Raw genomic sequence first — 67,254 nt, forward strand, 5'->3', positions numbered from 1 at the left:
GGGAAGGAGACTTGCCCCATGTATGAAGTGCTGGGGAGATAAGAACAGAGACATTCTCAGTGGTTTCTGAGTGGTGGGAGCTGATGCCAGAAAACTGCTGTGACTCACAAGACTTCACCCAGATTAAGCAGCGTCTACTCAAGAGGACAAAGGCAACTGGTCCCACCAGTCCCCAGGAGACTTGGGGCAGCCACGGGTCTGCCCTTCATCTTCCCCACCCTCCTAGCCAAGGGGTGTTTCACAATTTCCCAGATCCCAGGGTTACCAGGGCAGGAAAAACACCTCCGAGTCGCACGTGATGGGGCGACCACGCACCTCTGTTCCCTCGCTAGCCAGGCGGGTGGTGCCGGACCAGCAGTGAAACGCCAGCGTGCTGGCAGCCCAGAAGCCACGGGCTGCTTGGATTTCTCCCAGGGGATATTTGGAAAATGTCAGAATAGAAACTTGTTGACAAAAACTGGCAGTGTTTCCATACAGGCACAGCCTCGTGACCAGGTTGAAACTCTCCTATTTCAGCAGCACTGGGTGGCAAGGTTTTATTTTCAGGTCAGAATGTATGCTCTTCTAGGAATGTTTATTATTTAACAGTATTTTTAAAAAAAATCATCAGACCCAAAACATTTGGAGGAACCTGCCTTCCCTTAATTTTTAGGCAGGCCACTTTCAAATCCCTGTGTTTCCCTTCCTATTCAGGCGTCACTTCCAAAGTGCAGGATTTCTCCTGGAAAAGGTCACCCTGGTCCAGTATTCGGGGTGTTTGGGATGCTCAAGAGGGGAGTTGCCAGGACGCAGTCCCTCAGGCTGTATGGACCACACCGAAAACCCTTTCCAGCCAGCACAGCTACCCCTGGAGCAGAGCTGCTGCCAGAAGAACACATCCCACAGGAGAAAACATTCCTACTTCTACACAACTACTGCAAAACGAGCTTAAACTTCACGGGGTGAAGGTAAAAGGCAGGATGGATCCTGCCTTTGCTCCTCACATCCCTTGTTTCAGGGGACTGGGGTGGATTCCCCAGTGGAAGCCCCCTGAGGCAACCCTGCTCCAGACATAGTGCAGGGGTCCTGCTTCCCTTTTCCCCCATCCAGGGTGGAGCATCCTCAGTGCAGGGGACCCCGGGGACAGAACATTCCCGGGGCGGGGGTGTCCCACTGCTTGAGATGAAGCACCCCGGTACAGAGGACCCAGGGCGGGGACACTCCAGGGTGGAGCAGCCCCGGGGCCGGAGCAGCCCCGCCGGGCGCCCAGGGCCAGCCCCGGGGGCGGGCAGGCTGCGGCCGGGGGCCCTGCCCGCGGCTCGGGGGTGCAGAGCACCCTCTCCCGGCGCTGCCTGCGAGCAGCTGCGCGGACTTTTTTGAATTTTTCTCTTTTTTTTTTTTTCCTGCCTGCTGGCCCCCGCTGGGGCAGCTCGTCCCGTCCCATCCCGTCCCGTCCCGTCCCGTCCCTGCCGGTCCCCCCGGGGGATGCAGCGCCCCGCGCCCCGCGGCTGAGCGGGCTCCAGGCCGGGGCTCCATGGGCTGCACCGGCAGCTCCCTGCGCTGCTGCCCCGCCGGCGGCAAGGTACCGGCTTTGCTGGGCTGGGCTTGGGCTGGGCTCGGGCTGGGCTTTGCTTGGGGTCGGGGCTGGCGTGGGGTCGCGGCTTGCATGGATTTGGGGTTCGCATGGGGCTGGGGTTTGCGTGGGCCCCTGCTTGGACTGCTGGGGAGGTGTGGACCCCTGCCCGTGTGAACGAAGTGGCTGGGCTGGGCAGTGTGGCTGCCCCCAGCTGCCCGTGACCCCACCAGTGCTGTGGCAGGGAAGCTGGCACCAGGCACAGTGGGTATTAGCAGCCACCTGCCCTGCTGCACCCTCCGCCACCCCTCTGGGCACTGGGGAAGAGCGCCTATGTTATAGTTGAATTCTCGTTTGCTAACACCTACATCATGGGGATGTCCATACTAAGGGGGGGTGCAGCACCTGGGGTGACAATTCCTGTTGGAAATGCTGGTTCCATATAGGGCAAGGATGGGTTGCCCCAGCTAGATCTCTGCCATACTCCCACAGCATCCCCCCCTTGTCCGAAAAGATGCGTCCCCCCTTGTGCTGAAGGTAAAGCTTTTGCTGGGGAATGCTCTGAGTCCCCAGCAGATCTCAGTGCATTGCTCTATACTCAAAGTACTCTTTTGCAAGTTAAGGTCTAGAAAATATCTGCTGCTAATTATTATTATGTTTTGGCATGCTCATGCTGCCTTAGTGCCCCGCCATCAGCCGCGGAGTTCTTTGTGAACACAGATGTGCCGTTTGTACTGCTGTCAGTGGGCTGTGGTTGTTGGAGGGTGGCAGGGGCAGACGGAAAGTCGGAAAGGCCCTGGGGTGCCCGCATGTCCCCCTGCACGGGTGGCCCTTTGCAGAAGCAGCTGGGAGAGCTCGGCTGCCTGGGACCATGTGGCCAAAGCACAACCCGCTGCTGGGATGTGTGGGGGGAGCAGGCGTGGAGCTTGCACGGCCCTGGAGCCAGCAAGTGCCTTTATTTACAGCACTTGCAGGCTTGGCTGCTTCTCTGTATCATGGAAAAAATCCCACTCTTCTCCATGTCATAAGATCAGACACTTCTGGGCGGGTTTGTGACTCTTAAGAGCTCGCAAGAAGGGGCATGGGACAGGAAGAAACAGCAGCCCTGAGGTCCCAGGTGTTGAGAGCAGCACATTTACTGAAATGCGGAAATTTAAGTCAGAGTCATTTGCCCACAGACGCCTCCCTTCCTGCACTTACCCACTCTTGAGCTCCTTCGCTCAGCCTCACGACACAGCTCACCGTGGTTTGTGCCCTGTTGAACAGCCCTGCTGCTGTGACTAAGTTGTGAGTTAAACCCAAAAGCAGCACCAAAAATCCCCTTTATGGCAAAAAGAAGTAAGGGCAGGCATTGACCCACTTTCTGCCCACCTTCTCGTGTCCAGAGTATGAAGAGGCAGGGTGGGAGACCTTCACCCTCCTGCTGCTGATGGGTGGATTTGCAGAGCTGGTCCCTTGGGGTTGCTTGGGGATGGAGGAGCCCTCAAACCCCAGGGGGGAGCCTGGAAACACCTGTGATGCACATCACGGGGCTGGGGGCTGTCATAGGGGCTTGGAGCTATGGTGGCTTTTGGGGCCAGTCTAAGGCTGGAGGTGACCTTGGGGAGCCCGTGCTGGGCTGTGTCTGGTGGGTGGATGGCATACCAGGCACTGCTGCATGCCCCGAGGGAGGCGGCTTGGCAGCCTCCTCCTTCCCGTCTCCAGTCCGTGGGCAGTGGGGCAATAAGGATGCAAGGGTGCAAGTGCCACAGACAGAGCCCAGTCCTGAGCTGCAGGCACCATCTCCAGGTGCCACTTCACCTCCCGGCTCCATCCACCTGTGCTCGGCTGCTTCACATCACCGCTTGCTCTTCAGCCATACTCCTGGCGTGAGAGAGGCCAAGACGCCTTCCCAAAAGATCAGGGCTGAGGCTTGGCTGTCTTCCAGGGCTGGGGTGAATTTATTTTGGAGATATAGGAACTATATGTAGCAGCAGGAGCCAGGGAAAAGTCAGGATGAAAAAGTCGGGGCTGTCAATGACACGAAGGGTTTGCACACGGTCTGCGGTACAGATTTGACTGTACGAGAGGTGATAGTCATCTCGTAACACAACCATCGCCGGAGGAAAAACAGCAGCAGAGTTGAAGACAGGTCTCACGGACCTGTTCCAGCATTGCTCTGGCAGCACTGAGCGTCTGCTGCAGGTCCCGGAGAGGTTTTAGGGTCATGGGCCAAAGCCTGTCCCCGCTTCTCCACAGCCACAAAGCAAAGCCTCACCCCCAGAAGCAGTGTCGGGATTTAAATGCTTGTTTCCTGCCTCTTTGTGATTTTGTTCCCTGACAGTAACGTTACATGATTTAATTGCTTAACATGCTTGTAAAACAGGAAAAGAGGAAGCAAAATACAGTACAAACCCCCACCTCAGGCTAAAAGCTGACGCAGAGGCTGCAGCCAACCCAGCTGCCTGCACTGTGCTGGCTGCCTGTGCGGGGCTCCCCTCCACTGGCACCTTTCGAGGTGCCGCAGGTTCTGCTGGAAATCCTGATTAATCCATCCAGACCATGAGAAATATTCAGTTCTAAGAACATGGATACTTTTTTTTTAAGCATCCTCACATATTAAGCCAGAGGTTTCTGTGCTGAGACATTACAGGACCAGCAGTGCTGCTGATGGCCAGCACCTGTGGGACATTTCAGGCTGCTTCTTCCCCAGGCTAAAGCCATTCCAGCTGGAGCAACTCCCAGCCTGCTCCTTTTGCATGTAGCGGGTACCAGAAGCATCTTCCACCTCTCCAAATTGCTCTGGGTGATACCCAGGATGCAGGTGCCACATGCTGCTCTGGAAGTGGCAGCAGAAGGTGCCTCTGATCAAGTTTTTAGCCACTCTTCCTTTTCACTCTGTTTTTGGAAGTGGACCTCTCATCCCAAAGGGCAATTGAGTGATCAGGTGTAAAATTAGCTCCAGACACTATTTTAATTGCTCCTAGAGGTAGGAAGGGTGCCTCACTCATAGCCTCAGGGCAGGTATTTAGATTTGTCTGCTGATGCTGGTACACCTCTTGCTCCCTTTTGCCACTTCTGAGTTCAATGCAGTTGTCTCAAATCATTCTGCTTGAGCAGCTGAGGGTCTCTGAGGCCCCATCCCACTGGGTTTGGGACATGGAGGAGAGGTGAAAGTGCCCTGGATCTGTGCTGGGGACATTGCCTATGCTATGGGGGTAGCCAAGGGTGACCAGCCCTGGCTCTGTCCTTGGGCATCACCTTCACCAGCGAGCAGGACACATGCAGCAGAGGTGGTTTGGTTTGGGAAGGTGAGGTTTAGGGGTCGCTCCTGGAGGAGGTACCAGCATCTTGCTCTCGGTAAAGCTCAGATCATCCAAAGACCCTGGGGGCTGTTTGACCCTGCCGTGCCAGGACAGTCCCCCTGCACAGCCTTTGCTTTGTCACAGTAAAACCTGTGGGGGGGAATTTTGAGGTTCTCTTGGTGTCCCCAGGCTTGCAGAGCCCTGACTGTCTCATCCCACCAGATCCCAAAATCCAGCACAGGACATGGGGTATATTAAATAGTAGGTGGATGCACGTCAGCATGAGATGGGTGCTGGGGACCTGCGGGACCTTTTGCAGATAGGGCTGCTGGGTGGGCTTGGCGGCATCACAGGGCACCCCACATTTGCAGAACAAGTTGTATCAGCAAGAAGAACAAAACCTGTGAATCCCAATCGCCTGGTGCCTCCTCACCCTGCTGCCTGGGCCACATTCAACGCCTGGGCCGCATTCAATGCCGCAGCCGCTCACGCCATAGAAGGGAAGATAAAGCTGGGGCTTCCCAGACACTCAGAGTTTTCCTGCTCTCTCTGGTAACTGCGCTTCCCTCCAGCTTCGGGAGGGGGGCTGCTGGGGATGCGGAGGGAGGGACGCTTGTTTGCTTTGCCTCCCTTTTTTCCCAAGCCAGGCTCCCTAATCTGGTCTGTATTTGGCTGCGCCGCTGTGACAACAGAGCCAAGCCGAGGTGCAGCCGGCACAGCGGGGTCCCCACACCCCCCAGGGCTGCAGGGCTGGTTTTGTGAGGGACTGCTGTTTTTAGGAGAGGCTTTGCCAAGGGCTGGAGTGTGGCAACATGTTGGCAGGTGGATTCCCTCACCCACAAACACTCATACCCTGCTCAGAAGCACAACCTGGCGATGAGCATTGGGGGCAAGGTTTGCCCCGCACCGGGAAGGCGGGGCTGTGCGAGCAGACGAGCTTTGCTTCTATCTTTCAGCAACAAATAAAAATATATCTCTTTTTTTTTCTCTCCTCCTCAAGTGACTATATTAAGCCCTCACAGGGCTGGAGAGCGTCCCGTGGAGCTGTGCTGCTGAAGGCAGCTCCCAGCTCTGGGTTGTATCAGCCCCGCGGCAGCTGCGGGAGCGCACGGCCGAGCAGCACATTCCTGCGCTCCTGAGCTCATTGCTTGTGCCGCCGCCAGCCCTCGCCTGCTGCCAGCCCTGCGCAGGGTTAGGATCACCTCTCATTTATAGTTATTTTTCATTTCTCGCTCCTGCTCCAGCATGGGCCGTGTCAAAGCCCAGCTGCGTAAAGCACCGGCAGAGGGGTGTGTTTGTGGAGCTGCAAGGTGCCAGGGACAGAAGGAGGGTGTCACGGACACGCCAAGTGCTGCCTGCTCTCCCCTACCACGAGTTTTGCTGCCAGAGGCTATTTTGCCTGGCAATGCCATGTGGCAAAGTGGCCAGGACACAGGGAAATGGCACAAGCTCAGGGCTGCCTGCCAGGCAGCACGTGCGCACCCATGGGTGCTTGGGGGTGGCAGAGGGTCAGGGAGGCATCACTGCTGCTCGAGCACCCGTGTTTTAGCAGGGCTGAAGGGTGCTCAGTGCAGGGTGCCTGGCTGTGAGGTGTCCTCTGCCTGCAGCCATCTGCCCCCTTTGTTCTCCCCCCTGCTCCAGCCCCCTCTCTCTCTGCCAGAGACAGCTAAAAGCCCAGCAGCAGAGGGGACCAGCTTCCCAGGAGCTCGCGGACTTGAAGACAGAGAATGGTGAGAAGAAAGTGTGTTTTCCCCTGCTGTGCTTTCTCAGTGTGATATTAAAAAGGCAGTAGGAGAGACCACAGGGCAGCCAGCGTGCGCCAGGGATGGGGAGGATGGGGATAATGGCTGCATCCTCCACATGGCACTGGTGCAGGTGGGCAGACATGGTGGCATCCCAGAGATTATAGCATTCCTTCCTCCCAGGCAGAGAGATTGTCCCCAGGGCAGGAAGTCTAACAAGTCCTCTCTGAGCCTGTCATCACCAACCCGATCAGTGAGATGCAGGGGAGGGATTTGTTCAGTGGGAAGAGGACAGGGCCTGAACCCAGGACAAGGTCCTGGCAGGTCAGCTGCCCAGGACACCCAAGCAGCCCAGTCAGCAGAATGTGGCCGGTGCCGTTTCAGCCGTGTTTGCGTTGCAGCTGATGCCGCCCCATTGCCTGAGGATGGGAAGGAGAAGGCAGCACTGCAGGAGAAGCGGACAGAGAGCAGGAGACTCCTCCAAGACCAGAAGGAGGAGGAGGAACAGCTGCGGGATGCCAGCCAGGCAAGGTCCACAAGAGTTGCCCAGGACATTCACATTCAGGTCAGTTGAAAAGGCAGGTGCTGGTGGGGCTGTGGCTGGACAGGGAGGTGTGGCAAGCCAGGACATCCCAGGCAGTGATCACAAACCTGGCACACGCTGGGCTGGGCTCTCCTGTTTTTAGGAGAAGAAAAGTGTTAGAAATGGGTTAGGAAGCCGGGAGCGGTGCAGGTCTGGCAGTGAGTCACGGGTGGGTGGGGAGAGCCAGAGCATCCCTTATGTGGGTCACACGGGTAGGGTTTATCATCTCCCTGCTTCCCAGGTGGAAAAGGGAAAAGACCTGGAGCTAGAGGAGCAGTTCAATGCCTTGAGGAGGGAGCACACAGAGACTCTGCGAGGTGCGTGCTAGGACAGCAGGGCCCCCTGCAGTCCCCCTGCCCCCCACTGCTGGTGCCCCTCCAGCTTCATGCAGGGTTACGGGGACGCTGCCCCCCTGCTCCATGGCACTGTGGGGCTCAGGTGGGGCTCGCTGCCCTGGTGTTCCTGCACTGGTGATGCTCAATTCATGTGCCCCTTGCAGAGCTCCAGAGAGTACATGAGCAGGAGAAGCTGCTGCTGACAGAGTCCCACCACAGGTCCCAAGCGGCCTTACAGGTACCCATGGAAAAACTCCTGGGGAGGGGGTGCTCCTGAAGGGCTTGAGGACCATCTGCTGGCTCTGCCACGGTCCCCTGAGCTGCTCAGTGGCCACCTTGGTCCTTTGTGTGCCCAGGGACCATGCAGGCTCCTCCAGCCCTGGGGTTACCAGGGTGCCATAGCCCAGCAGTGCCCCTATTTGGGAAGAAATCCTGGACACCTCCCACCCTCCTTCTTCCCTGGCTGCCCTAGGAGACGATCCAGGAGCTGAATTCCCAGCTGAAGTCCTTCCAGGAGAGGATGAAACGGGTGGAGGAGTCACTCTTGAGGACAGACTACAAGAAGCACATCCAGGTACAGGGAGATGTGGGACCAGTGGCCTCTGCAGAGGAGTGTCAGGGAGGGGACCTGCTCCAGGGTGCTGGCCCAAAGCCAGGGGTGCCTCTCTGATGGATCCTGAGAGCACGTGGAGGGGCTCTGGCCAGGGGGTACAAATCCATCCTGGGCCATGCAGAACTCCACCTGGCCCGCTGGGGTCATGTATGAACCATGTCAGACAGCCCGAGTGCCCACCCTGCTGCAGCTGCCCCATCCCTGTGCCCCGCAGGAGCACGGCAGCCCCAGCCCCTTCTGGGAGCAGGAGCTGGAGAGCCTGCACTTCGTCATCGAGATGAAGAATGAGCACATCCATGGCCTGGACAAGAAGCTGCTGAACCTGGAGAACGTGGTGGGTTCAAGGAGGGTGTTACCGGTGGGCTTCCTTATTTCCATCTCTTCTTCCCACCTGAATCGCATCCAGAAATTGCAGCTGAAACAGAACTGGATAGAGCCTGGTTCTTCCCTCAAGTGGGGAGGGGATGTGGGTGCAATGCCACCATGCTCCTACCCAGCCAGTTTTCCCCCAAGATGCCTGAGTGGGGAGGTCAGAGGCACTTTCCGACTCCCCCCTCACCCTCTTGTCCCCCTTCCAGGTGGAGAGGAACCTGCTGCTGGAAGAGAAGGTGAAGATCCTCCAGCAGGAGAACGAGGACCTGCAAGTTCGCACCCAGAACCACTTAGTCATGGCTAGGTAAGCACTGGTCCCACGCATCCACTGGTACACGGTGGCAGGGTGACAGCAGTCACAGGTGGCATCGCCAATGTAGGAAGTGGTGACAGCACTGGAGCCCTCAGCACAGGGCAAACATGGACCTGTCAGAGAGGGGCCAGAGGAAGGTTGGAACAGCTCTGGGAGGATGGGCTGATAGAGCTGAGGGTGTTCAGCCTGGAGAACAGAAGGTTTTGGGGAAGACCTTATTGCAGCCTTTCCATACTTAAAATGGGCCAATAAGGAAGATGGGGACAGACTTTAGCAATAGGACAAGGGCTGATAGTTTTAAACTGAAAGAGGGGAGATTCAGGCCAGACATGGGGAAGAAACTTTTTACACAGAGGGTGGTGAGAGCCTGGCCCAGGTTGCCCAGAGAGGTGGTAGATGCCCCATCCCTGGAGACATCCCAGGCCAGGCTGGACAAGGCCCTGAGCAACCTGACCTGGGTAAAGATGTCCCTGCTCATGGCATTGGGGTGGCACTGGATGAGCTTTGAAGGTCCCTTCCAACCCAACCCATTCTAAGATGCTATGACAGCAGGGTTTGGGGAATACATCACAGTCCATGGTGCCCCCGAGTGCTCTGCAGGGAGCAGAGAGGGCTAACACGCCATTTACCCACAGGCAGCTGTCAGAGGAGCTGCTGGCCGCCCGCGGGGCGCTGGAGAAGGAGACCCAGCTGCGGGAGCAGGCTCGCCGCGAGAAGGAGGAACTGCTGTATCGTGTGCTCAACGGGGGAGACGGCTCCCCCTTCCCCACGGCTGCCGGCGAGGTGCCCCTCATGGCCACGTAGCACACCTCCAACTAGCACCATGCACTGCCGGGGGGGCTGTCAGGGCTCTCCTCCGGGCGCAGGAGCCCGGGGCTGCTCTCACAAGTGCCCCTGCTGCTGGGGCAGGCCCTGTCTGACCAGGGCGATGGAGCATTTCACAGGACACTCGCACCTGCCTTTCTCCAGCCCATGCAGGGCTGCAGGGGGTCCCCGGCCACCCCTCCACCCCTTCCTCTTGTGGGAAGCTGTGGTGAGCATTCTTGGGGTAAAAGGGGTGAGCCAGGACACATGTGCATTGGGCTGGATGCCACCCAGCACTTGGCTCTAAGCATAACCAGCATCAGTGCTGCTAGGGGGCATGGAGGTAAGAAAAGGTCATCACTGGGATAAGAAAGGGACAAGCACGGGAGGATGAGCAGGGCGCTGGGGACATGGTGCTGTTAAGGTACCTGACTTTCTGTGGAGTATCCCTGGGAAGCACATGGTTGAGCCCAGGGCTGGGACATGGAGGCTTTCATGGGGTAGCAGCAAAGGGCAAGAGGGTACCTCTGCCACCTCCAGCACCGCCCTTGCCACCGACTATGTCAGCCTGTCCTATTTTGGGGCTTGGCCTCCTGCTCAGGCTGCTCTGAGCAGATACCACCCATTCCACCGTTCCCAGTGAAAACAGGGCTGCCCCTGCCTGGGGAGGGGGTCGGGCAGGGATCCCACTCACACCCTCCTCCACCCCAGGGGTTGCCCAAGCAGGCTCCCACTGACTGCCACACAGACACCAAAGCCTCTTTGCCCCTGCTGCCCATCAGCAGCAACACCAGCCCCATCTTCTTCCCCAAAGCTGGGCAGATGCCGCACACCTGGAGGTGCACATTTGGGGAGCAGAGCATCCTCCAAAGGGGAGCAGGTTTCAGCAGTGGCCACCAGCAGATCACATCCCCATCGGGGAAGATGCTGCCAGCACAGTTGCAGGTTGGGGCTGGATGCACACAAGCACTTTTCACTGGGCTCACAAGTGTGGTGGGACAGTCACTGCTCCAGGGGTTGTCACTGGCCTGTCCCCTCCCCTGTTTAGCCAGGGGTTGTGTGTATGTGTGTGCACCAGGCCAGTGTGCTACTGGCTGTAACAATTACAAGTCTGTAAGAAGCAGCAGCCTCAAGATTCCCTTATCAATGGTTTTGGGGACCAGCGTGGGAGCATCTCATGGAGGGGCATGTGCTCTTCACCCAGGGCAGTGGGAGGATGGGGAGGGGTTGGAGGAGGCCCCACAAAGCCACTGCAAGGAAAACCTGGAAGAGGTGCACACTGCTGGTCCCCCTTTTCCTGCTCCTTCCCTTGCTTCATTCATTTCAATGTGCTCCCAGCAGAAGGCAGATCCCAACCCTCCCAGCACCTCTGTGTTACCCCACAGCCAAGCAAAGTCCATTCTGCACACTTCAAATCCCATGATCTGCTACTTACAGGGCCAGGAACCTGGCTGGAAACCCTGCTTACCAATACATCCCAGCAGCACTAAGGACCACAGGGCTGTGCGGTCCTTGCTGCAGTGGGGAGCCTGGTGGGACAGCAGTGCCCAGCACCCCACAGGATGGGGCACTGTGAGTCCTCATAACACTTGGACCCCCAGTCTCTGGGGACAACTGTTGTGTCTCCTGGAGGCTGTAGAGCTGCTGCCCATGGTCAGGCCAGCTGGGGCTGCTTTCCCCCCCCAGCAGCACCCACCCTCTGCACAACACCAGTCCCACCCAGAACACCTCACCCTCATAATTTTTCCATCTTGCGCAAAATACTTACTCTGGCCATCCTTTGGGCAAACTGCTCCAGCTGCAAGCTGATGGGGAGGGGGAGCACTGGGCAGCCCCAGTTACACTCCCCTTAAATTCCTTTTGGGAGCACCCTGGTCCTTCTCGCATTGACCACCACTCTGGGCTGCACAATGGGAAATCTATGCAGAAATATTTTTCCTGTAATGCCTTCCAGATCATATACATGAGCCTGCAATGCTAATAGGCTCAGGGGCATCTGTAATGTAGCTTAACATTTCAGAGTTGCCTGTACAAGTAGCAGGGGGAACTCCTTCCCCCATCCCTATTACCTCACACCTGGAGGTGCTCCCAATTTGTGGAGCAGGTTTTAGAGGAAAACCAGACAGAAAAAGCAAAAAATACAGCCAGGTTAGGATACAGGGCTGCATGCACTTACAGATGTGGATGTACCCAAACTGATCTGTCCCTAGTGAATATAGAGAGGGGTGAGCAGGTCCACAAACTGACTGCAGCAGCAAGGCAGAGGAGCATAGCCCCAGCTCCCAGCAGCAGAGCACTGAGACTGCCTGCAGCTCCCCAGTGTTTGGGCACTAGGACCCCAGTTGTTGCCTAAACCTTGTCACAACCCCATTGCATAGAGAGAACATCCTTAGAGAAAGGAAAAGAGAAATACCTAACTAGCCTAAGTACAGCTGATAGCAGAGCAGGCAGCAGCACCCTCCACCACTGACCCATCCAGCCTTACCTCAGGGTGGGTGCAAAGGTGCAATAAGACCTGGGTACACCCTAACAGAAAATTAAATAAATACCATGAATAACCCCCATGCAGTACCTCCCTCATAAGCAGCAGAGTGGAGGTAAGGGCTCAAGTGGGTCCAAGGCTGGGCTTAAATGGGGTCCAGGGCTGTGTGGGTGTGAGTCCCAGCTGAGGCTGCTTAGGGCCAGTAAGGGATATAAGTGCCCTCAGGCTCCAGCACAGCTGTTTTGTAGGGCTGCTCCTAGGAGGGAGAGGATATGGGGAAAGCTATGGTGTGACCCTGAGAGAGAGAATCAAGTCTGGGCTTTGAGAAGGATCTGACAGATTGTGTTTAGCAGTGAGGTGCTAACTTTGATGTTATTTTAAAGAGGATGCAGATTGAGTCTGCTTACAATATTTCAGGTTAAAAGCCATTTATGTTTGTGTATAGGCTATGGTGTAGTTTGGTATACTTGCCAGCCTTCTGGTGCTGTGAAAGCTTGTAAGGAGTAGTGGAAGAAAACATAAGCAATGCAGGAACAAAGGAAGGATCCAGAGCACCTGAAGTGTGTGTCTGTGCTCTAACCACAGGCTACTTTGCTTTGGCTATGCAGGGCAGCCCTGTGTCCATGGTGCCTCCTGTGAGCCGCTGGGCTGGTGCCTCTGTGGCGGGGGCTCAGCACACCCTGGTGTAGCCAGGAGCCCCTGGAGGACAGCAGGGCTGTTGTCTTGCATTGCAGTGTAGGGTGAACAAAGCCACACTTGTCACCCACACTGTCTCACATGAGTGAGGCATCCAGACGCCAACGCCAGCCTGAGGGAACATTGGCCCAAGGGAACAACAGGGCAGGAAGGAGAAGCACTGAGGGTCATCTTCTCCCAAGGTGCCTCCTCTCTTGGAGCAGGGGATATACTGCCAGCCATCAGGTGTGTCACAGCCAGCCTGGGGTCCCGGCTGCCCAGGACCTCTGTCTCTCAGGCTAGGCAGGGCTGAGCAGCTCAGCCACCTTGTAGCCCCAGAGATATGCTCCAGCCGGTAGGTACCACCAAGGCTTGGATGCCTGAAGGGTTATGTGCCAGCAGCCTTCAACATCTTGGTGGGGCCCTTGGTTTTGTTTCTGATATCAGCCAGACAGCAGACATTGCTATCTATAGCCCCTGGGAGCCCCAACAGCTCCTCCAGCCCTTCTGTGCTGGCTGGGGCACAGGATGGTGGCAAAGAGGGAATGTCGCTGGCCTGGGCAAGGCAGGGAAGGGAATGGCCTCAGGATGCTGCAGCAGCAGTGCAGCTTGCCAGGAGCATCTCAGCCTGCATCTCCACCCACCGCTGTGCTGCAAGGTCTTCTCAGCACTGTGTCTGCATTGGGATGGAAGGTTTTGGGGAACAGCGAGCTGCTTCTTCCCCAGCTCAGCCTCTGCCCCATGGATACTCCTTGCAGAGCCCCAGACACGTCCTGTAGGGTGCCAGCCCTGCCCCTTGGCTTTTGCAGAAAGTCAAGGATGGACGTTTCCCAGGGAAGGGGGTGATTTGGTGTGGGTGGAAATGACCAGCAGCAGGACAAGCATGGGAGGCAACGGGGTACCCTGTAACTGAGCATTCAGCAGGAAACTGGGGCGGGGGGGACGGAAGGGGGTGAAATTTCCGCAGTTAAGTGCAAGCGCTTTTGTCGCCTTGCACTGTGCACGTCACCGTCGCTGGCACGCAGCCCCTGCGCACACTGGTGAGGCTTTTCTGCCAACAGACCCCCTTCCCCACACCCCGGCAGGGTCAGGGTGCTTCTGTGGGCAGTATCGGGTCCCCCTGCACCGTGAGCACCCAAAACCAAGGGGCTGAGCTCCAGCATGGCGGCGAGGGTGGGAGCACAGCCCTGACCCCGGTGCCATGGCAGGCGGGGACTGGAGGGCCGGCAAGCGGTGACGTCTCACCGGGAGGAAACAGCTGCAAGCCAAGGACGAGCGCACGGCCACAAGTACGCACCGAGCGCGCCGGCGGCCGCTGTTGTGCCAGCACACCCGGACAGGCCTCGGCGCTGCTCGTAAGTGTGCGGGGGGACCGTGCTGGCAGGCGAGGGGACAGTGCTGGTGTGCAAAGCCACCGCGGTGGCGTGCAAGGGGAGGTGAGCCGTGCAAGGGGAGGTGAGCCGTGCGAGCGGAGGCTCCCTCCAAGGGGTGGCTGCAGGGGGGGTCCTTGTTCTCTTTTTCTTTTTATGAAAAATTCTTCCTTTTTAACAAAAGCCGGGGGGAGTGCTGCCAGCAGGGCTTTTTGGGTGGGCGCTGGCATTGCTGTGGGGCCCATGGGCGTGTCCCGGCCAGGATGCGCCTTTGTGCCCCAGCGCTGCAGTGGCCGTGGACACTCCCACCCCTCCATGCAGGGGTCCCAGCTGGGCTCAGCAGGGAGGATCCCCCTGATTCAGTACCCTCCAAGTTTTCCACCAGCAATTGCACCATGCTGAACCCCAGAGGCACAGAGCTCTAGAAGGGCATGGGAACTTTTTGGCTCTGGGGTGGGGCAGGGCACTTTGGGGACCTCCCTTGCTTTTTTATAACCCAGCAAATCTCCCTTTCTACCCTGCGGGCAGGATGATGGGTGGCGGGGTGCTGGGTGTGGCATCGCCTTCACCGCGTATGGCTGTGCTGAGAGAGCCCTGCTAGGTAGCAGGCTGCAAAAATAGCCGCTGGGCTCCTGGGAGGCCGGTGGGGTTGATGCTGCTGGGGGGACAGAGGCTTTTTGGCAAGGGTGGGTCATTCTGCAAAGGGGACAGGCTGTGCATGTCGTTTAGTGTTTCTCATAGCACTTTCTGCCCAGGCACCCCCACAACCCAAATCTCCCAATCGTCTGGGCAGGGGTGCGGGTACATCCCACTGTCTGAGCTCTGCAGCCTCCAGGATTCATCACGTGGATGCGGTGTGTTGGTCTGGGCATCCTCCCCGGGTCACCTGCTGGCAGGGCAAGAGCTGGGGCTGCTCCTCCAGCCTCTGCAGAGGTGCCAGCAGCGGTGGGGACAGGGATGAGGCGCTGCAGGGACAGCCTGGGGACTGGGTGTGGCTGGGGATTCTCTGCCACTGCTGAGATGAGTTGGGTGGTCTCTGCCCGGCTGCTGCACGCACGGAGTGAGGCAGGAGGGCTGTGCCACACAGGGCTTTTCTCCGTTCCCTGGAGAGTGTGCAGCTTCACTTAGGGGCTCCTGAGTGGCATTAAAAGGCTGCATGGGGCTGGGATCCCCTGGCACACACGCAGCACCCAGCCGCAGTGCAGCCCCACCACGCACGGGGCAGGCGGGGGGCTCCCCCAGCCAGGAGCCGCAGGGAAGGGCAGCCGAGGCTTGCAGCGTCCGCAGCTGAAAAGGGAAGGGAGGTGAGGGCAGCTCTGGTTTTCTGCAAAACTTCCTCTCCTTGGCAAAGACGCCTGTGGGTGCCGCGCAGTTTCCTGCGTGTGAGTGGGGTGACGCAGCCATACAAGGGGCGGTGAGGCTGGGTGTCCCCTGGCGTGGGTGCTCTCACAGGGATGCAGGGCCAAGCTGAGAAAGTTCATGTGATTTCTCCTATTCACTCCATGGCATGAAATAGAGTTCAGGTGGTGGCAGAAATCCCCCCAGGGTGGCCCCGCTGCACCCTGAGCTTTCCTGCAACGTGTCTGGGAGGGAGGAGGGAGCTGTGCCTCATGGCTGGAGCTCAGCTGACGCTCAGCGGTTCATTCATGGCCGTGCTCCATTTTCCAGATGTTTCTCTCCCTCCGTTGGTTTTCTCGGGGCAAATGGTGCTTTCTGGGGACTTTCTCTTGGGGGGTGGGGAGAGCCCACACCGCAGCGGGTTGCAGCTATAAATGGTGTGAGTGTTAGAAAACAATCTGCAAGTTACCCTGGAAACCCGTCTGTGTTTCCTGGGCTCTGCTGCGTGCGTGGGACTGATAGCGGCCTAGATTTGCTGTAGGGAAACTCAGATAAAAGCTGGTGATATCTTGTGGGGGCTGCCCAGCCCCAGCACCATGTGGCAACATGGTGTCCCCAGCAGCTGCTGAAGCTGGGATGGCCCCAGGGCTTGGGGGGCTGCAGCGGGAGCATTGCAGGGTCAGAGAGGAGGATCAGCCCTGCAGAGGATGCTCAGCTCATTTCCACGTATTCAGCACTTTCTTCCCCTCCCGGTTTCTCTCGTGCTGGTAGGAAGCTGCGTGGGTGCCTGTCTCCGCTGCCCCCAGCCTGCAGGGTCCCCAACACCAAAGGACCTCTGCTGCAGTGACCACAGGGTGGCTGGTGAAGCAGCACCCAGCCATCCATCACCCTCCCCAGGGGTACCGCACCCACGGCGATGGCCAGCATCAGCACTTGAGGCAGGGAGGGAGCAAAGCCTCCCTTAGTGAACCCAACCTGCAGAGAAGGGGCACTTTGCTCACATCGGCTTTTCTGTTCCCTCCTGCAGCTCCTCCTTGCCCTCCCTCTGGTGATTTCCAGCTTGGGAAGCCATGGCACCCAAAGGAAAGGTAAGGGTGACCCACACACGATGGGGATGTGTACTGAGGGTGCCACAGGGCAGACCCCAGAGCTGGGGCAGCATCTCCATCATGCAGCAAGGATGGTGTTGACGTGCAGAGTGCGATGCTGTCTGGAGCCTGTTTACATTCCTGCCAGCGCTGTCTGGATGTGATGCAGATGGGGGAAGTGCTGGAGCACGGAGCTGGGAAAACAGGGATAGGGAGGAGCAACAATCCTTTTGGGACCCCAGTGGGGATAGGGTAGAGAAGTGGGGCTGTGGGAAGGGGAGGTGAAGAGTTGGGGGATTTTAGCTTTCGCTGGAGAGAATTCCTGCCTGACTCTGCTGCAAGGCGTGCAGCCCCACTTTGGCCTCTCCCCCAGCCTGGATTTCTCCCTGCTCCGAGCTGGGGCCGGTGCAATGTGGCAGCTGGGTGAGCAGGTGCTGCCTGCAGCCAGGAAAACATCTCGGCGTGGGTGGAAAACCCTGGCAGGGTGGCAGCTGTGGCTGGCGGGGTGCAGCCTGCCCGCCGGGTGCCAGGCGGGGGAGGACTCCAAGCCCAGAGCCTCCCTTCTCCACTGCTCAGGGCCAGGCTCTGCTTTCCGTTCCCTGGAGAACACAAGCAGTTGTTGCCTCAGGCCCAATTATCCACAGCTTCCCACCTGGCTGAGGGGGTGATTGCCTCTGGGTGGGGAAACTGAGGCACAGCATGGGTGAGCATCACCCCTGCAGTGGTCCAGGACCCCGAGCAGCCGTGTGGTGGGAGAGAGCGAAGCCACGCTGGGAATTTTGCTTCCACCCTCCCGGCCCCAGCCTGGCTTATTTTTAGCTGGGAGGTCCCGGGCAGGCCGGGATGACTCAGAGGCTGGAGGAGGGGAGGCGGGGGGGCCGGCAGCTGAAGTGGGGATGGAGAGGGGGATGGGGGTGTGGGGAGGGAGCAGTGGGCAGGATGCTGTTTCCCTCTACTAGTGATGTTTCTGCACCTCCCTGGGGCTTGTTCCCACAAAGATGCAGGGAGCACGGCATGATGCACAGTGCTGAGTTCCTGCCTCAGTTTCCCTTACCCCTGTTGTGGCAGGCAGCTTGTGTGTCAATGGCTCAGCAGGCAGGAACACAGCACTGCTCCTCCTTTCCATTTAACCAGGGCCAACATCTTGTCTCTCCATCACCACTCATGTGACCCCAGCACCTCCAGCCACCCTCAACCCCTACTCCTTCCTCCGGGCACCTCCTTTGCCCTGCAGCTCCTTATTCACATCACTGCAAGGCATGTGTGTGGGCAGGAGCTTGCACCAAGCCAGGAGGGTCTGTGAGCTGCCGGGAAGCAGGGCTAAATCCAGCTCTTCTGATGAATCACCTGCAATACGATCTGTCCCTGTGCCTGCCCAGCTCCCTCGAAGGGCAGCGTCTCCTCTTGACCGACCTGGTCCCCACCACATGGGACACCAGTGCCAGCAGCTCCTCCAGAGAGATCCCGTGGGATGTGCGCAGCCTGGACTGGTTTCTCTCTGGAAAATGAGGGTACAGAGGCTGGTTGTGTGAGATGCACAGTGAAACTGTTGTGCTGCAGCATTAGGATGGGGCTCGGGGCAGTGACAGGTGTGGGGCTGCCCTGTGTCCATCACCTCAGGCTCATCCTCAAGGCACTTGTTGGGCCAGGGGTGCTGGTGCTGCCTGCCTGATGCCCACCTTCTCTGGGGACATGTTGGCTTTATATGCCCACACTGGCAACAGCCCTGGCCATTCATACAGTTCTTGGAGATTTTAAATAAGCCCTGCAGCAGATCCTGAGCAAGCGAGCCTTGGGAGGTGTATGCACCTGGTTGGCACTTATAGAAGCAGAGCTAAGGGAGGATGCTCAGAGTTTCCCAGGGTACGGACACAGCTGAGAGCCCCAGCTTAGTCTGACTCCCAGCTGTCCCACTTCCCAGTGAGACCGCTAAGGAAACGCTGCTGTTCAGCTCTTCCTGCTCTCTGCCCCGCGTGGGAACATATCCTAGTTCCTTATGTGGTGCTGGGCTGGTTTCACATCTGCTTCCACCCAGGGTTTGTGCTGATCCACTTAGAGTCCAGCTCAAGGCTCCCCCGGGGTGAATTCCTCCAGGCGAAGGTGATTTAGGGAGGGGAAACCCAGTCCCTGCTTCTTCCTGTTGTCTCTGCTTGGGGCTGTTGCTCCTGGGTGCCCCATTGTGCGGAGCAGCAGATAGAAGTGGATCATGCCAACCCCCAGGATTTCTCAGGCCCCCAGGAAAGCCTTTCTGTGTATCCAGGATCTCTGCTCCAACCCCTCAGACCAGCCTGGGCCCTGCGGGAGCACATGCTGGGGCAGAACAAGCTGTTGGCAGCTTTAGCACTTCTCGGTGCTTTCCGCTTAGTAGCCCATTATGATTTTGTCCTGTACTTACGTCTCCTTGCTTGGAGGCCATGCAGACCCTGGGCAACCTCACCATCCAGAGGGTTTCCCTGCTCGCAACAGGCTGTAGGAAATTACTGGGGTCTGCCCTTTTTCTGCTGGTGCTCCCAGATGGAGCTGAGAACCCAAAAGTGCTCAAGAAACCCCCATCAAACCACCAGCTCTTGCTGGTACAGTGGAGAGGGTTGTACCCAGCTTAAACATGAGGCACAAACAGCAAGATATGAGAGGGAAAGCTGTTTACTCCAGTAACCTGGCACACAAACTATTTGCATAGTGGGGAGAGCAAACAGGCAAGAAAACAGCTGAGGAGAAGAACAAGTGTTACGTTTGAGGCTGAGCTTTGCCTTCAGGCAGCCCTGAGTGGGAGCAGACTTTGCTCCAGTCCTGCTCAGCTTCAACTTCTACCTCCCCATATCCCACCAGGGGCTGCTCCTTCTCACCTTCTTGCCTCCTCTCCTCTAGGTCTACAGGGGGTCGGTGAAGGACTACCAAGGCTTTGATGCCAGCCAGGATGCAGAGGCCTTATACAATGCCATGAAGGGGTTTGGTATGGACACTCCTCTGGACTGTCACCCTGATGTCCCCTTGGTTGACCCTTGCATGGCTGGGCATCCTGCATTGCCTCCCATCTCAGCTGCTTTAGCAGCGTGTCAGGACCTCTCCTGGCTCTGCTTTCCTCCCCGGAGCTGGCTCAGCTCTACTTCTGCTCCCAGCCCCAAGCAGTTTTGGGTACAGGACGGTGGCTGTGATGAGCCACAGCCATGGGGGTGAGACCTAGCTGTGGGGCTAAATGTGACTCCCATCTCTCCCTGCAGGCAGTGACAAGGAGGCCATCCTCGACCTCATCACATCCAGAAGCAACAAGCAGCGAGTGGAAATCTGCCAAGCCTACAAGTCCCAATACGGGAAGGTAACAGCAGAAATGCTCCCTGGTCCATGTCCCTGCTGCCCACGCAGGGACCCACTGCTCCCTGGACCCACTGAGAGACGCTGTGGAGCAAAGGGTCCCCCAGCCCCTTTCTCCTCCTCCACCAGGACCTCATTGCAGACCTCAAGTACGAACTGACGGGCAAGTTTGAGCGGCTGATCGTGAGCCTGATGCGGCCCCCAGCTTACAGCGACGCCAAGGAGATCAAAGATGCCATTGCGGTAAGGGGTAGGCAGTCCCCTCGGGGCCTCTCTGAGGACACCCCAGCTGGCCCTGCTATTCACGGGGCTGCGTCTCTGCCCGCAGGGCATTGGCACGGATGAGAAGTGCCTCATCGAGATCCTTGCCTCCCGCACCAACCAGGAGATCCACGACCTGGTGGCTGCCTACAAAGATGGTGAGGGCTGGGGGAGGGCGGGGGCTGCCCGGTGTCTCCTTGGGCCAGGAAAACGGGCAGAGTTAAGGGGATCCAGGTCTCCAGGACTTGACCTCTCTCTCTTCCACCAGCCTACGAGAGAGACCTGGAGGCTGATATTGTTGGAGACACATCTGGCCACTTCAAGAAGATGCTCGTCGTTCTGCTGCAGGTATCTCTGTCTGTCAGGTGTCTGCAGGCAGCTGGTGCCTGAGCCTGGCAGTGCTGAGCCTGTCTCTGTCCTGCAGGGCAGCAGGGAGGAGGACGATGTGGTGAGCGAGGACCTGGTGGAGCAGGATGCCAGGGTGAGGCTTGGTTGGTCACTGAGATGGGTGCCATCTGGGCAGAGATGTGGCTGGTGGCACTGGCACCACACAGACCTAGTGCTGCAAAGGGTGCGTGGGTGCTGATGATGCCCATGCTTGGGCAGAGCCTCATGTGAGCAGCACCCTGACTGGTCTCTGCCACCTTCCCCATCCCACAAGGACCTGCTGGAAGCTGGTGAGCAGAAATGGGGCACGGACGAGGCCCAGTTCATCTACATCCTTGGCCGGCGAAGCAAGCAGCACCTCCGCCTGGGTGAGCATCTCCTGCAAGCTTGGAGCTGGGCTTGAATGTATCTTGGCAGCCTCTCCAGGCATCATCTCACTCTCGTTCCACAGTCTTTGATGAGTATCTGAAGATTTCTGGGAAGCCAATCGAGAGGAGCATCCGAGGAGAGCTCTCTGGGGACTTTGAGAAGCTGATGCTGGCTGTGGGTAAGTCAGTCCCTGCGTGGGGTGTGCTGCAAAAGCACACCACTGGCCTTGCTGGGATGGAAGGGTGCAAGAGCCAGCAGTTTGGGATTGTGGCTGTCCCCAGTTTCAGGGAGCTCAGGGAGGCTCCTTCAGGACGGGTGGGGATGCTGACTGTGGGGGGCTGGAGGCACGGGGAAAGCCGTGTGCTGGCTCCCCTCACCCTGTCCCTGTTTCCCCACAGTGAAGTGTGTCCGAAGCACAGCAGAGTATTTTGCAGAAAGGCTCTACAAGGCCATGAAGGTGAGTGGATCACCCATTCCCTGGTGGGTGCCCCGCAGTGCTGTGGGCAGCTGGCCAAAGAGGGGTCCCCTTGCCACGGGTGCTGCTGGAGGGCGGGCTGACACAGGTTCATGAAGACAGGACCTATATGACCTAGGGTCTTTGCTCTTCCCTCCAAAGGAGTTATTCCTTCAAACCCGCGGCTGGGTAGAAATCTGATAGAGGGTCCCCCAAATGCGATGGGCTGAACAGGGTTGCTTGGCTATCCCAGGCGTGACGCGGGGGCTCCTCTGTTGCAGGGGCTGGGCACGAGGGACAACACGCTGATCCGCATCATGGTGTCCCGCAGCGAGATCGATATGCTGGACATCCGTGAGGTGTTCAGGACCAAATATGAGAAGTCTCTCTACAACATGATAAAGGTAAGTGCTGAGGTGCCTGGTCACCCTCTGAGCTGCTGCCAGTGCTGCTCCCTCCCGATGCTCATTGTGGGGCTGAGCCCCCTCCCCAGCCACCCTGTGCCAGGTGTCCACCTCCGAGAACAAGGCTCAGGGAATTCCCTCTCCAGGTGCCCATCCCATGGCACTACATGAACCTCCCTGCCGCATGGTTCTCCACCTCTGTCTGTCTTTCCAGGAGGACACCTCTGGGGAGTACAAGAAGGCCCTGCTGAAGTTGTGCGGAGGGGACGATGAGTAAGATTGCCTGTCACCCTGTCTGTCCCTCTTCATCCCCTTGGTGCTGGGTAGAAACCTCTAGATCCGCACTGGCAGCCGGATGGGACCGGCAGTATCTGCAGTGCCTTTGGGCAGGGAGAGCCATGGAGCACACGGCTGCTCCACTGTTCCCAGAGGAGAGAGGGTCTGTGGGGGCTCCTGGACAAGAAGCCCAGGGGCAAACACTTGGAGGGAGGATGATCTGATGGGGGCGGTTGGGATTTACCGCCCGTTTCCCCCCATTCCCACCCAGCCCCACAGCAGCACACAGGACCTGCCCCCATGCCCAGCACCTGGTGGGCACAAAACACCCCTCATGGAGGGGCAGGACAGGGCGGGGGGCAGCTGCTGGTGGGGCACAGGGTCCCCAGGGCTCACTGTCCCCTGTCCTTGCCCTCCCCTTGCAGTGCCGCAGGTGAGTTCTTCCCCGAGGCGGCGCAGGTGGCGTATCGGATGTGGGAGCTTAGCGCGGTGGCCAAAGTAGAGGTCAGCACCCCCCAGCCCCCGTACCCCCTCTGCTCCCCACCAGCTTGGGATCTGTGGCTGCTCCTCTCTGCTGTGGGACACAGCCAACCCCGCGTCTCTGCTCTTCCTGCTCTGTGGCTTCTCTCAACACTTTTCTCTGGTTTTGGGGCAGGAGGTTGGTGGGACGTAACCCCAGCAGAGCTGACTGCCCCCCATGAGCTCCACTAATCTTTCCTCTCTCCAAGACCACCCTCCCTCAGGGTGACAGCCCCTGCATGTCTGTGCAATGCATCACTTGCAGCCCTGGCTCTGGTGCCTCCGCCGGAGACCTCCTGTACCCCAGGGCACCCCACCCCGACCCAGGGCACAGCTGTGCCATGGGGAGCCAGCACCCTGCATGCAGCTGGAGGCACCCATGAAAAGGTGCATAGAGACATGCAGAAAAAGCACCCTCAGCCCTATGTGCACAGGGAGAACAGAGATGTGCTGGGAGCTGTAAGGATGCAGCAGGGTAGAATTCCGGGGCAGGAGCAGGCAGCCTTTCAGCAACTCCGCTTCTGGCTATCAGCTGATGTGGCCGGCCCCAGTTGAGGTGTGTCAGTGCTAGGGGAGGCGGGTATGACACTGAGCAGGACAGTGAGACTCCAGGGACTGCCTGTTACCATCTTCTCCCTGCTCTCTGCTAGCCTGGCTTTGGTTTGCCCCTCAATGGAAGGGGTGACAATGGCAGGGATATCCTCACTGAGCACCAGGTGCTTGCACTAACACACGACCTGCTTTGGCCTTGGCTTGCCAGGTGGCACTCTCCGTCCCTCTCTCCCTCTCTCCGTCCCTCCCTCTCCCCCTCCATCCCACTCTCCTCAGGGATGACCCCAAACTTCTCTGTGTACCCACAGCTGCGAGGAACAGTGCATCCTGCAGGAAGCTTCAATGATGATGGGGATGCACAGGTGCTGAGGAAGGCAATGAAGGGCTTGGGTAAGTGGGGACCATGTACCCAGTGCCCCCCTTCCTGCTGCTCCTCACCAACTCCTGGGGCAGAAAACCCACCCTGGCCCACGCAGAGGTGTGTGAAAGCCCCAGGGGGAATGAAGAGATGGTTTTGGAGCTGTGGGAGCTCTCCATTCCCCACCTCCCCGGTCTGCAGGAGGGGGGGTGACATGGTGTGGCTCTGTTGGCCCCCCAGGGCTCTCCCCAGCATCTCTGCTGGCATTGCAGGCACGGACGAAGGGGCCATCATCGACGTGTTGACACAGAGAAGCAACACCCAGAGGCAGCAGATCCTGAAGGCTTACAAGGCTCACTATGGCCGGGTACTGCTGCTGACCCCCCTGCCGCCCTGCTCCTGCCTCCTGCCCCTCCCATGCTGAGATTGCCCCTTGCTGGATGAAATCGTGCCCAGGGAGGGGTGGGCAGCCAGGGCACCCCTATTTGCCTTGGCATGACTCCCCTGAGGAAGACCAAGTGGTCAATCAGCCTCCAGCTCTGGGTGCATCCCCAGCTTGAGGGGAGGGTGTCCCTGTTTATTTGCCCCATCCTCAGCCCCATACAAACTCCAGAGCCAGGATCTCACCAGAGCCACCCCTTAAAACATGACCTTGAACTATCCCAAGGGTCTTCCCAGATGTCTCCCACCTCCACACTCTCTTCCCTTGTTTTCTTCCCGGTGTTGCCTTGGCGGGTCTGTCCCTGTGGCAGGAGCCTGAACCCTCAAATGCTTTTGCAGGATCTGATGGCAGACCTGAAATCTGAGCTGTCGGGCAGCCTGGCCAAGCTGATCCTCGGGCTCATGCTGACACCGGCACAGTACGATGCCAAGCAGCTGAGGAAGGCTGTGGAGGTAACTGCTGCACTGGTGGTACCGGCCCTGGCACACAAGAACAAAGTGTTTTTTGCTGTGGTTGTACTCATGTTGTTGGTGGCCTGGGGCTGTGAGCACACCCTGGCTTCACAAGCCCCCAGGCTCTTGTCTCCTCTACGGAAGGAAAGCAGAGCAGAAAGCACCAGGACAAAGACCTGGTTTGCACTCAAGACCTGCTGGGAGCCCAGTTTGGCCTCTTTTCAGCCCAGCATGCTCTAGCCAGCACAAAGCTGCTCAGGGAGGCATCCCATTGCTTTGCAGAGCATTGCCAGTTTGCAGCAGGAGCAGTGCCCTGCCAGGCACAGGCAGCCACAGGAGAGCCAGGGTAGGGGCAAACCAGTGGCGTGCACCACAGCCCACCAGTCACACCAGTCGAGACCCCACTGGCAGCACACTTGGACACGTCTGTGCTTGTTCCTACCAGCCTGTTGGGCCATTTGCTGGACTTTGACTTCTGGCACACAGTAGCCCTGGGGTTTGAGCAGCCCCTTCTTGCCTGGCACTGGTGGGGCGATGCCACAGTGTCCCCATCCAGTGCTGGCACCCACAGCACCCCCCCACCACCACACCGGTCTCTTCCAGGGAGCTGGCACAGATGAGAGTGTCCTCATTGAAATCATGGCCACGCGGAACAACCAGGAGATTGCAGCTATCAACGAGGCATATCAGGAAGGTACGGCACAGCGGGGGACACAGGGAATGCCTGGGTGCTGGGCACAGACTGTGTTTAACATTGTACAAGGTCTTCTTCAGAGCCCAGGGTACAACTGTTATCCCTGGGCTGGGTCCATGGCTTGGTGCTGTGAATGTCTATTAGTCCTTCCAGGCAAGAGCAGATCTTTTCCAGGTCCAAGACGTTATTAAATAGCAGTGGAAACACGGGATGAGGCTGGCAGGAGCCCTCAAATCCGTACTGTGATTTCTCACACCTCCAGACCATACACTTCTCTTTCCCTTCCATCCGTGTGCCCTTCTCCCTAGGGAACAAGAGCTGCAAGCTCCAGGTTAAATCCCCAGCCTCTTCTCTACCAGCAAGCCAATAGTTTTAACCAGACACTCACACCCAGCAGAGCACTGCTCTTGGCCCCTCTCCATGTCATGGTGACATGCCCCAGCTCCACCACCAATATCTCCTCCCCTGAAAGCTCTTTTGCGATGACCCTTTCTCTCAGGAGCACCTGGAGCAAGAGCCTGTGCTAATTTCCAGGGCATTAGAGCTGCTGAGCCTCAAAACAAGAGGTGGGAGCATCTGCTTCAGCCATGCTAAGGCTGGAAGATGAGCCTCCCCACCATCCACGGGCCCCACAGGGATCACAGGCACGACAGACACTGGCGGGTGGGAAGTGGAGCGGCAGGTGGGGTGCAGGGCTCAGCCGTTCCCCTTCTCCACAGCCTACCACAAGCGCCTGGAAGATGACCTGAGCTCTGACACATCGGGGCATTTCAAGAGGATTCTTGTCTCCCTGGCTCTGGTAAGGGCGGCTCTCTCACTGGGGATGGTCCCCTCCCTACTACAGGCAGTGGTGTGTGGTCTGCAAGGATGTGATGATGGAGAAGACATCACCCAGCTGGGCAGTGCTGCTGGACCTTGCCTGCCATCCCCTCATTTGGGGCTCTCCTGGGAGATGTCCTCTCTCCAGCTCCATAAGTTTTTTATTGAACCACAGGGCAACCGTGACGAGGGACCAGAGAACCTCACCCAAGCGCATGAAGATGCCAAGGTAAGAACCATCCTGGCAGTGCTGTTACAGGTTGTGTGTCACAAAAATGAGGATGTTGCATCCCCTGGCCTGGAAATGGCATCCTCAGGGAAGCAAATGATGCTGGGGTGTGGTCTCAAGCTGCAGGTTGAGATGCCAGGTGAAAGGATGCCCTTGGAGGTCAAGCTCCCACACCCAATTTCTGACGCCCTGGGCTCTACTGCTCTATACACATGGAAGCTGCAAACCAGGAGAGCAGCCCCAGGAGCTCCCAGCCCCAGGGGCTGCAGCGTTTTTTCTGCAGAGCTGCTGATTTGGGGTCCAGCAACCCACAGCAATGTTGAAATTTGGCACTTAAGCTTCAAAGGCAGCTTTGGGCTGGTCTGCCGGAGCCACCCACCTTTTGTGTTGTGCAAGGGGCAGCCCTGAAGCCTAAGCTGCTTTTCACACAGCCAGCTCTAACACATACATCTCTAACCCATACTGCCAGCTCTAACACATACATCTCTAACCCATACTGCCAGCTCTAACACACGCCGGCAGCAGCAGATGTGCAGCTCTCCTGGCGGGGCTGCTGCCGGCAGAGGGAGCAGGTGCTGCGCTGCCTGCGCCCCATCGCACGCGCTGCCTGCGCCCCACCATATGCGCTGCCGCTTGCCTCGACCTGCTGCGGACAAAGAGAGAGCCAGGCATGACAAACACAGGGACGAGCCAGCCGAGAGGCAGCTGGCCTGACACTGCGCTGTATTTTGCCAGCAAAGTTGCTCTCATCCTCTTCTTGCTGCCTGTGCCTGGCAGAGGCGGGCAGGGTGGTGGAGCCAGCCTGGGGCCAGGCAAGGATGCTCCCCAAGGAGCAGCGGGCTGGTACCCACAGGTGAGGAGCACACTTTGCTTGGCCAAAGACCACCACCTACCTTATCCCAAACTGCAGGAGGACACAGGTCCTAAAATCAGGCCCACTCCCAGGGAAGCAGGGGAGCTGGTGACAGGTCATTTAAGGGGATTTTGCTAGACTTCCCTCACTTTGTCAGGAAAGGATAAAGGTTGAGCAGCATCTTCTGACCCTGTTGTCTTCCTGTCTCTCTCTTTCTCTCCACCAGGTTGTTGCTGAGACCCTGGTGAGTGCCTGCCCTTTCACTTCTCAGCCTTCTGCATATTTGAGGGGATGCTGGGGTCCCGAGGCTGGGAGGAGCAACCCCATGTGCCAGGACTCCTTTGGCTGTGCAGGCTCAGCTTGCTCGGGGCTTTAGGGTCCTTGCATGAGGACGGGGTGGCAAGGGGGACAGATGGGACCTGCATGAGGACATTTCCCTGCAAAGCTGGGCAGGGAGAGGGAAAGTCACCTTCTTGCCCTTGGGAGGGCTGGGGATCAATCCTGCCTGCATGCAGGACTCTTGTTCCTGGCAGCTTGGGACTCAGAACTGGCTTTCTTGGCTCACCGAAAGTGGGAATTGGGGAAGGGGTGACTCTCTCCAGCAATAACTTAATAAGGGCAATGTGTACAGACTCCCCACTGAGCCCCACAGCAGTGGGGCAACCATTTCACACACAGGCAGTGCTGCTACAGCCCAGGGGGAAGGGTGGCTCCTGTGTCTGGCAGCTCTGAATTTTCTGTTCAGTACTGGTCATCCCAAAAACATCCTCCCCAAAGGACAAAAAAAGTCTTAACCATGAGCATTGCAAAGCTTTTTTTCATAAAAACTGGAAAATGTCTTTTCTCAGAGGAAATATCCTATGTGAGTGTGCAGCTGTGCACCTTCACATCCATGCAGAGAAAATGCCTTTTTTTGCCAAAAAAAACTGAAAACCAATCTATTTTCCTGCTCATAAGAGGCTGCCCTCTTTGCAAGAGGGTTTTCAGGACTAGCTGTCCCAGGAAGAATTGTTTGACATCTTTGCCCCTCTCTGCTATGCCTGTCCCCCTGCCTCCCTCTTCACTCTCCATTGCTCTCCCAGAAACTTGCTGACGTCTCCAGCAACGACTCCAGCGACTCCCTGGAGACCCGCTTCCTCAGCATCCTCTGCACCCGCAGCTACCCCCACCTCCGCAGAGGTAGGACCACATTTCTCCATCACTGCTGGACCCTCAGCTGTGACACAAGTGTTTTGATTTGGGCTGGATGGAGACTCCTGGGCAGCAGGAGGTTGGGGTGGCCCTGTCTCCCCAGTGGTGGGAGGAGATGGCATTTGGGGTGGCTGGTTGAGGTCAGCAAAGCCTGCTCTGGTCCCATCTGATCCAGAAGCCTCCATGGGTGAGGCTCAGTTCTCCTGGGGCTGGGATGGAGCAGCTCCACGGTGACCCTTTCCTCTCCCCCCAACCCCAGTGTTTCAGGAGTTCATCAAAATGACCAACCACGACGTGGAGCATGCCATCAGGAAGCGGATGTCGGGAGATGTGCGGGATGCCTTCCTGGCCATCGGTCAGTGCCCGGCGGGTGCTCCCTCGGGGCAGGGCTGCCCCGTGGGCAGGCAGCCCCTTTGCCTGCCCCTGTCAAGGCAACATGAGGGCAGATTCCAGCTGCTTTTGGGCCACGGAAACCCTCAGCGTGGTGTGGGGTTGGGGCATTTTTAGGGCATCCTACAGAGCCAAGCCTATACCCCTGTACCAACGAGGGTTTGCAGCTGACCCAATGGGTGGCACAGCTCCTTGCTGCGATGTGTACCCTGGGTGCTGCCAGCCAGGAGCCCACTTTCTCTCCCCTTTGTGTGTTGCAGTCCGGAGCGTGAAGAACAAGCCAGCCTTCTTCGCTGACAAGCTCTACAAGTCCATGAAGGTGCAGACGGGCTCTCTGGGGGCTGGGCTGGGCACACAGATGCCCTTTGGGATTCTTTGATTTAACTCCATGGCAGTGATGCGGTTTGGCTCCCAGCCATCCCCAACAGAGCACCGCAGGGCTGAGCTCAAATACTGCATCAACTTTTTGGGCTAGCAGGGGACACTGCAGACTTGTGTCTTGCTGGCAGCAAGCCCAGCATGTTTCCAAGCAGAGATCCCCAGTTTGGACTGTGTTGCGGGGGGATCCCTGAGCCCCAGTCCCTCCGGGCTTATTTGCTCAAGCTTCCCTTTGCAGGGTGCCGGCACGGATGAGAGGACCCTTACTCGGATCATGATTTCCCGGAGCGAGATCGACCTGTTGAACATCCGGAGCGAGTTCATAGACCTGTTTGACAAATCACTGCACCACATGATCGAGGTGAGGGGACACAGGCATTCCCTCCTTGGCTTGTCACCTTGTCTGGCTGAGCCCTGCAGGCACCTGAGCCATGAGCAGTCCATGCATAGGGCTGAGCATCGCCTGGGGAGGGGGAACCTGCCCCAACCAGCCCCCGTGTTGGCAGGTCTAGCTGTAGAGGGGACATGCCAACATTTTCCACTGCTGTGAAGATGCCTGTGGGGTGGCCAGGGCATGGAGTGATGCCTTCCCCATGCCCAGCACAGGACTGGGTGTCCCTGGGGCAGGCAGGTCTCTGACATGGGTCTCCCTCTTGCAGAAGGACACCTCCGGCGACTACCGCAAGGCTCTGCTGGCCCTGTGCGGTGGGGAGGACTAGGTGGCCCCAGGAGCCCCTTCTTCTTGTCTGAGCCAGCACACGCACAACCACCGCTTTGATGTCACTGCAGCTTTGGGGGACACTCAGGTCCCTGCAGAGGACAACTCACTTTGCGCTGGAAAGCAGCACCATGTTGCAAATGGGGGAGTCTCGGGGAAGGGAGCAGAGGGGTCTGGGTTAGGGGGGTTATTGTCTGTCTCAGTACAAAACAATTCATACCCAAACACGCCACTAACCCAGGAATCTACCCAGATGGAAAAGACAATTTTAAATCTCATAAATAAAACCTTACTGTTGCTGACCCTGGGGCAAGAGCAGTCAATTTATTGAGCCAGGTTTGGGTGGGACTGGCCTGTGCTGAGAAGTGTCAGGGTCCCTTGGTCCTGCAGGCAGGATCCCAGCCCTGGAGACCCCAAAGCCCACTTGAGCAGCACCGCAGAGTCCCCCGCTACTGAGAAAGCAGCTAGAAATGTATCTGGAGCTGGCAGCAGCAAGGGATTTCACTGAGAGCTTCACTTCACGCCTCTGAAAACCCCCGGCAGGGTTCATGCCATTGTGTGGATGGTGCTTTTATAAAACAGATACAAATCGGACTCGATGGCATCCGCCCATCCTTGCACATGGTTTCCTGTGTTTTCAAGCTGCTGAAGAAGCAGTTGAAAGGCACATGCCATAGAAGCTACACCCCCAAACAGTTTATGTTTGCACTTCCCCCCAGCGCCTAGCCGAAAATAACTGGAATTTCCAAAACTGGGAAATTCCAGCACTTTCAATTGTTTCCAAGTCAGAACAAAAAGTCTTGAACACCCAAGTCTTCCTCAGAACAGGTGGGTGAGGAAAAGCTTCACTTTCACAATATCAAAGCAGCATTAGGAATAATAACACAGTATTATTCTAGCACTTTAAAACCAGCTGAGGTCAAGAAGCAATCAACGTGTAGAGACAAACCAGGGAAGCTGAAACAACTCAGCTGGTTGTTATTCCACTGAAAATTTCCTCAATGCCTTCCTGTAAAACATCCCCTTGTAACAAAATCACCTTTCTCAGGGGAAAAGGGCCTGGCTGAAGGTTTTTCACTCTTCCACAGAGATTTGGGCTCCTCTGTTTTGCCCCATGTGTAATGAGGAATGGGCACCCCAGTCCTGGTGGCACCTGGGTGGGTTGAGCCCACAGCAGCTCCCAGGTCACCTGCTTGGCCAGGAACCTGCTGTGAAGGCTTTGAGCAGATGCAGATGATGTTTTGAAGGGAAGGTATAACCCAAATCTTCATCTGCCCATCTCAGCATGGTAGCTCGCAGCAGAGGCGTGAGGGACAGCAGAGCTGGCCGCATCCCCGCAGCTGGCAACAGGGCTCTCGCTGACCACGCTGTGATGTCCAAGGAAGTTTTGGGGCTCAGGAGACAGCCCAGCACCCCTGAAAGAGACAGACTTGAGGCAGTGGAGCTCTGCTTCTCCAGACAGCGTGGAAAATCTGCTCGGCGTTAGCAAAGGGCCGCAACACGTGAGCCATCATCCTGCCTCCTTCGTTTTGCCAGAACTGGGGTGCATATAGGGGGGTGTATGCACAGGCAGAAACACTCCAGTGACGTTTCTGGCTGTACTACAATTGCTCTAAGCCTGTCACTGGTGACTCCATCACCCCCAGCCCAGCTCGGGGCGATGCTGCTGTAAGGAAGCCTGACTGACCCCAATGCACTGGTCCCAAGGCCAGGAATTTCCCTGGCACCCACTGCCAGCTGCTCCTGCGATGAGGGCAAGATACCAGAGTCACACAGTGTTTGGGGACAGGGAGGGAGAACAAGATGGGATTTCCTCCTCAGAGCAACTCCCTCTCCTGGAAAGTCCTGCTGCCAAAAAGCCTTCGTCTTGCCTCAGCTCCATAGTGATCTATCTCTAGCAGTGGTTGCGACAGCTGGAACAGAAAACAGCCAGCGGCATTTTAATCGCTGCAAATACTTAAGCATACTCGACATCCTATTTAGGCACAGGGTATTTCAGCATCCCACTCCACGCTTGTTGAGCACAGGTCTGATGAGGAGCAGCTGAGGGAACTAGGGAGGTTCAGCTTGGAGAAAAGGAGGCTGAGGGGAGACCTCACTCTCTGCAAATACCTGGAAGGAGGTTGTAGCATGGAGGGTGTTGGGCTCTTTTCCCAAGGAACAAGTGATAGGACAAAAGGAAATGGCCTCACATTGCACCAGAGGGGGTTTAGATTGAATGTTGGGAAAAATTTCTTCCCGGAAAGGGTTGTAAAGCACTGGAACAGGCTGCCCATGGCAGTGGTGGAGTCATCATCCCTGGAGGGGCTTAAAAGATGTGGAGATGAGGTTCTTAGGGACACGGTTTAGTGGTGGACTTGACAGTGTTAGGTTAATAGTTGGACTCGATGATATTAAAGGTCTATTCCAACCAAAATGACTGCATGATTGTATGGTGCTGGGGTTGGCAGCACACCTGGGGCTGCTCTCAGTGGGCTGCCCTATGAGGGAGAACCACAAACTGGACTGAGCTCAGCAGAGCTGCCCACCCTGAGGGCAATGCCAGGAGTGTGACAGCATCTGGGGAAGCACAAGCATGGCCTCTGGGACTCACTCTCCACCTGGGGCATCTTCTCTCTGTTTCTCACCCCGATGCTTGCTTGCAGATGTTAATGAGTTTGCAGCCAGCTCCTGTTTGGAGACCGGCTCCCATTTGCTGTTGTGCATTGCAGTAAATGCATCTGAATGCCAGCTGAATTAAACTCCTGCTGCCTTCCCATGCTGGAGAACCTGAGGTCTCTGTACCAGGCCCAGAGAAATGAGACGCTCTGGTTAACAGCAGCCAGGAGGAAGGAGGAGGTGCTGGGCAGGGGTGTTGCTTTAGAAGGACTCCAAGTGAATCCAGAAGAGCCTGGGACCAGCAGCACCAAGACAGGCTATGGACCCTGGGCCAAGGAGAAGCACAGAGGAGTGGAAGAAACCCAGTAAGAAACACAGAGAAGTGCAGCCAGAAGGTTAAATGTGACCTGTCACCTTGCCAAAGGATTTGGGACAGGGTGAGAGTAACCTGCAGTGAAACAAGGAATGCTGAGTCTAGGAAGGAGAAAGGCCTAAGCCAAGCCTGGGAAAGAAAGAACACTCGTTTTTTGTGGGGTTTTTTGGGGTTTGTTTTGTTTTGTTTTGTGGGGTTTTTGTTTGGTTGGGTTTTTTTTGTTTTTGTTTGTTTGGTTGGTTTTTAATGTCCAAATCACTCACTAGCAAACTGTATTAATTGACAATAAATTAAATAAAAATTCCCCAAGTGAGGACTGTTTTGTCCATGAAAACCTCTATATGTGAGCAGGTCATAGACCCTTCAGACAAAGCAGCTTCATCCCTGTAGCACCCCGGTCTCTAGTGAAAATACACTCCATAGCTCTCCAGGAACACTCCTGCTTCACTCACTGGCTCCCACCAGCCCAATCCCAGGGCAACTGGTGGCAAATCTCATGCCTAGACTCTGTGATCAGCAAGAAGGCAAGCAGTTCAAAGAAAGCAAGGAAAGGAAAGGGGAGGACAAAATGATGAGCACAAAAAACCCAGGAAGAATTAGAAAGGCTGTGAGCAAGGTAAGGGCTGGAGGCAGGTCCACGCTGGCCACTGCAGAGAAGCTGCTGCCAGGGTCTGGGATTTACACACCAGCACCCAGCACACGGCTGGTTTGCACATTGAACAGCAATGCCGGGGGGCAAGGACTCGCTTCCAGGCAAAGCCAATACCAGATTTCACAGGTTGCAACATCCAAAAAAACCCTGCGAGCCCATGTTTGATGTGCAGAGGGTCAGACCTCTCCCTCTGAGTCACCTCCAGGGGCCACTACAGATACTGTTTACTCCCAGACCCCAGGAGGAGCCACATCTGGTGCAGACACACGCGGGATGTTGGTCTTGGTCTCTGGCCCAATGCTGCAACATCAGCGAGTCACTTCCATCCCACCCACCGTCCTCCCCTTCCCCCACAGGAGAAACCTAGCCTTAAGTCTTGGCAGCCAGCAGAGGTTACTTCTTCAGCTCTTCTTCTTCCCAAGCCAGATGAGGAAGAAGCAGCCTTGCCCCTCACATCCAGGTGCCGCTCGCCAGGCAGCCTGTTCCCCATGGTGAGCCAAGGCTGGAAACGACTGAGCTTGCCGGGGCTGCTCTCCCCAAACCATCATGCCTGGAGCCGCTTTCCAGGACATGATGAGCGCTGAGGAGCCTTTGTCTCAGGCATTGTGACTGGATGAGACATGGCCTGGAGAGAGAGGAAGAGGGGAAAATCCCTTCTGTGCATGTTGTTGATCTTACACATTGGGACTCTAAATAACTGAAAGCTTAAAGCAGGCAAGGAAATCCTCTGAGCACGCCCAGACCCCGTTCCCACAGCTTTTGGCTTATCTACTGTGGGACAGCACCAGTCTCACCATAACCCATTCCCTGCTGACTGTGGAGTAGGGAGGGGGAGGATGGTGATGCTGTGGAGGAAGGCAGGAGGAGGCCATGTCCTCCTGTGAAGTGGGTGACACTGAGCCTTGCCTCACACAAGAAGTGGAGGGAGAAGGGAATTCAGCAAAGCACAGGCAGCCCAGCATCCCTGGAAAGCCACAGTGTGACTCTGACCCCCTGGGAAGGTGCTCCGGGAGGGCTGGGGTGCGAGATCACTCCCCATTGCCCCCTTTCTCCATCCCTATGCTGACCCCTCGCCTACCCCAACTCCCTCCCTTCCTCTCCCAGCCCCCAGCCTCCCTCCCCTGCCTCTCCCTCACCCTCCATCCCGGAGCCCTCCCTGCCCAGTTAATTTGAGTTCCTGATTTGCATAGGCAGCAGATCACAATGTTCTGGAAATCCCCTCCTGCGGCCTGAGCTTCCTCCCCGCTCTCACAGTGTCACTGTCAGCCTTCTGCTTCCCTTCCCTCGCCGGAGCACCCATCCGATCAGCAAGGCACACGCGAAACCTGCTGCTGATGCCAGGAGTCACCCATTGGCAGCACCCCCAGCCCCCCGCACCAAGCCCACGAGCACCCAAACCGACTGCACCCACCACCCACTCTGCAGCTGCCCCATCGCGCTGGGAAGGTTGAAATGCACCCTGTTTGCCCAGCAGCACCCGAGGCAGGTGGGTCTATTGGAAGCCTCAGGCTGCTGGGCCACTTTTACAGGGGATTCACACCACTGGCCATGCACAAAGCCCACCTTGCTCACCCATGAGTGGGGTCAACCCAAAGGAAGCTCATCCCTATCCAAAACGACACAAAAGCAATCCGGCTGCCTTCATGTGAACAAGTCTCTGCTGAAGGTGCCAATCCCAACCCTCTACGCCAAAAAAAACACCCTAGTATGTAAAAGTGTTAGCTATGAGCACATCATCACAGCCACCCAGGCGTGCTCGTGAATCACAGCTGCCGTCAGGTGAGTTCTCTCCCATGAGCGCAGCGGGACCCAAGGAATGAGGAAGGACCAAGGGAACCAAAAGCCTTTAGTTTTCATAGTGAAATTCATGGTGGCATTTGGGCCAGCCCAAGCTGGTGACCTCAGGTAGAAAGAAACACAAAGAGCAGCTGGGTAGAGAGGTGGAGAGGTGCTGGGTGAGGGCACACCATTGACTGACCACATCCAAGGGTACCTGAGCTGCTGGCCGGTCCCAGAGCCCCTGGTTCCTTACCCTTCCTGCCCAGCACTTGCACTCCCATCACCCAAACACCCAGACTAAAGCCAGGTGCTCTTCGGGCCTCACAGGTCACACCTGGCGAGTGTGGATCAAATGCTCTGCCAGGTACAACTTTGTGGCAAACAGCTGGAATCAGCCTCTGTGAAACAGAAACACTTAAATCTTTGGTGTTTACTTCAGCACCAGCTGGCTCCAGCCTCGCTTCTGACCATCTGTCATCTTGGTGGATGGAAACGCATTCCCCCTTGTCCTATCATAACAGGCCCTGCTAAAAAGTCTGTCCCCGTCTTTCTTAGGAATGGGATGGAAATGCGTGAGGGACAATGACGAAGCCTCTCGCAAGACGCAGCAGGTTCCCTGGGAAGACACGACGTGCTCACAAACCCGGTGAAGTTGCTCAGAAACCAGGTGAGGAGAATGATGTAACCAGGCCCTCCAGTTGTCCAAAAGTGAATCATAGGCTCCACAACAGCCCCCCCCACCCCTTCTGCTGCTGACTAATACGTGACAGGGCTCAGCAGCCCCTGTAACGGCACAGGGGAGCCCTTTAAGCCGTGCCTGGCTCCTTATCAAAACCACACAGAGGCTGTCTGGGGCCTCCATCATGGGGAATTCCCCTTCTCTGTGCCTAAAAGTAAGCTCAGCTGGGCCGGCCTTCCTGCATTTGGGGATTGCAGCCGGAGAGCCCTGGCGCAAAGGGTTCTAGCCCCCCCCAGCCCCTCGGCAACCCGGCCGGGTGAGTACCACTATGCTTTTTTTGGTGCAAGCGTACCCAAGATGGTACGCTCAGAAATAGAGCTGGGGTTTGGCTATTTTTTTGCAGGCTGAGACCTTATCTTATAAACAAGATGTTTTCTGGTTCTGTGGGAATGTGTTTAGCTTTAAAACCGGGGTTTTTGAGGGTTTACAGAATAGTGCTGGGTCTCTGGAGGAAAACAAGCCCTTTGGGGGAACAAAAGGGAAGATGTTGGCTGTGTGTGGGGTCCTGCTGCCTCATCCCCTGTTGAGACCTTGGGCACAAGCCCAGCCAACGAGCACGTCGGTGTCCCAGCACCTGCTGAGCTGCCTCATAACCCAGCCAGGCTGCCAGGACAACGTCCTGCTTGGAATGAAGGGCAGGCAGAAAAGGAGTGTTTTCTTTTTTAATTTTTACGACACAAAACATCAAATCACCAAGAAGTGGTGTAACCATCTGGACTGAGCCGAGTAGGAAGCCGGGACAGCTGGAAACAGCCCGATCGCCGATGAACGACAGCTCCGTGAGCCCAGCAACAGCCACCAAGGAAGAAATGCCAGAACAGGAAGAGAACAAACAGCTTGTCTGCTTACAGCAGGCTTTCTTTGCTTCTATTTTGTCGTTTTTACATATATATATATACATAAAGTACCTTCCTTGTGGAAAAAAACAACACAAGAAAGAAAGGCTGCTGCAGAGCAAGTCCCAAAGAGCTACACAAAACCAGCGGGTGCTCCCTGTGGTTCCTGCTCCTCTGGATGAATCCTGTTGTTCATGAGACGCACAATAACGCAGCAGCACAAAGGATTGCTGGTAATAAACGATCCAGCTGGGAGGTGTAATTTGCTCGTGTAACACAGCTCAAGAGACAGACTCGATGGGGAATTCTCCTGCCTCAGCTGCCAAGCAGGAAAGCTCCGGGGAGCCAGGCCGGGCCTGCGGGAGCACTCGGGCCGCTCTGGGCACCCGGCCCGAACGGACAGCCGGGCTGAGGACCTGGGGTCTCTGTAGTATGGCGCCCCCATCGGCTGTTCTTCCACACTGCCAGCTGGCTGCACCCCAGAAGCAGCACCAAGGGTGCAAGGTGGCTCCTCCGCCCTGCCCTCCCCTCGGCCCCGCCATCTTGTCTCTTGATAAGCTGGGGAAGCCGCTGCTGGGCCCGGGCCTGCCGCTCCCCAGCGAGCGGGATCCCCTGAGGGGGAGGCAGGCCGGCTCCTTCCGCCCCTCAGGGCTCCACTGTGCCGAGCGGCTCCGCGGGAGCAGAGCAGCCCGGGGAGCCCAGGAGGGACAGCAGCACACACGACCCCTACGCCGCCATGACTGACCACTCACTGCCGATCCCGCCCTCCCTCTTTATAACCTTCGCTCCGCGCCGATTGGCTGCGGTGCCTGTCCGTCAGGCTGGGAATTTCCCGGGGGCGGAACCGTCGGTCGCGTCTCCCCAAGCGCTTCCTCCGGTGCTGGCGGCGGAGCTGAGCGGTACCGGGAGCGGCGGTGGGGCCGGCCCGGCCCGGCTTTGGGGGCGTAGGGCAGGTGAGCTGGGGGCGGTACGGGGCCATGCCGCCCTGCCTGGGGCACCGGGGTCTTACTGGGTATCGCCGCCCCAGCGAGGGGTCTCGGCGGGGCTCCGGGCTGCCCGTATCTCACCGTTTCCTGGGCTGTCGGTTTCCGCGGGCGGCCGAGGTGCAACCCTGGAAGGGGCCGGGGCTGCGCTGCTGGGGACAGCCCGGCTGCTGCGGGCTTGTCGCGGTAGTCGTGCCGTGCCTCAGTTTCCCCTCTCTCGGGGCAGGGCTGGGGATGTCGGCTCCTCTCGCCGCTCCCCAAAGGGCAGGGCGGTTGCAGAGGAGCCGGGGCTCACCGGCGGGGGCGATGCCTGGCGGTGGGGAAGGGCCCGGGGAGGTGATGCTGCTGGGGAGGGTCCTCTCCTTCCCCCCGGCCCCTGGGTCCGGACAGCCCCGCACCCCGGGCTCGCTCCTCCCCTCGCTCTGCCTTACACAACCCCGGCGTTTCCCCGGCCCCCGCATCTGCCTTCTGACTATTTCTGGGCTTGTGGTTCTCCCCGGGCAGGGACGGAACCCCGAGGGTTGGCAGCTCCGAGGAGCCCTCATGAGATGCGGGGCCAGAGGCTGGAATAGACGTAGTGGGGATGGCAGCATCATCCTTTGGGGAGGGAGTGCACAGCTTGCCTCCCCATCTCTCCTCCTTCAATTCCAGGCCAGGGTTCTCCCTGAGGGCAGAGGAAAGAAGGATGCTGCCTGTCACCCTGGTTCGGGGTGAAAATAGCTCTGAATGGGACTCGGTGGGCACCTGCAGCCTCTCGGGATCTGGCTGTTCCATTCTTCAGTGCCTCTGGGTAAAGGTTGCTTCCTGTATCAGGGAGCCAAATGCTGCCACAGGCTGTTTTGGAGTGCAGATTTCATTGAGACTGTGGCCAAAGTGTGCTGGAGACTGGACTTTGAGCACTGGGGTGAGTTCTGGAGGCAGGAAGGTTCTAGCCAGGTGTGTCCATGAGAGCTGTCTCCGTGGTGTGGCAAAGCAATAAGAAAAGAGTGGAGGCTCTTTGCAGCCTTTGGCATCGTTCCTGGCACTGCAAGAAATCCCACAATGCCCTTTTCGCCTGACCTATATGCCAGGGAGACCTATTTAGCACAGGGCTGTGGGTTGTTGCTTGCCAGTAGCTGGTACAAACACTCATGGATGGAAGAAGCTGAACCATCTACTCCTGTGACATTGCAGATTTAGTTTTAAGGAACAATTCTTAGGCTTTGGGTGAGCAAGGTGGCTTTGCAGGTGTAGCCTTGTGGTTCTACTGTCTTTTGCTGCTTGGTTCTTGCCTGGCTGAAGTGCACCAGGTTGGACAGGAGCAGCCTGGGTTGCACTGGAGCTGCAAGGAAAGGGGTGGCTGTGCCTTGCTGTGCTCTGGAGCGCTGTGTCAAGCAGCCATGATAGCTACTGAGCTCTGCAGGGGGAAGAAAGGGAGCAGACAGCATGAAGCAAGATATCTTTGCAGCATAAGACAGGGTATTGCAAAAAACACCACTGTGCTGCACAGGGGAGCACCACTGCCAAGTCTGGCTGCTTTGTCAGAAACAGGTAGCTTTGTGAAGGTTCTGTGGGAGGTGGGTTTCTCAGGCAAGGGTGGCATTTCTGGCCAGAGCACATCTGTAACATCTGCTCCATTTCAGATGGGGCTTATGCCTTTCCCACCCTCTCTGTGCAGCTGGCCAGGCTGGGAAGAAAAATTCTTCAAGTGGAGGTTCAGACCTTTTCCTTTGAGATCTGAGTCTTGCGATATTTGCTTTTCTCTTCTTTTATTATTCCTGACTTGACTGCAGTGCCCAGAAACTCCTTATTGTTACGTCCTCCTAAAGCCAGCTCTGCTTTTGCTTCCCAGCGAATGAGCCCAGGGACCCCATCCCATCAGCCCAGGAATGATGGTTGTCCCTGGTCTGGGGAGCTGCTGGTGCTTTGGAGTGGAAAAGAAATTGGATCAGGGGCTGTGGCACTTTGCTGAATTCCAGTAAAATTATTAAAACAAACAAAAAAATCCTCTGTAGTGTCTATCTTGAGTGGCTTTTGCTTTTCCTTTGAGGAAGAAGGATGCTGGGGGCCCGGCAGTCCCGGTCATGGGAAAGCTATGCTGGCAGCCTGCAGGGATTTGCCTTCACCTTGGGTGATCCTGCTGAGGAGGAGACTGCCTGGGAATGTGGTGTGCTGGGCTAAGGAAAACCCGTCTCTTCGAAGGGCTGGGGTGAACCCCCACCATGGATCGTGGGATGAGAATTCGTGGGCTGCCAAGCCTGCAGCTTCGGGAGGCTGGTCTGTGCTCTGGGTCTCGCTGCTGAAAGCAAACCTCCAGCAGTGCTGGCCGGCTCACTGTGCAGGATTTGCATCCTCTGCCTTTTGTATCTTCAGCTGTTTGGTAATTTTAAAGCAGGAATCATTTCCTTCTGTGTGGCCAGTGTAGCAATGGCTGTGGTGCTGGGGCCACGATATGCAGAGGGAACAACCAGTCCGCGGCTACACAGGGCCAACTTGTTCCCAAGCCACAGCTATTTAAATACAGCCCTGCTTTCTTCATCGCCTGGGAGTCTCCCCTGCTCTCTCATTCTCTCCTTTTGCTGAGTTGTCATAAAAATTTACTACCTAAAGGTCTCAGTGCTCCACTCACAACCAGCAGTGCCCACGGGCAGCTGCAGCGTCTGGCAGCCTGTGCCAGTGGCACAGAGCCGGTTATGAGCCAAAGAGCCAAGGTCCGTGACTGGCCCTCAACCCCCCTGGGCTGTGAGATACTGTCAGATTAGATTAGAAACTGTTGATTGGCAAAAGGTGTTTTTTTGCTGGCTTGGAGGTTTATTCTGGAGTTGTGGTAGTCATGTTTTCTTTGTTTTTGTAACCATTTTTACATGCTTGTCTATAGCCCCCTTTCCTCCCCTCGTGTTCTTACTGAAATGTGAGATTTCTCACTGCAAATCTCACCTTTCAGAATTCTTAAGGAAAACAAACAAAACCTAACAGGATTGGGAACAGCGACCTGGTCCAGGGTCCTGTCCTCAGAGTGTCAGTTCGGTCCCATCAGCTCCTTGCAGAAATGAGGCTGTTCCTCACCCAGGACAAACCTGCCCTGATCCCGGTGATGGGCTCAGATGCTGCAGAAACCCTCCCCTCTCACTGGGTCTTGTTGGCTGGTGAATTTGTGGCTGATCTGTGCTTCTGTCAGCTGGAGATAGTTCAGTTCTTCTCCTTGGCTGCTGTTTGAAAACAGCTCCTGTCACTCTTCTGCTGCTGTCTGCCTGGTGGGGTACAGACCTTGGGTAGAGAAATCCTTAATAAAATAATGAGAACTGGGAATAATGAAGACTTTTGGTGACTCTATCCAGCTGGAAGAACACGGGGTCACTGTGAGTGAGCTCTGCTGGTGGGTGAGATAGTCAGTGCAGGATTTGGGTGTTTGGTGCCGCGTTGCCTTGTGGACAGGGATGTACAGGAGTAGGGGACCTCCCACATGTGCTGTGGGGTGGAGATCCCCCATCTTTGGGGTCTGGAGTGCAAGAAAATAGGGGCTGGCATTTCAGGCTGCTGCAAAACTGTGTGGGGAGAGGCTCCCTGGTGAGAGGGCAGCTTGTCCTTCACCTTCTCTGACCCACACCTGGGATCATCCTGGCAGGGGGCACAGACACCCCACGCGATGCTCACTGCAAGATTGCTTTGCAGCTGCTCCCAGAGCCCTGGGTTTGGACCCAGAGCATCACCAGACACCAGTGAGAAACAGGCTCAGGTCCCCCACCTGCTTGTGGCACTGTCCCCATCCTCTCTCTGTCTGACCAGGCAGGTAGCATGGCCACAAGCAATGGCATTTGCCTGTGATGGAGGTGCTGCTGGGTCCCCAGGCCACCAGCAGGTCTGCTCTGGAAGTTTTCCTTGTTCCTTGGTGGGGGATTTCTTATGGGCTGTGTTGATGCTCCAGCACTGGGACCCACGGCACAGAAACCACCCTGGTTCTTCTGCAGCTTCCTGACAGCTGCTGTGGGCTCCAGAAATAGTTGCTGGGCAGCTCCCTTGGTCACCACCTCCAGCTGCTTGGGACGGGGCTGCGGGCTCCCCACATGGGGCCACAGGCAATGGGGGGCTGCTTGGAGTAGGCAAAGCAGGAGGAACGTGAGACCTACTGACAAATGCGTCTCCCAACAGCAGACCGCTGCTGAGGCCATGTGTAATTACCTGCCAATGAGGTGGGTGTTAATTGCGGCTCCGGTTGCGGATGCTGCCAGGTGGCAGTTGTCATCTGGAAAGTCCCTGCCGCTCCCTGGTAGGCAGGTCATTAAACTGGTGATCAGCCCAGATCGCTCCTGACATAAGCATTAGTCTGAGGTCGAAATGGTTTCAGGTACAGGCTTCCCCTCTTCCCCTTTCAAAATGGGCCCCCTTTTTGCTTCTCCCCTCTCCCCCAGCTCATGAGCACCCAGCTGCCTTGGCTGGGTGGAAGAGCACTTGGGTGCTCCTGTGGTCCCCATGGCAGTGCCCCAGCTGGCATTGCCCCCAGGGCTGTCTTGGCTGCCACGCTGTCCTGCGTTATAGTGAGCTGGCATTGGGGGTGGGGGGTATTTTTGATGAGCTGGGCTGTGATTCACAGCAGCTGCTTTATCACCCCCAGGAGATGGGTGAGACGTGGGGCTGGGGTGCTGCCTGGCTGTCCCCAGGCCAGAGCTCAGCAAGAGGGAGGCCTTGGGCCACCCACAAACACAAGGAATTTAAAAAGCAAATGGCATGTGGGTGTTTCCTCGGATTTTGCTTCTGGCCCAGTGCCTGGCTGTTACTGATGCCCTGATTCGGGAAGCCATGCTGTTGGCCACTGGTTTCTCTGGCTGAGCCGGATGGCAGAGTGGGTCCCTGCCTGGCTGCTGGGGCTCATCTGCCCACCCCAGTGCTGCCCAAACAGCCCACCGGCTGTGGGTTAAGGCTTTTGCGGCTGCAGACACTGCCCCTCCCCAAACAACCCCCTGCAATCCTTTCTGCACCCCAGAAATACCCTGCAATATGTGGGATGCTCCAGGGGCAGTGCCCAAGTCTGCACCAGCATGGGTGGATGTCCTGGACTGAGTCCCCATTCCACAGGGGTGTTGGGACAGGCAGTTGTGACCATCTCAGGGACTCGCACCCCACACAGGGCTGAGAACTGGCCTTGGCTGGGGGTGCTAGTGATGTCTTCTCGTGTGACACTTCTCATGGCCATGAGTCACCCCGGCATATTCACCCCAAGCAGGGCCATAGGGGGGAGTGCCTTCACCTGGGACATTTCTCTGCTGTCCAGTGAGGCCACCCTGCCTCTGTCTGCCTGGCGCCCCATGCTCCTGCAGGGTTGGGACCAGGGGACCACGGCACCATCCGGGGCCATGGGAAAGTGACACCGTGCTCCATTGCCTTGCAGGGATGCCTGGCTGGGAAGTAGGCGACTGAATGGCTGGCATGGAAGGGAGAGGACCCTACCGCATTTACGACCCTGGTGGGGGGACGGAGGAAAATGAATCCGCTGCCTTTGAGCGGCTGATGGAGGAAAACGCCCGGCTGAAGGAGAAGATGCAGGGGATCAAGTCTATTGGTAACTGCCACGTGGCTGGGGGACAATATTTGCTTTTGGGGCAGCTCAGTCTGGACCCACCGAGCCTGAGGCTTTCTTGGAGTAATTAGGAAACGTGCTATGAGAAGCTGGGGAAGGGGGTCTTGGCACTAGGGCAGTAGCAAGACTGTCCCTGTCCTGCGGGTTGAGCATGATTTCTGGGCTTTTTTGTGCTGCGGTGTAGAGGGAAAAATGCTTTTGCTGAACTTCCATTGTGCTTTACAGTGGGATAAACGGCTGAAAAAAAGGAAAGTGATGGAGCCAGGTCAGCTCCTTGGAATCCTGCAGTGGCAGGTCGCAGGTGCTGGGATTTCTTCTGCCTTTGAAAGCCCTCACCTCCTGCAATCCCTGTCGGGTCAGGGGCTTTTCCCAGGTGCTGCTCAAAGCCCCTGATGTTGGGTGCTCCCCTCAACAGGGAGGACATTCTGGTGTTGAAATGCCCCAGCCAAGTCATGCCACCCCCTTTCTCCTCCTTGGCTGCCTTCCCCCTTTGCACCCTCAGTTTTGTTTTCAGTCTCATGACCCAGCTTCCACTTTCGATTCCCGCTTCTGCAGCTGCATTTCCACCGGCCTCATGATTCCCATCATGTCACCATGTCCCTACCTGGGACTGGGGCTCACTGGTGTGGGAGCAGCTCGGGGTGGGGAGAGGGATTGCATTGGTGTACCAGACCCCCAAGCTGGTGGGCTGGACCTTGCACCACTTAGGATTAAATATGCCTATTTTGGGAGGTGGCAGAGACCTCTAAGAGATGCAGTGCTGCCCTTCTGCCTCCTGTGGCCAGCCCTCTGTGTGTCAGCATGGGGAACTCTGCAGACAGTGAGCTGGTAGGACTTGGCCATTGGATTTGGCCAAGAAATGTTCTTTTTGGCTGAAGAAGAACCATGCTGGGCTCTTTTCCACCCAAGCAGGAGGCTTTGTGCTGGTGGATGGAGCTGCCGCAGGGCAGGAACTTTGGGAAGGGAGGTTGAGTATCTTTCTGTTATCCACAACAGGAGAGCTGCTGGAGGAGTCTCAGCTGGAGGCATCCAGGCTGCGGCAGAAAGCTGAGGACCTTGTGAAGGACAACAAAATGCTGGTGGCATCATCTTCCTTGGAGGACCTGGTGGAAACTGGAGGTAGGAGACAGGAGGGTGGCTGAGGAGGGATAACCTGATGACTTGGGATCTTTGAGCTCAGGGAAAGGGAGGGGGTGTGAAGGAGACTTTCATGAGGGTTTCTCACAGCCCTCTTGTCTCCAGAGTGTGTCAAACCACTGCCGCTCTCCCTTTGAGAAGGGGATTTCTGTCCCATCCCCAAAGCTGGGGTGGAAACCTTCGGTGCCTGGCTTCATGGGTGCCGGCTTTCCGCGTCCCTGCACTGAGTGGGGAGGGGCCCTGCTCTCCAAAAGGCTCATGGCTCTGTCCTCTCCCCTCTCTGCAGCCATCGGCCCTGATCCCAGCTCCACACAGGCCGTCCCGGGCAGCACCCAGCCAGACAGGGAAGCACGAAAATCTCCTCCAAGCGTGAGTCTGGTGAACGCGAGAGCTGGTGCTGGGATGGCCGGGGGCAGAGACCCTCCATCTAGTTAAAGCAAAAGGAGGCCGCCTTTAGCCTCTAGAAACAGAGAGAAATCTGAAAGGAGGGCTCAGCTTCCCCACTGTGGTCCCTGCCTCCAAATTGAAGTGTCCTGGGTTGCCATTCCCTGGGGAGACCTGACCTGGCTTTCCCCCCATCTTGCAGGGATCCTCCTCTGAGTTTGAGGTCGTCGCTGTGGAAGCGCAGGGGTTTCCTCAGGAGATGGGGAGAGCGGTGAGTGGCTCTGGTGCCCACGGTGTGTGGTTGGACAGTCAAGCCCATTGGTGCAGGGGTGGCACTGGGGTGTGCAGACAGGTTGCATTGTGCCAGCCATGTCTCCCAGGCAGTGGAGGAGGTAACAAGCCACACCAGGGGAGGGTGAGCCCCTTGGGGACATCCGTAGTGCATGGGTGAGGGTGTGCCGTGACACCGATGGGTGTTCCTGACCTGGGCTTTCCCAGCCGCTGTTTAAATCCTGTGCAGCACCTGCTTGGTGCTGCAGTCAAACACCTGGGTTCCTGGTGGGCAAGGGAGCTGCAGAACCATGCTGGGGGACAAGGGCAAAGAGGAGATGGGGACTGGGGCAAGGCCACCCCTCACGTGGCAAACCTCAGCTCCTGGCACATGCTGTGGTGTACATGGAAAAGACAAGTCTTATGAGGATCAGCTGAGAGAGCTGGGGCTGTTCAGGGGGCTGAGGGGAGACCTTATTGCTCTCCACAGCTACCTGAAAGGACATTGTAGCATGGAGGGTGTTGGTCTCTTCTCTCAAGGAACAAGACAAGAGGAAATAGCCTCAAGTTGCACCAGAGGAAGTTTAAATTGGATATTAGGAAAAATATATTAATGGAAAGGGCTGTCGGGCATTGGAACAGGCTGCTCAGGGCAGTGGTTGAGTCACCATCCCTGGAGGCGTTCAAAAGATGTGGAGATGAGGTTCTTAGGAACATGGTTTAGTGCCAGTGTTAGGTTAGCAGTTGGACTCAATGATCTTGAGGGTCTTTTCCAACCAAAATGATTCTATGACAGTCTCAGGAGCTGGGATTTCTAGTCCTGGTGCCAACTGGGAGAATTCAGGCAGAAGACAGGATTGGGGTGGTGATGTCTCCACTGTTATCAGCAAGCCCGGAGCATGGTCTGCTCAGACTGACGAGGGACATGGGGAGCTGCATGGGCTGAAAAGGCTGCTGTACTGCTCCCTTCCACCTGGGGACTTGGTGTCCCATGTCCAGCAGCTGGGAATCAAACTTTTACAAAACCAACGATTTGTCAGCGTACCGAGGGCTGTTGCAGAGGGTCTCAGCACTGGCCCAGCTCCCACTACAGCCCTGGCTGGCGGTGACAAGGCTGCCCTGAGAGGGAGCTTTGCGAAGCTCCTTGAACTGATCTGACCACGCTTCATCTTTTCCCTGTCCCCAGGACTTGGAGCAGTCACCGAGTGAGGACACCAACCTGCTGCCCCAGCTGCAGCAGCTGGAGAACACACTGAGCGGCTGCACCAAGGAGGCCAGCAAGGACCAGGTCTTTGTGCGCATGGGCTACATGGCCTCTGAGCTCAAGCGCCTGGCCTCCAAGGTGCACAAGAATGAGCAGCGGACATCGTTCCTGCAGGTAAGCAATGGCTGGTTGGGCTCTTCACAGGGATATATACTTTTTTTTTTTTCCCCCACCAAGCACCTCCTGTCCACCCTGAGGTGAACATCCACCTCTGTGCCAGGGCTTGGTGTGAGGTGGGTGGTCAAGGAGTCTCTTGGGGCTGGCTGTGGTCCTCACACTGCTGGCATTCGCCCCCCAGACACTGTGTGAAACCCTGCACAGTGAGAACAATGAGCTGCGAACCAAGCTGGAGCGGGACCTGGAGCAGAGAAACCAGGCACTGGAGAAGCTCAGGTGAGGGTGGGTGGTGGGGAGGGGGACAGGACTGCCCTGGGTGTTTCTTTGTGCTGACCTGTCCCTCCATGCCTGCAGGTGTGAGAACCAGGAGCTCCGGAGGATGGTGATGCTGAGCAGCCAGGACAGCGGGAAGAGGGAAGCTGCCGAGCAGCAGCAGGTGAGGAGGCAGTGTCACCATCAGAGAGGGCTGGGGAGGAGGCAGGAAGCCCACTGACCCATCAGCAAACATGGCCTGATTTTAATCAAGCCCCCAGTTTGTCCCAGTATGACCAGCAGGACTTCTCAGGGTCTCGAGGAGATGAGGAGGCTGTGGCAGGGGAACCGGCTTGTGTTTGGCCTGTCTCAGGCACAGCTTCCACAAAAGCCCTAATGATTCCCCTGTGTGTGTCCAGCAGAGTGGGGCCTCGGTGGAGAAGGTGCCAGGCAGAGGAGAGCTGGAGGCCAAGGAGAAGAAGGTGAAGATCCTGGAGCACCAGCGCAGGGAGGTGAGGATGGGGCTGGGGGAAGCCCTGCTGTGAGCAGGGTGAGAGTGGGTGATGGGCGCATGAGGAGACTGGGACAGTGTGGGGAAACTGGGACAGGGCTGCGGAGCCGCAGGGACACGCTGCTGGGGCTGGGATCTTCATCCAGCTGGACCCCGAGGTGATTTTGCAATGGGAGGCTGCTGGGGGTCACCATGGCTGGCTTGGTGGTGGGGTTGGGCTCCCGTTCAGCTGTTCCTCTGTTCCTACAGCTGCTGGAGGTGAATAAGCAATGGGATCAGCACTTCCGAGCCACGAAGCAGAAGTACGAGCAGAAGGTAGGTCTGAATGCCTGGGGGACATGTTTCTGCTGGGAGGCTTGGAGGAGACCAGCTGTAGGGGGAGACTTAGGGGCTGCCTGTCCCTCCTTTCCAGTGTGGGTCCCTGTGGGCAGGCCAATGTCCCCTCTCCCTCCTGGCAGGTGACAGACCTGCAGCAGGAGCTGGCTGAGGCCCGCAGGGCACTGACTGAGCTGGAGTCAGAGCGGGAGCAAAAACAACGGGATTTTGACCGCAAGCTGCTTCTGGCCAAGTCCCGGATTGAAACAGAGGAGGTGAGTCCCTCAGGAAGGGCAGCAGGGACACCCCGTCGCCCTGCCCTGGCTGATCCCCCTCCTCCCTCGGTCCTGCAGGCGGAGAAGGAGAGGCTGGCCATGGAGGTGAGGGACCTGCAGCAGAGGATGCGGTTCCTGCAGGAGCAGCTGGCTCCAGTCACCAGGCAGCGGGAATACCAGGAGAAGGAGATCCAGAGGCTGAACAAGGTGGGGGCCAGGGAAAACCCCCCTCCCTGCAAAATGTATTTTATGTTCTCCAGCCTCTTTTCCTCTCTCAGACCCAAAAACTGACCGTGATCAACCTCTTCCTGCCCAGCTCTTGCCCAGTTATACCCACTTCCCACACTGGGCCTGTGCCTGTGGCCCTCTGGAGATGTCATGGGCACAGGACCTTGCTCTGACCCCTCCTCCCTGCTCCTCTTCCTCTCCAGGCACTAGAGGAGGCCCTGAATGTCCAGGCCTCCCCACCACCCATCTTTGCCAGTGCTATGGAGCCGGCTGGGAAGGTGCCACAGCAGGAGCTGCTGACCCAGAATGAGCTCCTCAAGCAGCAGGTAGGGCAAGACAACATGGCATCTGCTCCTGTTGAGATGGGGAGGGAGCTACATGCCCTGGCACCCCCCAGTAAAGAGCCCAGTGTGGCCAGGAGCAGCCCAGCAGGCCAAGACAGGTGTCTGTGCTGCAGTGGTGGGCATGGGGGACCTAGCTCAGCATCCACCACGTCTTCAGCTGGAGGGACCACAGCTGTGGGCCATCGTGCCAACCTGCCTGCCTGGGGCTTGGTGCAGCTGGTGGGATCAGGGATGGCAACGCAGCAATTGGGGGTGTTTGGGGGAGGTGTCCACCCACAGCCAGGTGCACCTACTCCCCTCCCTTCTGCCAGGTGAAGATTTTTGAAGAGGACTTCCAGCGGGAGCGGAGTGACAGGGAGAGGATGAATGAGGAGAAGGAAGAGCTGAAGCAGCAGCTGGATAAGCTGCAGAAGCAGTTGGTCCTGTCCAACAACCAGGTGAGAAGCACTGGGTGCTGTGGGCAGCACCCCAGGAGGAGGCTTGTGTCCCCTCAAGGTATGTCAGAGATCCTTGTCCCCAGTGTCATGGCTTCTGTACCCATCCTGGAGCTGCCAGTTGTCACTGCTGGAGCATCTCCTTTCACTCATCTCTTCCTTCTGCCCCTCTCCTGGGAGTCTCATGTCGAGGGGAATAGTGCAGACATTCCCATGGGGCACCACAGCATCCCCTGCCCCACAGACGAGGGAGGTGACAGAGTGAGCTCTGCACTAATCCCCCCCTTTCTCCCAGCTTCGGGCCTCCAAAGAGGACTGCCAGAGGGAGAAGGAGGAGAAGGAGAAGCTGAAGAAGCTGCTGAAACAGCACAAACAGGTGCGCATGGGGGGGAAAACCCTTCCTGGGCAGAGGGACTGGGGGCTGTGGTGCCTCAGCCCCATATCTCATATTGGAGGAGAAGCTCTGAGCTGGGGCATTGGGGTGTTGGTGGGCTGCCTTCAGGGCTCTCCCCAGCATCTCCCCCGGCTCCTTGCAGGCTTCTGGAGAGAGGCTGCACGTTGAGCCACTGCCGGGGCCACTGGGCCCTGCCTGCCCTGTGTACCAGTACCAGTACAGTCCCCCCATGGCTCACCCCATGTGCCACGGCTTTGATGAGTGGCAGCAGATCCGATACCCACCAGCGATGCCAAGCGAGCACACGCCGGGACAAAACTTCCACCATTTTCCCCCGGTGAGTGTCTACCTGTGCCACACGAGGGTCCCACGCAAGCGGATCCTCCATGGCCACTGAGTCACCAAGCAGGGAGCTGAGCATGTGTCCTCTTGGCACGTGAATGCTCAGTCCTCTTCCTTCCCCTCCTCCTCACACCCCAGCAATCAAATATAGAGCACAGCCTCGTGATTCACATCCCTGGTAACATGTCATTTCTGTTCCATCTCTTCCTGCAGCCCGAGTACCCTTGGCGCCCGCCCTGCGCCATGGCTCGCAGCCAGAACGCCCAGGCCATGGCTGGGGTGAAACAGGTCCCCAAGGACTTGGGTAAGGCTCAGACCCTTGGAGTGGGGGGAAGAGCCCCGTCCTTCACCCTGGGAGCCCCAGGTGCCACTTGGGTGAGAGATGGGGGTGGAATACTCTGCCAGGCAGTGGCCATTTCCCTTCAGACCCTGTCTCTGATCAGACAAGGGGATGATTCTGCCGGGGGGGTCGGTCCCTGCTGCATCCTCCCTGTCATCCCCACAGCATCTGAAGCCAGGCATGAACCTGAGCCCCAGCATCCCATGGGGTTACGGCAATCAATGCTCAGGAGGAACAGCTCTCCCATGACTAACACCCCTCCTGTGGAGCTCGTCTGGGCACAAAGAGCCATACTCACCCCATGCCACCCCTTTGTGTCTCAGAACAGGGAGGTCCCAGATTGCCCTAACATCGAGGACCGGCTGCACTGTGGGACTGGCAGAAGAGGAGTAGGGTGTGTGTGTGTGCCCATGTGTATATATCGAGGAGATTCCTCCAGCTACTTAACCTCCTGTGTGGACACATGGTGGATGTGGCTGCAACCAGGGCCTGGAGCGGCTCAGCTGTGCATCCCCTGGGGAAGGCGTGAAGGAGGAACCTGAGGTGCCATCGCGGTGGTGGCCAGCATGGGGTCAACCCCCTGTGACCATCCCCTTCCCCGTGAGACGTCAGGCCTGGTGTCCCTGTAGACCTAAGACAGGTCTTCAAGGAACAGGAGATGGCCCTGGTCCAAGGGCTTCACTGTGGGTCTTGGTGCAGTTCAGCCCTGGAGCAGCGTGTGACAGCGGGGGAGCCCTCCCAGCTGGCAGGCGTGTGCCTGCCACAGCCACGGCTGAGGGTGGTTGGTGTCTTTGTATTTATTTAAGGACTGAAGTGTAACTGAGTCTCTCTGCTTCTTTTGGGAGGGATGCAAGGGCTGCCATTCCCCATGTGCTCGAGTGTAGTGAAGGGAACTCAACCCCTGCACAGGCACCCCAGGATCTACTGCCCCAAGTGCATGCCCCCCACCTCAGCCCCTCACTCCCCCTTTTTCTGTCCTGCCATCTTTGCCAGGGCAGGGATGCCCCTGCTCCCCCTCTGTCATTCCATGCAGCACTGCCCTTGGGGCTAGGCTCTCAAATTTTACTCCAAGATATCAAACAAACAAAACCCAAAACACCTATTTCATGACAGCAGGGGCAATGACACCCTGGCATGTTCCTTGCCAGGGCTGGTCCTTGGTCTCCCCCTCCCAGCCCTTTTTTGCACACCATGCTCTGCACCAACCCCTTCTCCCTCATCCTCTCCTCCAATGCTGGGCTGTGATGATAAATCAGTGTTTGCAGTTGCCCTGAAAAAAATGTGAGGTTTCTCCAGCTAGGAGCCATCCCTCCACTCTGGTACCCCCAGGTTGATTGCTGTGCCCCCTACTCTTTCCCCCGACCCCTGGCCAAGAAGCGGGGCTGTGTGTTTGCAGAGCCTTTATTTGGCATTTCTATGGCAGGGGACGAGGGGCTGTGACTGCACCTGGCTGGGAGAGGAGCACGTCTCTGCCCTGGGACCACGGGCAGCTTGAATGCACTAAGAGCTGCTCCATGCCCGGCAGGATCGGGCCAGGCCCGCCCCCTGCGGGGGGCTTTCGGGCCGAGCCTTCACGGAGACGGGGTCTTCTGCTCCGGGGGCAGCCAGCCCCTGCATCCCTCTGCTGCCTGGCAAGGTGGGATGGCAGAGCGGGGGGCACAAGGGGGACAAACCAGTGGCCAGGAAGAGATGACACTGCTGGGAGTGGAGCTGGAACACAGGATTATTGGGAAACGTCCCCCTCCCATCGCTAAGGTCTTTGCCACCAGGTGGCCCAGCATCCTGGCTGGTGGGTGGCAGAGAGCAGAGTGATGGAGGGGGGAGTGTGCCAGCTTGCTGCTGGGGAGCGTCCCAGGAGGGGCTGGGTACAGGGAGCGGCCTTGCAGCAGCCGGGGACATTGCAGGAAAAGGCGAGAAGCCGCCCCCAAGCTGGTGGCCCCAGCCTCTACTGGCCCTGTGGCTGCTGCTGCTGCTGCCTCATGTAGGCGATGATGTCGTTCTTCACGACGGCAATGTTGGCGCGGTGGTACCAGCGCATGACGGGCACGCCGTCGGGGCCCACCAGGAACTTCTCGAAGTTCCACTTGATGTCGTGGTTCCGAAGAGGCTCCCAGAAGAGGTTCTTGGGGTTCCCAAACTCCTCTGCCACCGGGGGACAGGAGTTCTGCAACAGGGGACCAGTGCATCACTGTCTTGCCTGACTGCTGTGCCAAAAAACAAGCTGAGTGCTGCCTCCCTCACCCCTGTTTGCCATGGCACCCACCTTCAGGAAGGTGAAGACCTTCTGCTCCTTGGCCCCGTTCACATCCCCTTTCTGGAAGAGCTGGAAGTTGGGGACGAAGCCACCACCTGGCCGGACATACCTGCAAGGGGTGGGTGGGCAGGAAGTTGTGCAACGGGCAGCTCTTGGTGCTGCACCCCAAGTTCTGTGCTTTTGGGGGTCACAGCCAGCAGGAGCCTATGCACCCGCTGCCTGGCTGAGGACCCCAGCCCAGCTGGGGGGGCAGGTGCCCTGCAGCCCCCACCACAGTACTCACTTCAGAGCAGGGAGGATCTCTGAGTTCTGTCCGGGTTCCTGCTTTCCGAATTGGTTGGAAGGGAAGCCCAGGACGACGAGCCCATAGGGCCCCAGCTCGTTTTGTAGTGCATTCAGTTCTGTGTGTGAGCAGAGCCGGGGTGGGTTATGGGAGACTGGACTCACCCACACAGCTGCACTGACCCCCTCGGAGCATCCCCAGCCGTGCCCAGTCCTGGGGAGCAGGCGTTACCCCTTCCCCTGCCTCCCCTGGGCAGGATGGACCATGGAGACCTGCTGAGGGCTGCGTATCTGGGTGACACCGCCTGCTCCTCAGCTGCCTGCCCTGTCCCCTGGGGTGCCCGTGCCCCATGGGACCCTTACCAAGGTACTGCAGGGTGAGGCCTCAGTATGTGGCCACGTTGACAAAGAGCACCATCTTCCCCGCGTAGTTCCTAAAGGGGATGTACTCGTCCCCATCGATGGTCAGAGCCCCGTAGTCGTAGATGGTGCCCGGCACCGAGTCGTAGCATTTCACCTGTGGGGTGAGGAGCATCCCATGGGACCAGGCTGGAGGCTGCTGGCTGCCCACACCCCCTGAGCAGCAGATCCCTCCCTGGCGCTGGCTGATATGGTAGCTGCCAGCATTGTGTCTCCTGCCCTGAGTGCTGCTGGCAGCAGCCCGGCTCCACCATGCCAAGGTCATGGTGATGGGACAGGCTGGCTAGCACACGCACATGCGTGTGCACAAACGGCCAGCACATCTGGCTGCAGCTGGAGGGATGTTTACCCGGCCAGGATGAGGCAAGAGACTGGACGACAGCCGGAGGTGGCGTATTAGCACAGGGGGAGACCATCCCCAGCCCCTCTGGGCCCAGGAGGGGCAGGGGCAGCCAGGGTGCCTGAGAGCGGCAGTGGGTGCTGTGCCATGGCCAAGTCGGGCCCAAGCAAGGGAGGGATTGGGACTGGATCAGATCTGTGCAGTGAGGGGCTGGCGTGGAGCAGCCTCTGCTTGCAGTGCTGCAGGGGTTAACCCAGGGGAACCCACCTTCTGTCCCTATGAGGGGACCCAGGCTTACGCAAGTGTCACCGAGGAGCTATTTTGGGAGCTGGCAGGAGGTAAAGTCATAGGGGCTCTGCCTGGAGAGTTTGTCCTCCATGGGCCAGCCAGATCCTGGTAGCAGGGCAGGGAGGGTGGCTGGGGGCTGGGGGTGACTGTCACCCTGCTCTCTGCCCGCCGAGGTGTGGGGACACAGAGGTCCCTGCACCCTCCAAACATGGTTGCACCCCCCTGGACACTGTGCATGGAACAAAAGCCCCATGTTCTGCCCCTATGGGGGCGATGCTGGGGGGACCAGGCTTTGTCCCACTCTGCCCCAACCCCAGGACAGCAATTCCCCCTTTGCAACAACTAGCTCAGAAAAATACCCCACATGATCCAGCCACTGGGACTGAGTGGGGGGGTCACAGGGCCACCGCACCCCACTCCTACCCCTGGGAGTTCTGCTGCAAGCCTTGGGGACAGGTGGGTCCCCAGGGTGCCACATCCCATCCAAGAGCCCACCCGCTCCCATGGGGTCTCCCCCACCCCCTTACCTTCTCCCTCTCCTGGCTCTGTCCCGGCTGGACAAGCCCAGCCAAGAAAAGGGGCAAAATCCAGGTGCTGCAGGACCAGCTCCCCATGATGGGGGCAGATATAGGGTGTGGACACCCTCCTCACACCCCCAGGGGAGAGTGGTGGCGAGGGTGAAGGGAGGGGACACCTCTCCCTGTCGCGTTCTGCCACCTCGGAGCCCGACAGCGGAGAAATAGCTGCTGGGCTGAGCGGGGGGGAGCCAATCGCTGGTGGAAGGACGGACTGACAGCGGCGTTAACCGTATGGGCCCTGGGACGGACACGGCGCCAGCCGTGCGGGGGGTTTGGGGAGAAAGGGGGGTGGCAGTGCCATGGTGGCACCTCAGTGTGACAGGGATGTGGCACACCCGCCAACACACAGGGCAGCTGCATGTGCTCAGGAGTTTATACAACACATTATATGAGCCAAGGACTTGGGGATTAAAAACCTGTAGGGTGGGAGAGATGCCAGGCAAATATCCCCACCACGTGCAGGGCACCCAGCCAAGGTGACATCCACCCCTAGCGGGGTGCTGGGACCCAAGGAGCAGGGACTGAACCGCCCCAGCAGCATCCCCGGGGAGGCTGAGCTGGGGCTGGTGTCCTCCCCTGCCACGGCTGCGCTGTGCAGGGTGGGAAGGGTTAATCGCACTTCTCTCTTTTGCAGCCCTACAATTTAGGGTGCCCCTAGGAGCAGCCCTGGGGGGTCTGCTCTGCTGGGGCTGAGGGACCGTAGCCCCATGGGGACCTTGCTGTGGCCAAGGGCACGGCATGGCTATCCCTTAGCCCTTGGTGTCCCCAGGGGAAGGAGTTTCCAGGGGCCTGTTTGCATACCCGGGGAAGGCAAACATTTACCCTGGGCTGGCTCCAAGGGAAGTATCCATGGTGAGGTGTAAATTCTCTGAAATTCTGAAAAAAAATTTACTGGATTAACTGTCTGGAGGGGCAGTGGGGAGGGGCTGTGGTTTGGGATGGCGGCTGGCCTGGGACAGAGGGCAGGATGGGGCGGCAGTGGGTGAGCCCAGGAGGACCGTGGCTGTTAGCATGAGGTTTGGCTTTACTAGAAAGCAGGGCCAGCCCTGCCAGGGCACTGTCACTGAGCCAACAGCTGGAGATGCCACCAGGGAAGGAGAGCGGGGCCATGGGCTTGCGAGAGGCTGGGAACACTCTCCCATCCCGTGTCCTTTGCTGGCAGGAATGCTGTGTCCTAGGAAAGGCTGATGTTGTCCGGCTCTCAGGGCAGCCCTGGCTGGGAAGGGCTGGGGGTCAGGTATGTCCCCCAGGAACCTGGGGAACCCATGGAGCAGAGGAGCTATGGGTCCCGCTGTCACAGGCAGTGTTTCCCAAAGCTTTAAACCCACACTGCAGCTGAAGTGGCTTAGCCCTGACCTGCCCTGGGTCCCCAAGCTGTGTGGGGTGCTCCCCTAGGTCCAGACAAACCCCCAGGATGCTCAGTGGCTGCCTGGAGACTGCCCAGAGCCCAACACAACACCCCAGCGGCCGGGCTGGCCCCAACACTGCCCAGGCTCTGCGGAGATTTGGGGCCATGGGGCTGCAGCTCTGGGCCAACATGCTGCTTGCACCTGGCTGCATCCTGCAGCTGACAGGGACTGGTGCGTTCCCGGCACAGAGCCACGCTCCCTGGCGTGGTGCCGTGCTCCCCAGATGCTGACGCTGCTGACCTTGGCCAGGGCTTGAGCCACCTCGCGGGGCAGAGCTGGGGAACCGCTTGGGGCTGTGCTCCCTGCCCTGCTACTTCCCCCCACAGGAACAGCCACTGACTTCTAATTATATCCCCTAATTGCCTGCGTGGGGCTTTGGTGGCTTTCCCATGGTTTACAGGGTCTTGGGGGCTGGGAGGAGCAGTATGGCAGACACAGTGGTGGCACAGTGTGGTTGTGTCCCTTTCACATGGCCCTGATCCCCACCATGCACAGGGAAAGGCTGAGCCACTCCTGAAGTTTGTTTACCTAAAACCTAAGTAGAAATAAGGGGCCTGTTTCTTCAAGTCTCCTCTCCTTGGGTTCTGGTGCCAAACTGGCCTTGGTTGGGGTGGCAGACAAAGGAGGATTTAATGAGCGACAGTTGATTGACCCAATCTCTGCCACTGGACCTCCCATGGGAGGTCCCCCTGGGGACACCAAGGGCTAAGGGATAGCCATGCCGTGCCCTTGGCTACGGTCCCTCAGCCCCAGCAGAGCAGACGCCCCAGGGCTGCTCCTAGGGGCACCCTAAATTGTAGGGCTGCAAAAGAGAGAAGTGCGATTAACCCTTCCCACCCTGCACAGTGCAGCCGTGGCAGGGGAGGACACCAGTCCCAGCTCATGTCTCCCAGTGTCCCCACTGTGCTGTGCCATGCCATGCTGGAGGCAGCATGGGGGAGTCAAGGGTGCTGGGGGCTCCAGTGGGACAGTTGGAGGGCAGCGTGCTGCTCCACCCTCTGGATTGGGGTCCCCCACCCCAAATGGCAGGCACACAGGGCGGGCTGACCCTCGCATGATCTTCCTTCCTCAGTTGTTTTTCCACCAAATCTGGGCTGGAGCCAGCCCCCGCCTGCTGCAGATGTTTGGCAGGAGTCTGAGGGTGGGTGGCCAGGCACTTCCAGCCCCTGGCCACCGTGCTGCCGCGGCCACCAGCCTCCTTTGCTGTCCCCAAGCCACGGGCTGGGGGCTGCAGAGACCTTGCCCCAGGCTGTAGGGCTGTGATGAGCACAGGGAATGTGAAAAACAGTGGTGAGGCCCATACCCACTGCTGGCTGGGCTTGTCCCAGAGCCAAGCAAGGAGCTTCTTCCACGCAGAGCACCGGGGCTGGTGCCAGCAGCATGTCGGGGACAACAGCGAGGGGTTGGGGCAGCGGCAGGCAGCGTTGTCCCGGCTGGCAGCGGTGCCGCTTTCCCTCTGTCAGCCTGGCGCAGCATCAGTCCCGGGGCAACCTCTGAACTTTTGTTCTGGGAGGAGAAAGCAAAACAAGCTCTGCCGGGCGAGAGGCCCCAGCTCCCTGGTGCCTGGCTCCCCCAACGCCGCCGCCTCCGCAGCCCCCCAGCGCTCGCCGCCCAAGCCTCTGAGCTCCTGCAGGCGCTGTCCTGGTTTGACAGACACCTCCCCGCTGGGGACAGTGGCCAGTACCCCTTGGAGTGGGGACGGCCCCTCCCCAAGTGCCCCCGCTTCTCCAGGCTATGGCTGCAGGTGCTGCCCCTTCCCCTTCCTCTCCCAGTCAGATTTGCCCCCCGCAGAAATGTCCCTGGCCCATTGTCCCCCATCCAAAGGGGACAGGGGCACATGGTGACCTGCTGCTGCTGAGCACGGGAGGGCAGATGGGTGGCTGCTGAGTGCTGCTGCTCTCCCCTCTGGCACAAGAAGCCCCTCCGAGTGCTCCGACCCCACAGGGATTTGCTCATCCCTGGGTCTGGGGAAGGATGAGCCCATGGTGTTTGCAAAGTGCTCCTGGAGACCCCACCACAGCCGGGAGTGCAGAGAGTGGTTTGGGATCCCACAAGCCTCCCTTTGGGGCCACAGGGCTCATGTTTGGGTCCTTTATCAGCAATTGCTCCAGGCGATGCTTTCCCCCACAGCACCCAAGATGTACAGGGTCAGCTCTTGCTGCTGGGGCTCCCCAAAACTTTCTTTATGAGCCACAGCCAGCATCCTGTGCCACCCCCTCCACACCGGAGCTAGCAGCACCCCCCGCCCCCTCCCAGCAGGAGCCCCAGGCTGGCAGCCACTCCTGCCATGTTCCAGCTCCCACCAGCACTGGCAGGGAAGGATCCCGGCAGACGCTGAATCACCCCGGCACCCGCATCGCGCCTGCCGCAGCGTCACCGCTGCTCGACCCGCTCCCTAACGGGCAGGAAAAGGCATTTTTCCTCAGCAAAACAATGTGCAAACATTGGCTCCAAGCTCCAGCACTGTTCAGGCACTGCAACCAGGGCTGTGAGGAGATTTGCTTGTCTTGCTCAGTCCTGGAGGAGCAATTTCTAACTCAACAGTGCACATCTGTCAAGTCCATCCCCTTCATTTTCATTATTTAAAAATGACCCAGCTTCACCCTGCTCTTCCCCCACTGCCGTTTTACCCTGTGCAGTTTGTTGTTGTCATGTGCAAACCCATCTTTCCAAGGCTTTGCAATGCCTTTCCTGGAATTGTTTGCCATGGGCTTGAAACTTCCCAGAAAACTCCTACCATGAAAAGAAACCTCTTGCACCCCCCAGCTGCTCATAGACAAGGCACGGGGAGGTGAGAACAGCAGGGACGGGGGGGCTTTGCCTGCTTTTCTTCGGGTGTTTTGCTTGAAAACAGGCTTTCTCCTTAAACCACTCCAATATTTGTGGCTTCTTCCCTATTCCTCTCATAGCAAAGCCGCTCAGCTTCGGTTGCTGGTGCCAGATTCTGATGGCAGTCCCCACACCCGTCAGTGACCCCAGCGAAAGGACGCCAGGGTAGAGTGTGGGGGGAGGCAGGGACAGGGCTGCTCACACCCAGCACAGCCCTAATCTCCTCCAGCTGCCGCTGCTGTGCCGTGCCAGCGAGGGAAGGGGAACAACAGGAAAATAACTGGTTATTTGCCTCAAATTCTGCAACTCAAGAGGGGATAGACAACAGCTCGAAACAGAAATGTATTTCTGGGCTGGCCAAGGAATACGTGTCCGTGCCCTGCCCGGCACAACCGCAGCTTCAGCGCAGGCGTTTCCGCTCCCCGGGGGCTGTGACCCTGTGCTGGGCTCCCTCCCCGGGGAGGGAGGCGTTCACCCAAGGTCCTGTTTCCCTGGGAACTGCCTGCCCCTCCAGCCCCAATGCCAAAAACAAACCCCGTGCTGGCTGCTGAGGATCAAACTGCACAGGGATGGGATGCAGGGTTTCCAACACCATGGGGCTGCTCTTTCCAGCACGGAAAATGGGATCCAGCATCACCGTAGCATTTCCCCACATCCCAGCCCGACTCATCTCATCATTCGTGACCTTTCCCGCTGTGAGTCACCGGGATGCCGGTTCAGCCCCAGGACTTATGCCACACGCCAGCGCCCGGCACGAGGCTGGCGGGGGAGAGCGATGCCGGACGCCTGAGCGAGAGAAAAGCTGCTGTCGCTGCTGTCAGAAAGTCCCTGGGGATCCTTCCCTCTTACTGCCTGATGGATGCTGTCGCTCTCACAGCCAGATCCGGGTTTGCAGCCCAGGAGCGTGGGGCCGGGTTGGCACCGTGTCCCTCCTGCGAGGCTGTGGCCAGCAGGCTCAATGGTCAGGCAAGAACCCTGAGGACCTTGAGCCAAGGCAGTGCAGGGGGTCAGTGTGGAGGGTTTCTGGAGAGGCTGCAATTTACCTCAGACAATGCACATGTCACCCAGACACCATCTGTAGCCTGGACAGAGCTACACAACACACTCATGTGTAGAATAAGTTCAATTTATTTTAGAGCAAGAGGCAATGTGCTAACTTATATGGTCTCTTGCCACTGCCTGGGCATGAACCCCTGGGCTCCTCCTGCTTTGCCAGCCCAGGCGAGGGGCACACAGACCCTCACAGTGGAGCCAGCGTGCTGGGTGAGTGGTGGGAGCTCTTCCCATCGGCAGGAGCACCGAGCGCAGCCGTCGTACGGGCAGGAACTGCCCATGTTCCTCTGCCTCGTGAGACCCAGAGGAACCGAGCAGCCCATAGGGTTTTTCCTACAAATTCGGCAGATATCTGACAGAGGAGGAGCTGGTGCCAGCTGCACGCCTGCTGTGCAGCCAGGACGGGCTCTGGCACCACTGTTTTTAGCTGAGTCTCTGAATGCACGACCAGAAGCCATATCCATCTTTCTTCGACCCTTCTTTCCCAACCACCTCAACAGCTGTAACTCCAAAGAAGAATAACTTTGCAGAGCATTTCCACTCCTTGCTGTTTGCCTGGGAGAAGATGGGGTTGCCAGCGAAGGAGAAATCCACCTGCCTGCTTCACAGCAGTGACTTGTTTCTAGCTCAACGCATCTGCAAAGTCACACATCTCCCTGCTGGTGCCCAGGCTGCCATCTCCCCGACAGTCCTCATGAGCTTGGTAAGTAAACAGGAGGCAACGGGTTCATCTGGTGAGAGCTACAGGGGCAGGTGTCTGGGTGCTGGTCCACCCCAACTCCTGCCCATCTCTCCCCAGCTCTTGGGGTGCACCATTGGGCTCTCCAGGGTCCCTAGCACAGGGTCCCATGGCTGTGGTCCCTGGCCCACAAGCCAGCCATCCCTCGTCATCTCCACCGCAGCCTCACACAATGCCATTGCGTGTGGGGTGAGTCCGTACCCGGTAGATAATGACAGCGGTGGCCGGGCAGAGCACCAGGGCCGTCATGATGAGGATAGTGGCCAGGATGATCAGGACAATGACCCAGATATCCAGGATGTGCTTGGGGAGGGCAGCAGGACCTGCGGGATCAAGGAGGTCCATCCTGCAAAAAAAGAGGCAGAGAGATGATGGGGAGCCCCCTCCATCCCTTCCATAGCCATAGGGGCTGGAGAGCCAGAAAACCCCCTATCACACTGAGCACCCCACTGCTCTCCCCAGGGAAACCCCCACAGCCACCTACTTGGGCTCTTAGAGAACAAAGGGCTTTGGTAAAAGCTTCCTCCAGAAGCCCCAGGATTTATGGTGTGCTTTGATGCAGCTGGATAAAAGCCCAGGAAAAAAACTTCCCTGTTAATTGCTACCCTTGTTGAAAGAGCTGCTAAAGCAAAGCTACAACCAAGCATTCCACTGGTCACTCAGGAGTGGGTTGCCAAGGGGGAGGAAGGACGGGACGAGGGCGGCCAGAGCACCTTTGGCTTTGGGGGAACCTCGCACCTCCCCCCCACCGCGGGGTGTCTCCTGCTGAGTCACGGAGTTAATCCATTAATTAGCAGCAAGGTTTGGGGCTGAGGAGCGACCACCCCGCCCCGGAGGTCCCGCAGCTGCCATCCCTCCAGCAGGGCTCCGGGGGACACGACCGAGAGCGCTGGGCTGCGCCCCCCGGCCCGTCCCGCCCGCAGCCGCCCCGGGCTCCGGCAGCCCCGGGGGAGAAGACGAGCCCCCTCCGCGGGGGAGAGGCGGCAGCAGCGGTTCCCCCCCGACCCGCATCCCCGTACCTGCAGTGCTGCCCGGCTCCGGCGAGATGCGGCGGCAGCGGCGGGAGCCCCGCCGGGGGAGGGACCCTCCGCCCGCCCCGCCCGGCCCGAGGGGGAGAGGAGGGGACGGGGAAGCGAGGGAGGAGGAGGAGGAAGAGGAGGGAGGGCAGGACATTTTTTCTGCACACGCACACTCCAGCTCATCCGCGCCGGGACGGGGTCCCACTAGGGGAGGCCATCCAGAGCTAGACCTGAAGGTCTCGGGTGCCAGGGAGAGGTGCCGTGGGGACATTTCACAGCCCCCCGGTCCCCTCCTGCCTCGCCAACAGCGGGGCTCACTCGCACCCACTTGCCGTCGAGGCCAGGGGCAGGATGCAGAAACAAAACCTCCACAAACCCCCCAGTGAGGTGCCAGCCAGCTCCCAAGGGCTTCGGGACAGGCGTGATTTACGAGACACGGCACGGAGCAGCCCGGGGAGGCGGCAGACCTCAGCCCACCGGCTGGGAACGATGGTTCCACTGCCCAGTGGAATATTCCAGCCCATGGCCGATGCTGAACGGCAAAGCCAGCAGCAGCTATTCCCGGGCAGCCCCAAGAAGCGAGGTGGGGTGTTCTGCTCTGATTTACCTTCTGGGACACAAGGCTGGTGTCACCTGCAGCAGGACCCATGCACCGCACCCTTCACCCCCACATTTCCCGAGGAAACCTTGTAAAAAACTATTGTCTTGCCGATATAATAGGCTTAGGCAAGATCTTTCAGCAAAGCATATTTTTATTAACGATTTTGCAAAACTGGATGTTCTACCTCATAGTAAGCACACACTGAACAGGGCAAAAGCCAGTACTTATATTGCCCTAATCCCAGCTGCATATTCCCTCCCCTGTTACCCATTGGTTGGGTACTACAGGGTTCACAGACCACCCGAGGCTTCCTGGATGCCTGCCTCAGTTTACCTCTCTCACTACTCCAATTCTAACGACCCTCCCCTTATTTATTTATTTCCATTTAAGGTATGGTTTCTTGGCTCTCTTACCTCCTCCTCCCCTGCCCAGCTTAACTTTTGACCACAGGAATCAAATTGCATTCCGTGATTAGTGCCACAAGACTTTGTTCTACATTCAAAGTCTGATAGCTGGATGTCCCTAGGTCCCCACCCGCTGGGTCAGGCCTTGGATCCACACTTGCAAAAACAACATTCCTCCTTCAGTGGCTCCTTAAAACCTGCCGAGTTCCTGGTGGCAGAAACCACTACTGCTGTTGTCAGATGAAAAGTGCACGGGGGTTTTATCACAAGCGGTGGAAGATCCTTGCGGGCCAGGGTTTCCTCTGGAGCCGAACAGGCAAGCAGCGGACAGAGGCCAGGGGTTGACAGCTGGTGCTGTGCAGGGACAGACACAGCGGGGTGGGCACAGGGGAGGGACAGGTGTTGGGCAGCATGTCTGCGAGCAACGAGGAGGTGTTTGCTAATGCAGACCGTCACCTCTGGGGACACAGCACAGCATCCGGAGACGTCATCCTTTTCTGCAGATCCCGCAATACGGGGGTGTCTTGTAAGGAGCCATTGAAGGACAAATGTTGTTTTTAAAGCTGGGGACCCAGCGCCTGACTCCAGCAAGGGCGAAGGACTGAGAGACATCAGACTCTGAATCTTTAATGTAAAACAAAGTCTGTTCAATCTAATCCTGGAATGCAAACTGATTACTGTATTTAAAAAGTTAAGCTAGAGGGAAGGGTAACCAAAGAGCCAGGAATCCATATTTTAAATAAATCAATAAGGGGAGGGGGCTCTTAGAATTAGATGAATGAGACAGGTAAACTGAGGCAGGCGTTGGGTAGTCTGTAAACCCTGAAGTACCAACCAGTGGGGAACAGGGGAGGGAAATTGCAGCTGAGATTTGGGGGATACAAGCAGGGGCTTTTTGCCCTATTATATTTGCCTGCCTTTGGGTGGAACACCCGATCCTGCAAAATCGTTAACAAAATATGCTCTGCTGAGAGATCCTGCTTGGGCCTATTATATTTGCAAGATGATCGTTTCCTACAGTCTGTTGTGGTGGTTTGACAGGATCCCACCTTAGTGACCTGAGACTGAAGCGAAACCAGTTTTGGGGTATGAAGTCTGGCACCTTGTGGGTTCACAGGGGAACGTGGGCAGCAAAGTGAACAAAGGCTCAGGGAAAGACACAGGAGAACGTGTTACAAACAGCTCCGGGGTGTCGGAGCAGCCGGGCTGGCGGCCCTGGTCCCGCTCCCCTGCGGGCACAGCGAGTGTTCAGACACACGGCTGAGCCGGGACCCCGCGGGAGCGGGATGTCCTCTTCCTCCCCGCCGCGGGCAAGGCGCGGCCCTGCAGCCGTCCCGGGGGAGCCCCGCGGGGGGGCGGGCGGAGCAGCGGCCTCCAGCACCGCCGGTACCGACCGCCCGGCAACCAGGCGGCCGCGACACGCGGCACACGGGCGGGCCACGCGGCAGCCACCGCCCCTTCCGGCAGGGGTCACGTGGGCGGGGCGGCGTGGTGACGTCTGACGGCGGCGCGGCGGTGGCCGCCCCTCTGTCAAGATGGCGTCGCTGCTGCAGTCGGAGCGGGTCCTGTACCTGGTGCGCGGCGAGAAGGAGATGCGGGCGCCGCTGTCGCAGCTGTACTTCTGCCGGTACTGCAGCGAGCTCCGCTCCTTGGAGTGCGTCTCGCACGAGGTAACGGCGGCCCGGCCCGGCCGCGCCCGGAGGCCGGGTGGGACGGGGCGGGACGTTGCTCTCTCTGTGCGTATTGATTGGTCGGCTCTCCTGCCGCTCACTCTTTCTCTGCCTTGGCATTGGTTGGTGGCTCGGCTAAGGGGTGGGCACAGTGATGCTTCCATGGAGCGGGCTGATTAACAGCGGATGAGGGGAGGGGCGGTACCTTGCGTTGGATTGGCCCTGCGCCCCTGTCTGTCATGGTTTTCAGGCTGTGATTGGCTGAGGCGTGCATGTCAGGGGTGGAGGCTGTGGTGGGAGGGCCGGGCTGGGTGGGAGAGGCCCTTCTGCGGGGCCTGGCCGGTGCGGCGGGACCCTCTAACGGAGCCCGGCCGGGGGGAACAAGGACTCCGTCCCATGCACACACCCCCACGGGCCCGGCCGGGAGGGCAGGGACACCCACCGCCCCACATCTCCATGGGGCCAAGGCCGAGCAGGGCCGGGAGCTCCCGCCCCTTTCCGGGGCTCAGGCCGGTGCTGTCTCACAGGGGCACGGCTGCTCTCTTTGTGCTATGGAGAGTTTGCTCTCTGTCCAGCCCTAAGCTGTAGATTGTCAGGCCAGGGCGGTGATCTGCAGGGCCCTGCCCTGAGCGCTGCTCTTGTGTCAAGCCTGGATCCCGGGCCTGGTCATGTTACTGCACTCATTGTCATAATAAAATTGGTAAAATTGATTTCATAGGAGTCTGGGTGGATTAAGAAATTACAATAGATCAGAAAAGCCTTAAAAGGATGACTGTGCAACCCAAATCTCACAAGAGGTATCTATTCAGAAATATCAAAGCCTCTGAAGAACAGAAAACAGATTTGTCATGGGGCTGCATCTGTCATTAAGCCTCCATAGTGTGACGAGTGCAGTCATCATGCATTTCCATCTTTAACAATAAGTTTGTTTTTCTATTCAACAACGGGTCCTCCTTCTCTCTGCTGTCATTTTGATTAGCGAAATTGGTTTGTGACAGCAGACGGAGACAAAGCATTTTCTGAAACGTGTGGATTTCTGACCAGTGTAAGTACAAGAGCAGAATAAGGTTAGATATAAAAACAGCATGTTAAAACCTGCTGTTAAAGATGAAAAATGAAATTCTGGTAATCTCAAAAGGTGAATACCCAGTTGTCCTTTTCCCATTTACTAGGCAGAGTAGTTTAGTCTATTCTGACTTAAGAAACCTTCTGACTTACATTGTTGAATATCAGAATTTGGCTGAGATGGGCTAAGATTTCGGATATCAAAAAACATCTGAAGTCTTCACTGACTTCACATGTCCGTTGCCAGATGCAAAGCCCTGTTGAATCATGCGGCAGAGCTCCAGGCTGCTGCCAGTGTGTTGTCTAGACAAAAGCGTGCCAGGAAGTGTGATGTGACCGTCTCGTTCATCAGGTGGACTCTCACTACTGCCCTAGCTGCCTGGAAAACATGCCTTCAGCTGAAGCCAAGCTGAAAAAGAATAGGTAAGGTCACTTTGGCTTTTTTTTGTTTCCATCAGGATTCCCTATTTTAATCAGCTCCTTCCTTAATCAACAGCTCACTGGATCTGAAACAGTCTTCAAGAAAATACACTGCCTCTTGTTACCGTTTAGTCTTGGGGAATAAGTGTCTTTTCATGATGTATGATGTGCTCTTCACGTTCTAGTTTTTTTTAAGAGCCACTTTCATAATACAAAAGACTTTTTAGTATTGCCCGGTATTTCTCCCTATTGCCATTCTTATGTTGACTCTGCACCCCTCCTGTTTCTGTTGGTGGCTCTGTTGCCCTGTTGGTTTAATCTTGATGTGCTTGTTGAGAGCATTTTCCTTGGCCTGGGATCCTTGTCAGAGCACTGTCTTATAGACATTCCTCTCTACAGGTGTGCTAACTGCTTTGACTGCCCCTGTTGCATGCACACCCTTTCTACCCGGGCCACCAGCATTCCTGCTCCGCTCCCTGACGACCCGGCCAAGACTACCATGAAGAAAGCGTATTACTTGGCCTGTGGATTTTGCCGCTGGACTTCCCGGGATGTGGGCATGGCAGACAAGTCTGTCGGTAAGTGACAGTCAAAGGCAGAAAACTGAGTAACAGCAGGAGCCAAGTATGTATTTTGAAAGTAACAGATAATCAGATTAGTTTCTGGCCATACAATATGTATAATATCTGTCCAGGTTTTGAGTCACAATTTGAAATTCACAGGAAAGTGGTTTGTTGCTGAAGTCTCATTGAAGATCTGAGATGAGTTAGTGGAACATGTCACCCACTTCCATGCTTGTGTTACCTGACTAATGAGAAAGCTGTCAGACAAGAGGCTTTTTTAGTTGGTGCGCCCTGCCCACGGTTCAGATCTTGTTTGTGTACCTTCAGAGACTTTGAAGCTGCTCAGTGTGACAGTGTAAATATCTGATTTCTTTTCTGTCACTTATGTTCACTAAGGCTTATTCCAGGGTTGCTAGTCTGTGTTTGTTTTTCTCTTCACAACAGCACTGGAACAAATCTTTCATCTATTTCCTGGTGCATAAATCATGCAGAAAGTATCTGTTTGGCTCCAGAAATGGAGCTGAGTAGACCAAGGAAATCCTCTGACTTCCAGTGTTGATGTGACTGAAGACTGAGAGCAAAAGAGTCAGGGCTGTGGGCAGCCAGTAGTAAGAGAGTGTTCTTATAAAATCTTGCTGCTAAAGTGACTCGTAGGTGCCCTCCTGAGTATCTCTCAAGCAGCAATGGTCTAAAAACACAGTACAAAAGCTGGTGAAGCATCTTCAGCCCAAACCTGCCTGTGAAAAGCTTTTAGAGGGGTGTATTTGTACAGGCACAAACATAAAGAATTGCAAAGGTAAGTGTAGTGAAAATAGGGAATATCATATTCCATGAGTAAAACTGAGATAGTTGGGTGTTAGACGTGATTTCCGTGTAGAGTCTGGAAATCTTCTCCTGAGGACTTTGTTTTTTCTCTTTGTTGTGCAGCTAGTGGTGGCTGGCAGGAGCCGGAGAATCCTCACACACAGAGGGTGAGTGAAGGGGAAGATCATGCTTAAGCTGAGATGCATCAGCTAGAAAAAGCTGTTAGAAGTGCCGGGCCCTCTCAGTGACTTTTTCTACATCTATGTAATCCTTCAGATACCAGTTCCAGCTCCTAATCTCCACCTTGACTGAATGCAATGGAAGGAAGGCCTCTTAGAGGCTCTCTCATGGATGTCGCAGTATAAAATCTTCTTTTCTGAAACTCATTTGCAAACATCTTATGTAATAATGCTGTTAAAATGACACCGATGAATATGCTGCGTATGTATATGAACAAAAGCTGTTTTCCGACCAAGAGTATATCTACAATATGGAAAACAGAACTTCACCTTTACTTCCCTTCTCTGTCACCAGTTAGGGCTCTGCAGTAAATGTGATCAGCTTTGGTGGGGGGGAAAGATGCTGTTGCTCCATTAGTCCAAATTGCTTGGGTTTGGCCACGTGACATGACTGTCCTGTTGTGGCAAACGCGTGTGCTAAGTCTCAGTTGTCCAGCTGCAAAGTGAGAACTGGACACGGCTCTTCGACAGACACTGTTCGCAAAGGAGGGTCAGTTTGTCACCTGCAGTGTGGGTTAAGACACACAGACTTCTTTAATGTGTATCT

The 67,254-nt window shown here is 57.3% G+C and overlaps 6 protein-coding genes across 10 annotated transcripts in view; 4 read left to right on the forward strand and 2 right to left on the reverse strand.

Moving 5' to 3' along the window:
- Positions 1-1,112: 1,112 nt before the first annotated feature.
- On the forward strand, positions 1,113-9,598 carry CCDC69 (coiled-coil domain containing 69; the record flags this gene model as incomplete). The annotated part of the gene is made up of 9 exons (XM_080352990.1): positions 1,113-1,561; positions 6,497-6,566; positions 6,980-7,143; positions 7,403-7,478; positions 7,661-7,734; positions 7,969-8,070; positions 8,324-8,443; positions 8,688-8,785; positions 9,430-9,598. The coding sequence occupies exons 1-9, from the start codon at positions 1,514-1,516 to the stop codon at positions 9,596-9,598; spliced, it is 921 nt and encodes a 306-aa protein (XP_080209116.1). The 5' UTR covers positions 1,113-1,513.
- Positions 9,599-14,029: 4,431 nt separating this feature from the next.
- On the forward strand, positions 14,030-29,753 carry ANXA6 (annexin A6). Its single transcript, XM_080353140.1, has 26 exons — positions 14,030-14,110; positions 16,491-16,551; positions 19,420-19,504; positions 19,773-19,867; positions 19,993-20,106; positions 20,192-20,282; positions 20,393-20,472; positions 20,549-20,605; positions 20,786-20,879; positions 20,963-21,058; positions 21,279-21,337; positions 21,616-21,738; positions 21,953-22,011; positions 22,440-22,518; positions 23,394-23,475; positions 23,716-23,810; positions 24,224-24,337; positions 24,941-25,031; positions 25,751-25,830; positions 26,026-26,079; positions 27,159-27,176; positions 28,015-28,111; positions 28,383-28,478; positions 28,774-28,832; positions 29,130-29,252; positions 29,551-29,753. The coding sequence occupies exons 2-26, from the start codon at positions 16,534-16,536 to the stop codon at positions 29,608-29,610; spliced, it is 2,019 nt and encodes a 672-aa protein (XP_080209266.1). The 5' UTR covers positions 14,030-14,110; positions 16,491-16,533; the 3' UTR covers positions 29,611-29,753.
- Positions 29,754-35,936: 6,183 nt separating this feature from the next.
- Positions 35,937-50,549, forward strand: TNIP1 (TNFAIP3 interacting protein 1). Of its 4 annotated transcripts, XM_080353385.1 has the most exons (19): positions 37,431-37,539; positions 42,935-43,105; positions 44,120-44,242; positions 44,547-44,629; positions 44,847-44,915; positions 46,101-46,292; positions 46,477-46,571; positions 46,650-46,731; positions 46,967-47,059; positions 47,308-47,373; positions 47,517-47,648; positions 47,727-47,855; positions 48,080-48,202; positions 48,532-48,657; positions 48,950-49,030; positions 49,191-49,385; positions 49,604-49,694; positions 50,054-50,124; positions 50,217-50,549. In XM_080353385.1, the coding sequence occupies exons 2-18, from the start codon at positions 42,964-42,966 to the stop codon at positions 50,077-50,079; spliced, it is 1,848 nt and encodes a 615-aa protein (XP_080209511.1). In that variant the 5' UTR covers positions 37,431-37,539; positions 42,935-42,963; the 3' UTR covers positions 50,080-50,124; positions 50,217-50,549. The 4 variants fall into 4 exon arrangements, with proteins under 4 accessions (XP_080209510.1, XP_080209511.1, XP_080209509.1 ...); XM_080353384.1 differs by lacking the exon at positions 37,431-37,539 and adding an exon at positions 35,937-36,006 and having other exon boundaries at positions 50,054-50,549; XM_080353383.1 differs by having other exon boundaries at positions 50,054-50,549.
- A 1,126-nt stretch (positions 50,550-51,675) lies between these two features.
- GPX3 (glutathione peroxidase 3) lies at positions 51,676-53,928 on the reverse strand (the record flags this gene model as incomplete). Its single annotated transcript, XM_080353322.1, has 5 exons — positions 51,676-51,894; positions 51,994-52,093; positions 52,268-52,385; positions 52,630-52,783; positions 53,842-53,928. The coding sequence occupies 5 exons, from the start codon at positions 53,926-53,928 to the stop codon at positions 51,676-51,678; spliced, it is 678 nt and encodes a 225-aa protein (XP_080209448.1).
- A 5,359-nt stretch (positions 53,929-59,287) lies between these two features.
- Positions 59,288-61,017, reverse strand: SMIM3 (small integral membrane protein 3). Its single transcript, XM_080353476.1, has 2 exons — positions 60,942-61,017; positions 59,288-60,268 (listed from the first exon to the last, which is right to left on the reverse strand). Exon 2 carries the CDS (start codon positions 60,265-60,267, stop codon positions 60,088-60,090), a length of 180 nt encoding a protein of 59 aa, XP_080209602.1. The 5' UTR covers position 60,268; positions 60,942-61,017; the 3' UTR covers positions 59,288-60,087.
- Positions 61,018-63,481: 2,464 nt separating this feature from the next.
- DCTN4 (dynactin subunit 4) overlaps positions 63,482-67,254 on the forward strand; it is a gene marked incomplete at its 5' end in the record, with an annotated part of 12,321 nt that continues 8,548 nt past the window's right edge. For both annotated transcript variants that reach the window (XR_013922818.1, XM_080353120.1), the window contains 4 exons: positions 63,482-63,616; positions 65,034-65,104; positions 65,501-65,679; positions 66,592-66,635. Coding sequence is in view for 1 of the 2 variants with exons in the window: in XM_080353120.1 (XP_080209246.1) it covers positions 63,482-63,616; positions 65,034-65,104; positions 65,501-65,679; positions 66,592-66,635 (429 nt within the window). The remainder of the gene's footprint in view (positions 63,617-65,033; positions 65,105-65,500; positions 65,680-66,591; positions 66,636-67,254) is intronic.

The sequence above is a fragment of the Nesoenas mayeri genome, assembly GCF_963082525.1.
Source record: "Nesoenas mayeri genome assembly, chromosome: 14".
In the NCBI taxonomy this organism is placed as follows: domain Eukaryota; kingdom Metazoa; phylum Chordata; class Aves; order Columbiformes; family Columbidae; genus Nesoenas; species Nesoenas mayeri.

Excerpts from the sequence above, each read along its gene's own strand:
- ANXA6 (XM_080353140.1), top strand. Across the intron at positions 20,107-20,191 it reads AGATCAAAGATGCCATTGCG|GGCATTGGCACGGATGAGAA; the intron begins GTAAGGGGTAGG and ends CTCTGCCCGCAG. Across the intron at positions 20,606-20,785 it reads TGGTGGAGCAGGATGCCAGG|GACCTGCTGGAAGCTGGTGA; the intron begins GTGAGGCTTGGT and ends CCATCCCACAAG.
- TNIP1 (XM_080353384.1), top strand. The coding sequence starts at position 42,964 with ATGGCTGGCATGGAAGGGAGAGGACCCTACCGCATTTACGACCCTGGT. Across the intron at positions 46,293-46,476 it reads AGCGGACATCGTTCCTGCAG|ACACTGTGTGAAACCCTGCA; the intron begins GTAAGCAATGGC and ends TTCGCCCCCCAG. Across the intron at positions 49,031-49,190 it reads TGCTGAAACAGCACAAACAG|GCTTCTGGAGAGAGGCTGCA; the intron begins GTGCGCATGGGG and ends GGCTCCTTGCAG.
- SMIM3 (XM_080353476.1), bottom strand. The coding sequence starts at position 60,267 with ATGGACCTCCTTGATCCCGCAGGTCCTGCTGCCCTCCCCAAGCACATC.